The sequence below is a fragment of the Chiloscyllium punctatum genome, chromosome 51 (assembly GCF_047496795.1).
Source record: "Chiloscyllium punctatum isolate Juve2018m chromosome 51, sChiPun1.3, whole genome shotgun sequence".
NCBI classification, from domain to species: Eukaryota; Metazoa; Chordata; class Chondrichthyes; order Orectolobiformes; family Hemiscylliidae; genus Chiloscyllium; species Chiloscyllium punctatum.
The window spans coordinates 27,609,100-27,681,188 of NC_092789.1; positions in this window are offsets into that span (position 1 = coordinate 27,609,100).

The following is a 72,089-nucleotide window of genomic DNA, read 5'->3' on the forward strand; positions in this document are numbered from 1 at the left end:
TCAGGGTAAGTGTCACCATATTCTGTCTACTCCCTAACGCTCACTGTATATCTGTGATAGCACATACCCATGATAAAGACTCATGCTCCAGCACGGAGAAAGTCAGGACTGCAGATGCTGGGATCAGTCAAGATTAGAGTGGTGCTGGAAAACCACAACAGGTCAGGCAGCATCTGAGGAGCAGGAAAGTCAACATTTCGGGCAAAAACCCTTCAACAGGATGCTGCTTGACCTTCTGTGCTTTTCCAGAACCACTCCAATCTTGACTGATCACAGCATCTGCTGCATGCCAAAATGTACCTCGTTCTCTCTACCCCCCACTGCACCCCTCCACACTAATAACGCTGCATAAATACAAAACTGTGAACTGTCTCCCTCGAGAAACCTCACCATTTCCCTCTACGTACATCAGCACGAACAGCAGGACCTCACGCTCGCACCATTACACCCTCCCCGCCTTTCTACCATTCGTGGAGAAACAACCTGAGAAAGAACAAAAAGCGCCAATCCGTGTGGTGGAGTCCCCGGTATCAGTGCCTCACGCCCCCTCCCCTCGTCATGTGTGGAGGACCATGGCACGAGCTGGAGAGGACAGTGGAGATTCTGAAACATCCACATCCACATCCCACGAACTGAGTAAGGAGCAACGTTCACTGAAGGGAAACTTTCACTTTAAACCCACTGTCACTTCCACTTGCACCGACACAACTTAGAGGCTGTGGCCCTGCTTCGCTCTCACCTCGAGCTGGTGCAAATGGAATTTCCACGGTCTTGATGGGCAGGAAGGGAGCATGGAGACTCATTCCTACCTAGTCTCCTGTAAACAGCTCAATTACTGAAAGTAATCTGTGATGTTAAGTTGTCCTGGCATCCTCAGTTGTCTGTGCTCATGTACACTCAGGATGCCTGCTCCTGCTGCACTTGCATAACGGTACAGCCTGTTTTAAATTGTTGTTGTGGTTCTGTTGGCCGAGCTGGAAATTTGTGTTGCAGACGTTTCGTCCCCTGTTTAGGTGACATCCTCAGTGCTTGGGAGCCTCCTGTGAAGCACTTCTGTGATGTTGCCTCCGGCATTTATAGTGGTTTGTCTCGGCCGCTTCCGGTTGTCAGTTGCAGCTGTCTGCTGCAGTGGCCGGTCTATTGGGTCCAGGTCGATGTGTTTGTTGATAAAATCTATGGATGAGTGCAATACCTCGAGGAATTCCCTGGCTATTCTCTGTTTGGCTTGTCCGATAATAGTGGTATTGCCCCAGTCGAACTCATGTTGCTTGTCATCTGCGTGTGTGGCTACTAAGGATAGCTGGTCGTGTCGTTTCGTGGCTAGTTGGTGTTCATGGATGCGGATCGTCAGCTGTCTTCCTGTTTGTCCTATGTAGTGTTTTGTGCGGTCCTTGCATGGGATTTTGTGCACTATGTTGAGACAACCGGAAGCGGCAGCTACAAACCGCTATAAATGCCGGAGGAAACATCACAGAAGCGATTCACATGAGGCTCCCAAACACTGAGGATGTCACCTAGACGGGATGAAACGTCTGCAACACAAATTCCAAGCCTGGCGAACAGAACCACAATAACGAGCACCCGAGCTAGAGGTTTTCTCACAAACTTTGTTGTAAATTGTCTTTCAATGTCCTTTTTGCCTCACACTGCTCTACATTGTCATCCGCTGCCATATACTTGAACACTTCAACAACGTGTCATGGTCCTGGTAAAGTTCCAGACTGTCCTGCACACACGTTACGTTATTCCAAGTTTACTGCCGTCTACAACCACTGAGATTGTCGCACCATCACACTCCTCACGAAACAACTGAAGTCCTGTCACATTCACGAGTGTGAACCAGTGAAATACTGATCTATGCCCCACGGATGGAATCATGCTGCAAACCGGGCAATAAAAATCCTGAGACACACCAGACAGAGTGAATGAAATATTGACAAACCACGGAGCAAGAGAAATCCAGGCAGGCTCCAATTATCTGGATTGACATCAGGGTATTAATGTTATGAAGTTGAAGGCGTGTACAGTGTCTTTGACACTGAATGCTGCTCTAAACTGCGAGCTTACAAGCACCTGTGTATATGAATAGATGGCATCTCCAGCATGTAAATGAAAATTGAAAATATGTAATAATAGGCTGTGAAATAAATACCTGAGCTGGTTACAGATTTGACAAAACATCGAGTTCAACCAATCAGTTTAAATTATGCCCCAGGATATTAAAAACAAATCGATTTTAAACTTATTGTTTTTCCAACATCGAACCAATGAGACGATCCAATATTGTGGACATAAGAAATATAGGAATTTTGAAAATTGCAGACAGAGCAAATGCACATCAACACCGTTCCACGAAATTGGAAAGCACTCTCTATCAAAGGTACATTTTCATAAGAAACATCTCCATATTAAAAAAGTTCGAAGATGACCCAGGGAGATAGTCAGCCGGAAGAAGACACCGAAAACCGCAGCTTCTGTGTGATTTTGAAATTACGTTTGTGCAATTTGAATAAGAGTCTTATTGAAACAGTATATTGTTATAAAGTTGGATCCAGGTAATAAGCAGCATAGAGAATGGGGCTTAGAGTTGTGAATAGTTGTTGTTTATTGTTCATGTTCAAAGCTAAAAAGAACTTGATGTTTTTTAAACAGTGGAATTTGGGAGTTCTTTGCCACACATACTTTAACAGATTACGAGGCGAGGTGAGCTTTTCTACGTGTTTAGTTGACATTACCAGAAGGGTTCAACACCGTGTCCTAATTATTCCTGTGTCTGTGTATCTATGTGTCTCTGTGTGAGGCAAGTCAAACAATGTTTCTGGAATTTAAATTGAGGCAATGCGACCCTCTGTTGGCATTTCCACGCCCCTGCACAAGCATTGGTTCAGGGTGCAAAAGAACTGGGATTCATTCAGATGTGGTGCGGTAGAGGGCAGTTGCTAACAGCACCACCCAAACTGATTTCTTATCAATGTACTAGTCTAAATGTCTTTTAAACGATATTACTGTACCCACGTGCTCCACTGCCTATGGACGTTCATTGCAAGTACAACCCTGCCTCTCTATAAAATAATTGGCCTCATGACTTTTGTGAATCTTTCTCCTCTCACCTTAAAATATCCCCAATCTTGTATCACCCAGTCTAGGGAAAAGACAGCGGCCTTCACCTTATCTGGACTCCTCATGGTTCCAAATCTCAGTGACGTCACCCGTCATTCTCATACTCTCCAGTAAAACAAAGTCCCAGCATATCCATCCTCTCGTTATGACTCAATTCCCCCATTCCCAGCAAAATCCAGGTTAATCTCTTCTGAACCCACTCCAACTGAATATTATCAAGGTCAATAATATCAAGGTGAATAATCAAGGGTTTTTCTAAGCGCAGCAGATTTCAACCTAGATGGTGTAGCTATTGTGTGAGAGGGGGAAGATTTAAATCAATTGGGTACATGTTCTGCGAAGCAAATGGTTCTGTATATGAGAGTAGCAAAGATGTTCTTATATGTAGCAGGGAATGTGATGGAGTCAAAGGTCTGACAATGTTCAAGGAGATCTCACATGGTCCATTTTTGTGTAGGATAACATTATGGTGTGTTTCAATAAAGAGGAAGAAAATGTAATCTGCTTGAGAATGGAAGGCCCATTGCACTTTCTATCCATCCTTGTTCCGACTAACAGAAATGTGGGCGAGCGAAAAACAACCGAATCATCTTTAAGACTCGTCTGGTATTCCTGACCAGAATGCATTCGAATCTCCTCACTGACGAAAGCAGAGAGAATTTATCCAAATCCAACGTTCCAGGATAAAATCCCATTGTGCGCAGCTTGTATGAGCAAAATATTTCAGAATCAGAATAACATTTGGCACAATCTCTCAATGTTTTCAGTTTGCCATGAGTTACACTAATATTTGTACTAAGTCCTTTCAGGATAAAACTGTAGAAATTTTGATTTTAGGTTTGCGGTTGTTTATGCATGTGTGTGTGCGTGCGTGTTTCTGTGAGTGTGTGTGTGTCCGTATATTCGTTCATGTGGGCGTTTGTGTGTATGAGTGTGTGTGTGTCAGTGTTTTTAGAAACGGAAATATCGATTATATGTTTGCACTATCTAAACCGTTTACCACCCATCTTTCCATCATAGTTTCAGTAACTTCGCCTTGGATCATAAACGTGCTATTTTGGCAGATGAAAGAAACCAGCCTGACTTCTTCCAAAAACTGACACTGACCCAGTCTGAGACATATATCATTGGCTATATCACCAACCTGGTTACATTTAAAATTTGTTGTGAGCAGTGGTGGAGTGAGACTCGAAAAATGAAACAGTGACCTTTAAAACGGCGGAAGTATAGACCAGTAAGCCCACAGTCACTGATGGGTAGGTTATTGGAGGCAATTCTGTGCGATAGGATTCACATATATTTGGGAAGGCAAGGACTGATTAGAGATCGTCAACATGGATGAGTGCAGTGGAACTCATGTTTTATTAATTTGATTGCGTTTTCTAAAGAGGTGTCAAAGAAAATTGATGAAAACATTTTTCCAGTCATTGTATATATTTCAGCAAGGTGTTCATAACGTTCCGTTAGGTAGACAGATTAGGAACGTTATGTCACATGGGACACGGAGGAGCTCGTCAATTGGATTCACAATTGGCTTGAAGGAAGATAGCTGTTTCTCTGATTGGAGGCTTGTGTCCAGCAGTGTGCTGGAAGAATCAGCACTGAGTACACTACATTTAATCATTTATGTAAATGATTTGGATGTGAATACAGGGGAATAGTTATTAAGTTGATAGATGACATTAGAAAGGTGATGTAGTGAATTATCTCAGGGTTCAACGAGTCGACAATTAAATGGGCCAATGGGGCACGGATTGTCGCATGAAGATTCATTTAGATAAGTATGTTTTGCATTTTGAAAAGGCAAATCAGGACATGAAATATATACTTAATGGTAAGGTCCTGGGGTGTGTTGTAGAAGAGCGAGACTTTGGTCACCAACTGCATAGCTTCTTGAAAGTCGAGTCGCAGGTAGAGAGAGTGTTTCAGAATAAATTTGGCACATTTGCCTTAATCACTCAGGGCAATGAGCGTAAGAGCTGAGGTGATGTGTTGCATCTGTGCAGTATGTTGTTGAAGCTACATTAAGAATACTGTGAACACATCGTTCGCTGCAGAAAAGATTCAAAACAATGTTCAGACTGTTGGGTCTGACCTCAATGGAGAGGCTGGAAAGGTTGAGGTGTTTCCTCCGGAGTGTCAGACACTGATGGGTGACAGTCCAAATATTTATAAAATCATCAGGCGCATGCTTTGTCAGAATAGCCATAGAGTGTTTCCCATGACATGTGATTCCAAACCAAGAGGGCTCAAGTTGAAGGCGAGCATAGAATGATTTGTAAGGGACCATCGGGGCAAATGTTTCACACAGCGAGTGGTGTGTTTATGGGAAGTGCTGTCAGATGAAGTGGTGTAGGTGGGTATGACAGTACATGTAAAAAAGTGTCTGAAAGAGGACGGATGTTGGCCAAATGCTGGCAAATAGGACAAGATCAGATTTGGTTCTCTGTTCGGAGTGAACAGATGGAACTACCGTGTATGATTCTATGCTGTATGACTCCAATCCGATAAGAGGGATGATGAGAAAGTCTGAAAGAATCTTTCGAATTGGAATTCTGTTCACCCCGTTTGTGGGGTCTCTATGTCCACATTGATTCAAAGCTAAGTTAGTTAAATATTTGACAGTGAATTGAGTCACGGATAATGGGAAAAAGGCAGGAAGGTTTGGCTGAGATCACAGCCTGATCAGCCACACTCCTACTGCCGGGACGAGGCGGCTTAAAGTGTTTAAAGACCCACTCCTGCTCCTCAGTCCCATGTTCCTAGGTTCCAATCAGCCCATTAGATCTGCTGTAAGGAACCGTTGGTGGCCACTTACTCCTATAACCGGGTGCACAGAAACAGAGGAGACGATTCAGACCCAAAGACCCTCAGACACGGTTTGGAGTAGTTCCGGAAATGTAATTTGAAAACCCAGGTTGGATTTCAATGAGGCCACACCGTCTCTCTTCACATAGACCCCATTATCTGCAACTTGTGCTTCATTTATTGATTATATTATAGACCCAGACTCACTGTGAATACAGCCCCAAAAGCTCATCCAGAGAAGGAGAACAAAATCGTCTCCGTGACTGCAACATTCAATAACAGAGCTTCCAGAAAAATAACACCAACTAAATTTCCAACAATGCAATGTGAGAACATCAGAAACAGGGGCATGTCGTTCACCCCGCAAGCCTGCCTTGCCCTTCAAATAAGATTGTTGCTGATCCCCACTCGGTCTCAAATCCTCCTTCATGCCCAATTCTTCTTCGACCTCAACTATGTGACAGATCAGTATCCATCGAACTCTTCTTCAAATACTATCTCTCATCGAGCTCCACTTACACTCTGGTGAGAATACCTGACATTCATTCATCTGTTAGAAATAAACAATTGCTATTCCTATACCATGTCTGTTTGATATTAACAAGGAGGTGAAAACAAGAGTTGTGTTAATATTGACTGGTAGTGTTATCAAGGCACTGGTTGACTGAGGTTGATATCAACGAGCTACGAAAACTGGGGTTAATGGGAATCAGAGTAAACTCTCCAGTGGCTGGAGTCAATCCAAGCACAAAGGAAGATGTTTATGGTTCGTTAATGTCAATCATCTCACTCCCGGGACATCTCTGGGAGATCCTCAACTTATCTTCTTCGGCACAAACATCTTCTACTGCCCTCTCAACGTCCGCCTGTTCCCACACTCTACCTTCCCCACAATAAGATCAGAAATGGGGATTGTCACTAAAAATTCCAAAATGTTCAGAATAATTTGTCCCCACTCCGCCCACAAACTTGTCTGTATTCATGCAAAGCAAGACCCGGACAGCACTAAGGCTTGTGCTGTTAACATTCATGTAACAGTATGGCCTAACATTGCACATTGCCACAATAAACTAAACAGTTCATTCAGCATGTCGTGCTGCTTTCACAGGAATATGAAGACGTCATTCAGAATACAGATATTACTGGAGAAGAAAAGGGATTGCCCATTCAGTGCCTCGAACTGATAAGCCAGGAAGAGAAGAGTCTAGTGTTGTGGACCACACCAATCCCCGTTGAAATTATTTGAAGGCAGTAGCCTAGACGCTAAAGTTTTCTTACTTAATAGGAAATGTAAGGCGTCTGCTCCAGATGTAATGTGACTGTTCAAACAACTTGGTTTTCAGGAAAACACAATTTATTTAAACATTGTAGATAAAAGCAATTTAGAAGAAATGACCTCGATTGGACAACTGAACAGAATAATGTGTACAGGAACTTTTCCGAATTGACTGTTTCAGTACAGGATCATCCCATAAACACACCCCTTAGATAAAAGGAAGATGCAAGCGCAGATTGTCACAAGTAGTTCTCCAAACCATGAAGCGAAACGCATCATCAAGAGTAAAGTAACAGAGAGTAGCAGCCAGAAGACACTCTGTGATTCTTCCAAATCTGTTGAGACCCCAATAGGTTCTTATATTACTGAGAAAACAAAACCCAGAAGAAACCAAGGACAAAATAACCTCTTTAAGCTAAAGCATTGTTACACTAGTCGACACATCGAGCTGTTATACAAGAACCAGGTAAAGCCGATCAGGACACTGGCCCTGTCCAATCTGACGAGAGGTAATCCATTCCTTCCCTTGATGCACTTACACAGAAAGAGAAGGAGGACGTTCAGCCCTCAAATCAATCACACAGGACAGAATGAAGTGATTGATGCAGATTCCTGAAAAGTTTTATGCTGGAAACATCGATTTTCCAGCTTCTCGGATGCTGCCTGATCTGCTGTCCATTTCCAGGACTACACCCTCTGTTCTGTTCTCCAGCATCTGCAGTCCTCACTTTCTCCAAATTGACGCTCTAACATGGTAAATAAGTTGTGCAGGGGCTGCACAGCCAGACTGATCCACATTTTTCCTTGTGGCTTCATTGTTCATAATACACAAGTGGGACTTTAACATGGTTTTCTAGCACTAAGGAGGAAATCAAATGTTTTTTATGAAGTCTCAAGAAGGCATCTACCATCTCTGAGAAGACAGATTGGTGTTCTCTGTGGAAATCAGACGCTGGTGGGAATGCCTAACTGGAGACTGTGAACAACATGACGTTCAGTACATCGTCACACACCGACTGCACATCAATGTGAGGAGTGTTAATTAAGGCATTAAACGTATCAGGACATCAGAATTAGTCAAATGAATGGACTCTCTGAGATCAAATAATGATGTTCTTGTTCATGTCGATCTTGTGCAGTGCAAGTTTACTATGATCTGCCTCCACTGGTCATGAATGGTGTTTTATATTTCCCCTGTAGGCAAGACAATAAATCAAATCATTCAATCCTGGTTAAAGTGGGGTATTTCTCACCCTATCCATGTCTGTTTTGGAAAGAAGTCATCGCTGCGGAACCTCACGTTTCAGCGTAACCATCTCTTCTGCTATCGCAGCTCTGCAGGAAAAACACTCAGTTTCTTCATTATATCAACATCTGAGTCTGTGGTAAGGAGCTCATTCCTTACAAAGGAGATCAAATCTATAGAGAGTGCCCCAAATACTCTCTCAACAAGGCTGTATAGCTGCCGGAAGATGGTTTTACTTATGTACTTGAATCATTTTACCACGAAGGACAACATATCACGTCCTGCTCTCATCACTTAAACAGGGTTTGATTAGCAGCAGTCAGCATGGGCCTGAGTGGGAAAGCTTTATTCACAAATTTGTTTGAGTTCTTTGATGCAGTGACCAGGATTTTTGACGAGGGCAGAGCAGTAGATGTAGTCTCTGCAGATTTCAGTAAGATATTTCATAAGGTTTCACATGGAAGGATGGTCTTGAATTTCATCTCATGGAATTCAGGGAGAGATGGAAAATTGGATGCACAATTTGCTTAATCTTAAGCAGTAGAAGGTAATACTGGCAGGATATTTGTCGGACTGAAGGACTGTGACGAGTAGAGTGCTTCAGGGTTCGGTGCTGGGACTATTGCTGTTTGTTATCTGTATCACTGAGCAGCTTAAAACGGACAAGACCTGATTAATAGCTTTGCAGATGACACGAAAATAGCTGGTATCGTTGACGGTGAGGAAGTTTATCAGAAATTGAAGCAGACCCTTGATCACCTGTGGAAGTGGGCCGATAAATGGCAAATGGAGTTTAATATAGATAGGTGAGAGGCTTTGCATTTTGGAAAGTCGCATTAAAGTAGGAGTTTCGCGATGAATGGTCGGGCCTGAAGCAAAGAAACAGAGAGACATTGAAGTACATGTTCACAGTTCTCTGAAAGTGGAGGCAGAGTTAGGCAGGGCAGGAAAAGGCTTTTGGCACACTGGCCATCGTCAGTCAGGGCACTGAGTATAGAATTTGGGAAATTATGTTGCAGTTACTCAGGACTTCAGTGAGGCCGTACTTGGAGCATTGTGTTAAGTTTTTGTCAACTTGTTCCAGAAAGGATGTCATTAAACAGGAAAGAGTGCAGAAGAAATTTGCAAAGATATTGCCAGTTCACAATGGCCTGACTTGGAGGGAGAGGTTGAACAATCTCGGACTTTTTTTAGAGCAGAGTATGATGAGGGATACAGAGAGGGTGATTGCTCACAGTCTTTTTCCAAGGATCGGAGAATCGAAGACAAGAGGGCATCTGTGCGAGGTTAGAGGGGAAAGAATAAAGCTTATAATGATTGAGCTGCAAGTGGATTTGGTTGAAGTGGGTAATAAACTACATGGAAAAGACATTTGGACAAATACATGGATAGGAACGGACTAGAAGGATATCAACCAACTGCAAGGAAATGGCGTTAGCGTGGATAGACATTTACGACGCGGAGGTCGAATCTCTATGTTAATTAAATCAAACATCCACAAAAGCTCGCTTCGTCTCTTAATCTGATGAAACATGAGCGGCAGGGAACTCCTACATTCCAGTATTTCAAGACAAGTAACAATTTAGTTTCTTAACTTTAACAGTGCAGACTAAACAACAACTATTCACAAATCCAAGCCCCCCTTTTCCTCACTATGTATTGTCTGACTCCAACTCCATAAATTTATGCTGTTCCAATTACCCACTTATAAACATTAAATTTACTTATTCTCAAGATGACGTAGTCTCTGTCTTCTCCACTGTTTTCACTGTTCCAGCTGCTGATCTCCCTGTGTCACCTTCTTTCTTTTTTTAATTACAAGTAGGTTTTACATGTGAAGCTTTGTTTGACCAAGATAGTGTTTGATAGCCAGTTAGCTCTCCGACTCTGCAGCAGTTGCTCTGCTGTTCATTCGCAATTGTTCACCCTCTAATTGCAAAATACCTGTCTAATATACTTCTGCATAAATTCTCATAATCTGATTTGATTCCAGGTGTCAAAACCATAAAATTCAAATTCCATTGTCTTCTGATATCCTTGCCATAATGTAAAGCTTTATTCTTATATTCGAATTGTTTTCAAATCACAACCAAACCTCAGGTGTCCATTTAACAGCCACTTGTTACATTTGGAACAGTCTGTCCTTTAGATTAGATTCCCTAAAGTGTGGACACAGGCCCTTTGGCCCAACAAATCAACGCCGACCTCCGAACAGTAACCCACCCCAACTAATGCACCTCACAGCTATGATCAATTTAGCATGGCCAATTCACTTAACTTGCACATGTTTGAAATGTGAGAGGACACCGGAGTACCCGGAGCAAACCCACGCTGATACTGGGAGAATGTGAAAACTCTTCACAGATCGTCGCCCAAGACTAGAATTGAAGCTGGGGCCCTGGTGCGGTAAGGCAGCAGTGCTAACCACTGAGCCACCGTGCCACCCGCTAGCATTGGACGTGTACTTTAAATTCAGCAATGCACTTTCCATCTTAAAATGACCAGACATTTCATCGACTTCATAACACCTCACCCCTTAAGTAAAAAAGACATTAGAATGATAAGATGCGTTCATATCTTTCCTTTAAATCTTCATCCTATTATTATGAAATAATCAAAGTTATACCTTTCATATTAATTCTGTACACATACATAACCTTGGAAAAAGTCAAAATTTATCTACACATTTTCCTTTAAATCCGTAATAACACATTTGCTGTCACATATTTACGAGCCGCAACATGCACGTTTTTGAAATTAAAATACTGTAGCATAAGACGACAATGAAATAGTCTTTCATTTTAGTTCTTACATCGTTCGAAAAACTTGAGAGAATTGATGATATTGAACACAACTGCCTCTGACAATTTGTATGTCACCGAAACACAAAAGTGTGGTCAAGCCAGTACAAAACTCAATAATGCTTATTCAATAATGAAGTTTTTTTTTCTGTTGTACAATGAGTTTCGTTTTTGACAACTAACCAATTAGCCATTCAATTCCATCATCATCTCCCTGCAAAAAAAAATCTTCAATCCCTGTATCGCTCGCATCAGTCGCAAATTCGAAGGGTTTCGAAATATTTTGTATCGCTAAATATGGCACAATTGTTAATACTGCTTCAAATGCATCCTGGCAATGTTTTGTCCTTCAAAAGTTTGTGTTCTTCTTCAGTGAATGCACCAGTGGTGTCACTACACTGCTGAGGTTGGAAACACACTTGAGATAGAATCCACTCACACCCAAATATTGCAGTACCAATTTCTTTGAAGATGGTCGTGGAAAATGTTCAATGGTCTTCGTTTTTTGTTTTCTTTGGTATCAACCTTCAATGCCCAATGTAATGTCCCAAGACGTCACCACTGTCTTCGTGAATCCTGTTTTCTTTAGGTTTATTTCCAGTTTTGCTTTTTTTTATTCGGTCAACGAGCTTTGCCATACCTTCCATGTGATCTTGCCAGGACCTTTTTGTTTCATAGAGGTCCCTACCTGTAACCACACAGTAACTCCAACTTCTTGATGTGTGTGGCTTGTCATAACTTATGTTTGCTGTTCTTCAATCTTGGTATTGGATCCCAGTCCGATTTTGTTACACAATAGTCCACACAATACCGTTGAGTCACACAACGTTTATCAACTAACACAAAGACCGAACTCCACTTTCTCTGACTCGGTTCCATGATGGCTTGGCTGGAAGTCACATGCAATTCCTTCTGGACCTTTGTAGCTTTGAGATTATTTAGCATGTAGATGTGTTCATTTTATCGCAACAGCATTCCATACTTCCACTTCATGCACAATAGTGTTAGTCCTCCCATCTTGTTTCTGCATATGTCCTCATACGGCAGCAACAAATAAGCAACTGGGTTCTTTGTTCCTGCGACAGACAGCTCACTTTCCGTTGCCAGTCCTCAAATACTTCCTTGGTATTTTAATATTTTGAGACACATCAAACTGCATGACATCATGGATTTGATTCCTCACTCTGAGGGGCGGCACGTAACACCTGTTTCTCGGTGTACTTTTCTCAGTTATAGAAAGGTTTGAACTTATTCACATGAAATCCCGAATACCGTTGATTTTAATATCCGGCAGTTTTACCAGATAGTTTACCAAACTCAATTTTTCTCAGTTTGGAAGATGCCACTATACCTGGTTTTGAAAGGATTTACTTCTAATGGTAGGAATACTAATCTGTCATCCACACGTAAAAACTTTCAAATTTCAGAATTTTTATTTGCTGCCTGTGTAACTCTATGCTGTGCCCTCTTCAGGTGCTGTTTAGATAACTCACTTACCCTATTTAATCTCTCCCTCACCTCATACACATAACCCAATTGTGAGATCTCCGATTTCGGTTGTGTCAGTTTCTTTTCAGTAATTTCAAAAGACCTCTCACTTCATGTCCGAATATTAACTTAAAGAGATTAAACTGCGTCGACTCATTTGGGGCATCTCTAATAGCAAACAATATAAATGGGACACCTTTATCGCAATCATTCGGGCAATCATGACAGTCCGTTTTTCACATGCTCTTCACCGTCTGATGCCAACTTTCCAAGGATCCCTGAGATTCAGGATGGTAAACACTTGATTTAACGTGCTGTATGCCGAAGCCATCCATGATTTCCCTAAACAACCGAGGGATAAAATGAGACTCTTGGTCTGATTCAATCTCTCTTGGTAGCCAATACTGAGTAAAGAAAGCGAACAAATCCTCCACCACCTATTCTGCCTTTTCACTCTGCAATAGAATTGCGTCTGGAAATCTTGCATAAACTATATTATGGTTAGCAAATATCACACTCGCATTTAAGAAGGGGACCAACACAATTACTCATAACCTGCGTGGGATGTTCTTTAAATTCAGGAGTCGGTAATAAAGTTGCTCTTTTTATTACTGCCGATGGCGTACCGACTATTGGGAATGTGTGGCATATACGGCCAAACCAAACGGCCCTTATGCATTCTAGGTCCCGAGATATGCTTTTGTACCCGAGCCTGAGTCTTCCGTGCACCTAAGTGACCTCCTACAGGTAGTTTATGTGCTCCTCGGAACAGATCCTGTCTATGTGCTACTGCCTCATTGTCTGGCGCATTTCCAATTTCCCATCTGCACTAACCTGCTGTGGTCTCTATTTTCATCTAAGGATAATATCTTTAAGTTAATGACGCTTGAAAATATATTTTGATTCCTTTCCTGGACCGTTACATCAAACAGGGTGGCAGCTATATGAACATCAAGTCTTTCGTCTTTTTCTTTAGTTTTTGATTCTTGCTGTGACATATGAGAGTGGGAGCTTGTTACTACACAGTGTCGAAACTTTCCAGGAGATTTTTCTTTCAACTTCTCTGATCGATGGTCTTCCTTTGGCTTCTCAACCACAAGTGGTGTCACATCCACCTTGGATCACACCAAATCGTTCCTACGAACAAACTGGATTTCTGGGACTGACACTCGTCAATCGCTCTCACAGTCTTGATTTGGCTGTCCAAACTGCTTTACACAGGATAATCCTACATTTCGGTTCGTTATTCCACAAATTATCACCGGCTTGGGTAACATGTCAGAAATAGTGCAAATATTAACATCTCTTCCGATTAGAAGCTGAGAGAAACTGAGGACTGCAGATTCTGGAGAATGGAATGTGGCACTCGAAAAGCACAGCAGTTCAAGCAGCATCCGTGGAGCAGGAGAATCGAAGTTTCAGGCGTAAGCGCTTATTTACGAAAGGGCGTTGGAGGAAAGGGTGGAGAGATAAGTCGGAGGGTGGCGTGGGAGCAGAGCGGTAGATAGCTCGGAAGACGAAGGTAGATTCAGGTGGGGAGTTATGCTGATAGTTTGGAGGGTAGGTGGTAGAACATTTTGGACTCTCCAACCACCCTCCAATTATACAGGATCAACATCGAGTTCACCAGTTTTCAGATCTCCCCTGCCCCACCATTTGGATACAAAACTGGCTGAAAGGAAGAAGACAGAGGATGGTGTTGGAGGGTTGTTTTTCACTCTGGACGCCTGTGACCAGTGGAATACCGTAAGCAATGGTGCTGGGCCCACTACTTTTCAACATTTATGTAAATGATTTGGATGTGAGCATAAGAGGTAAAGCTCGTAAGTTTGCCAATGACAACTAAATTGGAGGTATGGTGGACAGCGAAGAAGGTAACCTCAGATTACAACGGGATCTTGATCAGATGAGCCAATGGCTAAGAAGTGGCAGATGGAGCTTAATGCGTGCAATTGTGGTCTCCTTCCAATTGGAAACACGTTGTGACACCTGAAAGAGCTCAGAAACAATTTGCAATGATGTGGCCAGGGTTGCAGGATTTGTGCAACAGGGGAAGGTTGAATACGATCGGGTTGTTTTCCCAGGAGCGTCAGAGGCTGAGATGTGACCTTACAGAGGTTTAGAAAATCATGAGGGGCATGGATAGTGTAATTAGACGAAGTCTTTTCCCTGCCAGTAGGCAAGTCCTGAACTAGAGGGTAAAGGTTTAGGGTGAGAGGGGAAAGATACAAAATTGACCGAGGAGGCAACCTTTCCACTCAGAGGGTGGTACGTGTATGGAATAACCTGCCAGCGGAAGTGGTGGAGTCTAGTAAAATGGCAAAATTTAAAAGGCATCTGGATGCGGGTCAGGTGCTGGTAGGTCGGACTAGATTGAGTTGGGATACCTGGTTGGCATCGACGAGATGAACCAATGGATCTGTTTCCGTGCTGTACATCTCTGTGACTCGATGGCTGTATGTGTGTCACAGAGAGTGACAGATAATCACAGAGTCACAGAAAATCAGAGAGTCAGGCAAATTCACTTCATTCCACCTCCAATTCTACAAATTAGCACCATCCGCTTGATATGTCCAAACTGTCCACCTTCCTTCCCACCTATCCACTCCAGCCTCACCTCAGACCTATCACTATCATTCCCACTTTCATCTTCCTGTCGCCTTCCTAGTGCCTTTTGCGCCAGCACAACTTCTTTCCCTTCTATTTATCTTTCCGACACTTGTCCCCTCCACCACATTGCTGATGAAGGGCTGATGCCTGACATATGGATTGGATTCTGTCTGATCCGTTGTGCTTTTCGAGCGCCACACTTTTCGATTACTCGAGACTTAGCAAATCCCATATCTCGCAAACTTTAACTTGTTGACTTTCTCCCTCTCCTCTTTCTGAGTATAGTTTACATAAAGAGGCGAATTCTTTATTAAGATCATGCACTAACGCCATGCACAACCCCTGCCCAGACTTGCACTCCACTGCAGCTCTTCAACTTTTCTTGTGGTTTCCTTTACTACTTGCCCTAATATCACTGACTGAGCCGCTTTTCCAACAATGCCTTTCCTCAATCACTTTGTCTGTCACAAATTACGACAGTAAAATCACCTTCTCCCAGTGTTCATCTTAAAGCACTGACTCTGTAATTTTATGTGCTCAACTCACTTGTAGTGAAAATACCTGAGGGCGTTCACTTCCTTTCAACACTCTTGGGTTCAATTTTAACTTTTGGTAAAACATTACTAGTGTGCTGTTCACTTTGTTTTGTTGAGTAAGATCCTCCTACTCTCACTTTCTGTCCCTCACGGGAGGAACATGACTGCCAGAAGCTAAATTTCATAAATGCATTTTTACATGTCATCTCTGCAACTCTCCTCACTTCATGAACTTTCTGTTCATTCACATGAAATCTTATCATACCTAGAAGAGAACTTATAAACTCTGTCAGCAGAATAATCTCTTTTATAGCCTCATACGACTTGTCTATTTTAAAAGCGCACGATCATATATCAAACTTAATGTGTTTAAGTAATTGAAAATCAACTTAAGTCTAACCTGGTTCCATCTTTATGTTTCGGAGCCGCTATCTGTCTGCTTCTGGTACAGATTGTTAAGCACTCAAAATGGTCTGTTCCATATCTGCGTAATCTCTTGATCCCTGACCTGACAACACTGTGCATACATGACGAGCTCTGCCTCCTAGCTAACTCTGCACTAACCTTATCCACAAGTAACTAGTAACTCCATCTGCCTAGCCAATACTTCAAATGAAATAAAAAGCATTCGACATTTTTTCCTCCATATGTGGCAAAATGTTAACATATCTGCACATATCACTGCTGTCTCCCCTCATCTCCATCCTGTTACCTTGACTTTCCTCAATAGTTTACAACTTCAGAAGTTCAAATTCTGTCTTTCTCTTTCTGGTCTCTCTCCCTCTCTCTCTCTTTCTGTCTCTTTCTTTAACTTCTAACTCCAGTTGTCACATTTGCAATTTATTTTTATCTGACTCCACTGAACTTGTCTGGTATCTTATTCACCTCAGTTTTTTAACAACTCAGTCACAATTTCTGATTTACTTTTGTCGCTGGTTCAACATAATTCTAACGTATTTGTTAATTCTAAAAATATGACTTTCTTCTGTCTTTCGAAACGTTCTTGGCAAATTTAGAAATCACTTTCAAACCCCAGACCGTCTTTAGCAATGTTAAGAACAATTTATCTTGTTTTTAATTGAATCAACCACAAGAAGCCACAATTGAACACATTTTCTCACCTACGTTTTACATAAAGATCCATAACCCAATTGCCAAATGTTGGAATCCGCGAGGACCATTTATGTCTCTAATCCGTTCGCATCTGCCTAAATCCCGAATGACAAGCCCCCAACTGTCATTAAGTCGATGTCGAACCCTTCTGTAAATTAAGCCAAACTCCCAAAAAGCTCACCACGTCTCGTAATCTGTTAAAATATGTGTGGCAGAGAACTCCTAAATTCCAGTATCTAAAAAGATCTGATCTCTAATAGTAAGCAATAAACAACAGCCCTTCACAAATCCGACTCCCTTTTCCTCATGCTTGCGATTTGAATCCAAGTCTATAAAAAATTCTGTTCATATAATCCACATATGAAAAGTTGCACTTACTTAATCTCCAGACCACAGAGTCTCTGTCCGATCCGCTGTCTTCAATTTCCGAGCTGCAGATCTCCCTAGGTCATCTTTTGTTTGCCGCAAGTAGGTTTTATATGAAGAAGCATCTGTCATCGGGAGTGTATTTTTTTCTTTATTTGAGATCAAGAAGTTAGTTGACCAGTTCACTCCCCGAGTCTACAACAGTACCTCAGCTGTTCGATGGCTGTTAATCTTCCTCTAATTTTCAAAATTACGTTTTAATATACTTCCATGACGCATTTAATTCTGATAACCTGATTGGTTCCATGTGTCAAGACAATAATGTTCAGCTTCCAGCGGCTTCTGGTATCCTGTGCATGACTAAAACGATTTGGTGAAATTCGAATTGTTGACGAGACAACAACCAAAACTCAGGTATCTGTTCAACAGAACGTTGCTACACTTGCAAGTCTCTGGCCATGACCTGGCAGCTGTGGCTGTACTTTATATTCAGCAAAACACGTCCTGTCTCAAAGTAACCAGACATGCTTTTGGCTTCGTAACCGGTCGGCGTGGATTACTTGGCGTGCTGTCAGACTCTATGACTTTAAGACTACTGGATGTATTATTTGATTACTCTTGATCAAGGACATGCAGGTCCTTTCGGAATATGACATTGTCCAACCTCGCACAATTTAATCAATGTAAAATAAGATCTATCCTATTAGTTACCTTCATCCAAATCATGTGCCTACCTTGCAAATTGCTATCGTCTAAATATTGATCCGTGTGATATCCCGTGAGTAACGGCCTTCAGTGCAGGAATGGGCGCTGACCTCTCTATTATCTCCACTAAAGAATTCCCAAACCACGTTATATATCCGACCTGACTCATGACCTTTCACTCCCCTGCCAATAACAACATTGAAAGCATACTGCTCATGCAAATCCACCGGTGCCACTGGTTTCTCATTTGTGGATACCTCAACTGACACAAACACAACAGGTTTCTCAAAGATGTTTTCCCTTTCGTGACCCCATGATGACTGCCAAGTCACATTATGATTCCCCACACCTCCATTTATCAGGTTTCTTATAAAAAGATTCCAATATTTTCCCCAGAACAGACATCAAATTGGCCATTATTTAGACTCATTTGTGTTCACTCACCCTCCCGTTTTCAATATTTGGGGTTACAAAAGCAACTTTCCAGACATCAGGAAGCAGATTTTTCAGCATAAACAGTTTGGAATGATATTCAATCTTATTTCTTGTCGTTACAACATTTAATAGACATGAATAGGAATAGTTAGGAGAGATGTATGCCAAGTGTCAGCAAGTAGGACTAGATTAATTTGGGATTGTGTTAGTCATGGATAGGTTACATTGAAGAATCTGTTTCTGTGCTGAACAATTCTATAACTCTTTCACTAACTCTGTTGCCACCTCCCTGTAAACTCTGGGATTGGGGCTGGTCTGATGCAGCAACTTAAGAATCTTCAGTTCAATGAGGATTTTTTGGGTAACTTCTCTTTATTAATTCTAATCTCCCAGAGAATCTCAATTTTAACAGTCACTCTGACCCGGAATATTTCTGGATGATTTTCTGTATGTTTCACTGTGGAGACAGAACTAATTTGTTCCCGTCAGTGGGGGCAGAGATGACCTCCGTCACGAAGTAAAAAAGTTAGAGCACTGCACTTGGAAGATGATTGAAATGGGACCCAATCCTGCTCGGAAAGTTCTCAACTCAAAATAGCTCATTGAATCTGTGACTTCACGGTCACTGAGAGCACTGCGCTCTCCTTAGTGTTAGGGTACAGGCTATGCTGAAAGTGGTGACATAAAGACGCGGCAACAGCAGTTTAGAAACAAACCGAATTTACAGTTTGCACTTGACATAGGTCCACGGAGAGACAGAAATCAGTTCTCGATCAAAATATCTGTAACTGGAAGACAGGCCAGAAGAGAACTGCAACGGGAAAGGTGTCGGTGATGGTTTATTCAGAAAATGCACTGAGGCAGAAGTGACGACTGCTGATATTGAGGAGTTGGTAGTGGACAGATTTGGTGATAGAGGGGTTATTGAGATATAGATCAACTCAGGACTAAATGGGGAAGTCTTGGTTATTAATATTTTGTTCCTTCTCAGATGTTTGTAAGTGAAGAGAACGAAATTCATGAAATGGGAATGGAGTATGTGATTGAAAGCGAAAACAATACTTTACAGCTTTGCTAAATATACACAACAGAAGGAGCGATGGCGTTCAAAATCATTGACAGAATTAATAAATGAGTTGAGATAGACTTACCAGGAACACCAATTATAGCGAGAATGGGATAGTAACCTGCCTGAATAATTATCAGTACACATCGTATCCGCCATGTTAACCACATCCTATCCAGAGAAAGCCAGAAAAGACAACTAGAAAAACTCCTGTCCATTTTTGTAACATTCCAATGCATTGATCTCAGATTCTGATCCAATGCGGGAACATTCCAGTCTGATGTTCTCAGATTCTGATCGAATGTTGGAACCTTCCATTCTATTCTTCTTAGATTCTGATTCATGTTGGAACATTCCAGTCTATTGCTTTCAGATTTTGATCATTCCCGCTCTCCGCAGCTGTTGATTCCAATCATGTTTAGGATGATGCTCTCGCTGATATATTTTTAAGAGTCCCTTATTAGCAGTAGAGGGAAAGCCTCCAGTGACTCAGTTGGAGACTGATGTCATTCACAGTCACTGAACAGAAGTTCCACTTAATCCCATCACGGCAACACATATATTGTAACAACAACAGCTGTTCTGGGTGGGGTACTGACGTCGCCTGCTCTTGGTCTTACCGACTATCTCCGATTATACCAAAAATGTTAGATGTAATAGAGAAAGGCAATGCTTTGTCTTCACATGCTTTGTGACTCTGCTGTAGTATACACATACAGTGTTTTACGTAACCATTTGATCGTAACCATCGAGAAGTTGTTACAAAAATTAAGATCCCTCCACGTCAACAAATATCAGTCTAAAAACTGTCTCTGCAGACAACTGCCCTAAACATAAGAAATACAGATTTCTTTGGACATTCCTTTCACTACTCTAATAAAGCAACATTTTATCTTTATCACTCTGCACTTCATGAATTCGTTTCTAAACATGCAAACTTCTTATTGCACAGTAAATTCGGCTCTTCTTTCCCAGATTTTTCGCCTTCGCCCGAAAGTAAATGTTGTGTTTACAATTGCATTTTTGTATTGGGATTAAAGGGTCAGAGACAGCATGTCTGTGTCATTAGTTAGGAAACAGAAAGGACTAGGAGACAGTCGGTGTGGACACTGGAGAGCAATAATGTGTTAGTCTCCCAGTTACCAATATTTCATTGACAAATGGAATAAAATGAAATGCAAAGAAATAAAGAGAATACATTAAGAAGAAGGAATAGCAAGTGAAAATGAAAACAAAACAGGACAATTTGAAATGGGGGAAGAATGATTTCACATACAGTAGTTTATCATTGGACGTGCAGTAAGGTAAGATTATACATATGTCTTCAATATATTCAGAATGAACAACCGAGACACAGTTAATGAAATGTGATGTATACATTGTATAAAATTTATAAAACAATAAAACAATATTTGATCCTCATCTGAGGTGTAATGTTCCCAGTCTCTTAACGTTTCTCTCTTTCTGGGATTCCAGGCTCTAATCTCTCGTTCTTGTCAGGATGTATGTTGTAATATCCTGCTTCTGGTGTCCCAACTTATTTTAGTTGACTGCCTTTCCACCGGCAAACAAACATATTGCCCTGCTGGGTTCAGTCAACAGCCAGTGTGTGTCATATTATTGGAGAGTAAAATTCTGGCTTCAGATGCAGCATTTGAACATATTGCTCTGTTGTACCTACACTGTACAAAGACCATAGCAAACAGGAATTGGGAAAACAAATACGGAACTGCATCTACTTCTGCCATTCATCTAGTTTTCGCGTTTTTGACATCTCTTCATCTGTATTCTCACTCTTTCTCTCTTTGTATCTGGATAATAAATCCTCCAGTTAAGCTTGTGTACCATTTCTCAGTTCTCCTTCTTTCAGTTTATATCTATTGCTCTTTTCTTGACGTACTCTGATTAGAATTGAGTAATTGAATTACAAATTCTTGAGGTAGAAGCTGGCCAGAGTTAATTGGGAGGGAAGCCAAGCAGGGAACACCATGGAGCAGCAATGGCAGGGTTTCTGGGGATGATCCAGATGAACATCAGAAATTCATCCCAAAGAAGAAGAAACATACTCGGAAGGACAAAGCAGCCATGAGTGATTAGGGATGTCAAGGACAGCATAAAATCAAAAGAGAAAGCATACAATGTGGGAAAGGTTATTGGGAGCCCATAGGAAAAAGACGCCTTTAAATAACAGTGGAGGATTACTCATAAAAGCAATAGGGTAGAGAAGGTAATATACGGTGATAAGTAAGCTTGTAAATAATATGACAGGCGATTGCAAGAATTTTGTTTAAGATATCGAAGATATATACAGAGAAGAGCAAAAGTCAAACTGCTGGAAAATGAGGCCTGAAGAGTTATGGGTAACAATGAAATGGCAGTGGCATTGAACAGACACTTTGCATCAGCCTTCAAGGTGGAAGACACTCGCAAGTTGCCAGAACTTCAAGAGAAACAGTGGGCGGAGGTGAGTGTAGTGACCATCACTGAGGGGGAGTTGCTGGGGATGTTGAAATTTCTGAATGCGGACAAATCACGCAACCTGAGGGACTGCACCCCATTGTTCTAAGGAGGTAGCTGAGGAGTTTGTGGAGGTGTTGCTGGTGATCATTCTGGAATAGTTCAGGAATCACTGGAGTCAGGGAGGATCCCAGAGGACTAACAAATAAAACCTTCCAGGTTCAGGAGAGGGACACAGAATGTAGGAAATTGCCAGTGGCTCGGCAAGCTGATTTTTTTTTAGTAAGAAAGCACAGTGAATCATTGGGATTCTCAATATGTAAATAAAGTTTCAAAAAGGAAGTTATAGAGACCATTGAAAATTGTATGGTTAATCTACAGCATAACAAGAGTTAAACTGACATAAAGCTATTGCAACAACAGGCTTACAAATATGTGGTTGACTCAAACGAAATCGGTTCGACGTGGACAGAAGCACAATTGACAAACAGATTGTTACCTAAACCCTGTTGTAAAGATATGGGGAATGGTGTGTGATTAAATAGTTTCAAAAAAAATCCGTCAAAAAACTTGACTGAAGCTGTTGGTGCGGAGGTCCCAATGTGCAACTATGCAGTCTACTTCGAAGAATAAATAATGCCAGGTATTTGAAAAGATCCCTGACTCATTCCTCATTTCTTAGCAACTCAGCATATACCTTCCACATGATGCAGCATTTGACCTGCACTCGTTCAATCCAGTCTCCTACTGTTGCTGCTCACGATGTAGTCTCCTTTACATTTGGAAGACCAGAAACACGACTCTGAGGAATATTTCGGTCTGTCTGTAGGAACAACACTGACCTTCTCAATCCTTCCTATTTCAATAACCTACTTTCCTCTCATGCTAATATTTCGGTCCTGGGCTGCTGCAATGTTCCAGAGAAGCACAATCAAAGCTCGAGTAACGCCTCACTTTACACGTTGATACGTTACAGCCTCTAGGACTTAATATTCATTTCAATCACTTCACAGCCTGACCCCATTATGGCTGTTCTCCATTTTTCATGCAATCTCCCTCCTGGGAACCCTATGATCATGTTTTCTTTATTTGCACTCAGTGGAGAGAATCAATTGCCCTAATCCAAACCTCATTTTTTCTATTTTAAATCTGTTTCTCTTTCACACACGACTAAAAGCCAGTTTCTCTTTTATGTTGTACCTCCACGCACCCTGTTTCCTGTCACCACTCCTCCACCGCTGTGAAGTAACTCAAAAGCTAATTTCCCAATCCTTTCCAGTTCTGAAGAGTAGTCAGACAGGAGTTGAAATGATAACTCTGTTTTTCTGTCTTCAAAGAGGAGATCAGATCTGTTGAGTTTCTCCAGAATGAGCAGGACAATTTTTCACCAAAACCAAGAACTGTGGATACTGGAGTTATTAAACAAACACAACGACGAGAGTCTTTGAAGAAGAGTTACTAAACCTGAAAGGTTAACTGTTTTTTCATTGTGCAGATCGTGCCATTCCTGCTTAGTTTAATCAGCACTGGTGTTTTTGAACAAGTTTCAAATACGTGTGTCAAAGCTGCTCAAACACCGTGTCCAATATGGAGCACCACATACTGGGAAATGAACGACAACACAAAATGGATAAATTTATTGATTCTGAAACCACATAAAGCTGGTATCACTGACAGAGCTCGCAATCATCGTCAGAGAGGGAACCACAGGGAAACACATTCAAATCTAAAACAAAAGAATGAACGACCGGAGAGGAAAACAGATGAATTAATATCAGTTAAAAGATTTTGAGGGATGTGTCAGATTAAGGCACGACACCAGGGAGATTGAACATATTCAAATGGAAGTGTTACCATATTCAGAACCCAGAGTAGATCTCCGTTTGCAGGGCTCATGAGCGACTGGGTCTTGATGTGATTTGGGAGAGAGACAGCAGAATTGCATTGCAGACATTGCAGCTTGAAACTACGCATTCATGTAGTGCTGTAGACCACAGCAGCAGTACAAGCAGAACTGCATTAAACCAAATATGTAACTCTTTTTTTCCTGGATATTCGCTCTGTCGAAAATTACCATTTAGACTATCTATGGATCAGTGACGAGTGTGGGTAAACATGCCAGGGTCAGAACAATGTGAACCTAAACTTGACGACGTTAAACAGTCGCACTTGAAAGAACAGATCAGATCAAAGCTCTGTGGTCCAACCAAATTCAGTCGTAAATTGCGACGTGCAGTTAAACAAATCACTGGAGGAGAGTGCTCCACAAATATCCCCATCATTTAGAACGTAATAGCTCTGTCCATCACCGTCAAAGACAAGGATGTAGTACTTGCACCATCCTCAATCAGAAGTGTTGAGTGGATGCTCTACGTCATTCTCGTCATGATGTCCACAGAAGCACAGCTGACAGTCTTCAAAGAATTTGGTTTGCTGCACGTGACATGAAGAAAATGTTGACACAATAGACACGTCAAAGGAAATGTGCTCTGATATCATTCTTGCAATAACACTGAAGACATGTGCTGCAGAGCAAGCCGTGCCTCTGGGGAAGATTTTTCATTCGAGCTCCCTCTCTGACAGATACCTGATAATGTGCAAAATTGTTCAACAATGTCCAGTCCCCTAAGAGGAGAATAATTAGAAAATAAACAATTACCACCCCCTCAATCCCATCATGATCGCCCAATTGTTGGATGTTCTTTTATAACAGAGCTGTCAAACAGCACAACAATAACTTACTCAGTCTGGTTTCCGTTGGCTATTGATGTGGAGATGGGTGGTGGAAATGTCATTGGATTACCAATGCAGAGCATACTAATTCTCTGGCAGCTGGTGGAAGTTGAAAACATTAACAAAATATCAAGATCCAAAACTTGGTGTCAGTAGCATTGACCTTGAAGCCACTGTGGATTGTGAACACCAATTTGTTTCCCCAATATAATTTCAGAAATCAAATCTCTCTTGATTTTCTAGTCTGGTGTAAAAGTGACTCCAGACACATTTCATGTGATAAACTCTTTAATGGTCGCTGAACGGCCATGCAAGGCACTCAATTCTATGACACTGCTTCGCGATCTTAAAGGATAAAACCAGACAGAAGAACCAGCCCCAGCCTCAGAATTAGTAAAGGGAATTGGAAGCATAATCCTGTCGAACCTGCAGAGACCTCCTGCATTTTAGAGATTGTGACAACATTTACTCAGATTTCCCACAGAATGCACAGAAACGTTGGAAAAGGAGGTGATCATTCAACACATTGAAACTCTCCCATTTTAGTTCATGGCCGAACATCTCCTCAACGAACTTTTCCCACACTGTGTACATCTCCCTAAATCAGATTACCATTAGGAAATATGCATTAAAACCTTCGGTCCTTCGAATTTGCTCCTCCATTAATATTCTCCAATAAAAAAAAGTGGTAGGCCACTTAGACCAGAGTTGAGGAGAGAAATCTTCACCCAGAGGGTGGTGGGTGTATGGAATGTTCTGCCCCAGAAGGATGTGGAGGCCAGGTCTCTGGATACTTTCAAGATAGAGTTGGATAGAGCTCTTAAGGATAGTGAAATCAAGGGTTATGGGGATAAGGCAGGTTCAGGATACCGATTGAGGATGATCAGACATGGTCATAATGAATGGTGGTGTTGGTTCGAAGGGCAGAATGGCCTACTCCTGCACATATTGTATATTGTCTATAGCACGTGTTTATTAAACACAATTTGGCTGTAACAAAATTAGTGAACCGTGGATCTTATTTTTACAATGCAAGCTCTCTTTCACTGTTGCACGATGCAATTCGTGAGACCAACTGAACGGCAAAACCTAGCTCCATTATCCTCTGCATTAAAAAACAACTAAAAGTCAGTGTGTTCAGCGAAAACAGGAATGCAATCAGCTTTGCAAGCCTTGAAACTGAGCTTGAAACTGTGAATTGCAATCAACTTTACAAAGGAACTTTATTTCAAACCAGGGGAGAATCATGGGGAGCACTGGAATTTGGTGTCATCATCCACGTGGTCATTCAGGTCGTGCACGTTCTGATGAGGAGCTTCGTGAAAGTTACAGTGCTGTAGTTAGTGACTGTAATGTTGAAGTGTTGCATTTACGGTGCTACTTCATTGAAATATATATGATTTAAAGATTTATTTCGATTGAACTATCATTTTTGTTCCATTAAATATTATTTATATTTCAATATTTCGTATATTTTTGGTGATTTCCCACTTATCGAGAGGCCCCGTTATTGAGATTGTGCTATTTTCAATAGCAGTGTTCCATAGGATCACCACCTACTACAATAATTGATAACTACCTGTCACGAGAGCTAATCCTCGATCGCCACTGCATTCTCCTGCTCTGTCTCCATTACTTTCGTGTCTAGAAATCCTTTTTTACATTCAATGCCTTGATCTCCACAGCCTTATGTGGGAGAGAATTCCCTACTCTCTGAGTGCAGCAATTTATTCTCATCTCAATGTATTTAGGCCTGTCTGTACAGAATACAGTGGCCCCTTGATTTAGACAGCCCAGTCAGGGGAACTGTCATCCCTACTTCCAGTCTGTCTCGACATGTCAGAGTTTTTTTTTTGTATATTTCACTGAGATCAGCACTCAATTTCCTAAACCCCATGGAATGCAGGATCAGTCAACCTAAACTGTGCTCCCACAACAAGTTTGTTATCTCAGACATCAGTCTCGACATCTTTCTGTATACTCCCTCGATGTCAGTTGTGTACTTTATCTGGTACAGAACACAAAACTGTACACCGTAATGCGCAAAGTTTGAGATGAGGTCCCACCAAGTCCCTGTAAAGCTGCAGTAAGACACCTTTACTCCTGTACTCAATTCTACTTCAAACTGAGCTTAACACCTTATTTATCTCCCGAACTGCTTTCTGTTCCTGCAATGTTACTTTCAGTGACTGCCGTACAAAGAGACTCAGATACTCTTTAATTTTATAACCACCCATTTGGTGGGTCTATGTACACTGGTCTGCGTGCCAATGCCTCTCCCAGTATTGACTTCTGTCTTCAGAACTCACTGCCGTACAAGGACCTCGGAGGTCTGTGCAGAAGGAAACAAAAAAGTATAATACTCTTTATCGTATAACATTTTCCCACAAATCCCTTTTCAACTGGTAGGCCGTCGTTCTATTATCTCAACCAAACTGCATAACGTTGCTCTTTATCTGCCACGTATTTGCCCATTCACTCCATTTGCCTCACTCACCATGGCGCTTTTTACATCCTCCTCAGCCACTCACAATCTGATGTCGATTCGTGCTGTCAGCAGACTGGGAAATGTTTAATTTTGTTTCCTCAAACAAATGTTAGATGTGTACTGGGAATTGCTGTCGCCCAAAGCCAGATCTGTGCTATATACTCCAAGCCTTCCACTCAAAAAATATTGTTTTATTCCTACTTACTGTTTCATGCCAGCTCTGCCATTCGAAAACCATGTCCATATGTTCGTCCGAGTCGTATAAGATTCGAAATTGCATAAGAGACTTGGGACTTTATCAATAATCTTTCCAAAAATCCAACCATATTGCGTTCATTGCTTCTCCAAAATTTTGCTAAAAGTCACTTTCTCAAAAAGGATTCCCATTTCATAAATCTCTGTTGCATTTATCTATGTACGTTAATTTTAGTCCGAATACTTTGTTTAAAACAATTATTAATTCACTCAACGCTCATTTCATGTTATTCGCTTTTTCTCACCAGACTGCAGTTTCATAGCATTGCTGGGAACATTTATTTCTTTGTTTACTTTTCTTCTGTGAAGACAGAACTGTAATCTTTGATTCATAGTACTGCTATTTTCTTATTCTCCATTTTCCACTTTCTGGATTCAAACTGGAAGGGAGCTGCACTTTTTCTCACCAAAGGTTTGCCGTGGGCATACTTTGAGAAGCTGTTACAAGTTCACTCTTATAACACTTGTTATTATACTCTTCATTGGCACATCAATTCCTGTCTTAAGCTGCTCAATCATTTTCTTTCCACACCATCCAATCACACAAGCATAATCTCTGTACCGTCAGAGATACAGTACGATCTACGTTCGTCCCAATTTCCAACACAATGCCCATCGCCGGGAATGTTATGGCATTTCATGTACACGACGATACAGTTTCAAAGTTGTGAGATTCCGTGACAACTCCACTATCAGGCAGTGAATTTCAGACCACAACACCCTCTGTGTAAAAAGCAATCCTAAAATCCTCACCAATCCTCAAACACTCCTTTGTCCCTCTCCCTTTCACTAAAATGAAAAGCTGATGTCTACCCACCCTGTCTGTACTCCTAGTAATCTATCCTTCTGAATCACATCATCGTCAGCCTTCTCTGCTCCAAAGTAAACAAGCCGAGCTGATGCAGCCTCTCTCCACAGCTGATATACTCCATCCCGGGGAACATCCTGGTGAATCTCCTCTGTACCCTTTCCAGTGTAATCACATCCTTCCAGTAATGTGGGTAACAGAACTGCACATGGTACTCCATCTTGGCTTAATCGTAATTCTGCATAGCTCTTATAACATATAATTTGATGAATAAAGGCTATAATAACGGTCCTCTTAAGCTTTCTCAACTTGTGTATTCACCTGATTATCGGATTCAGGGATCTGTGGAGAAGCACCCCCTGAGCTTCCAAGTGTACGGACATTCATTGACTACTCCATTGTTTGGTTCCTTCTTCCAAAGTACATCGCCTCTTATTTATCACTGTAACATTTCATCTGTCATTCATCTCCCCATCTGACTTTTTCATCTGTATCTTCCCGTAGAGAAGACCTTCCCCCTCACTGGCAACCACCTATCCAATCATTGTTCCAACCGCAAACTTACTTCTCACACTCTCCCCACCTCCCTCTACCTTCATCTCTGTACCATTTGGAAATCCAACAAATGACAAGTTTTAAAACCAGACAACACCAGGTTACAGTTTTATTCAGTCATTAGCTTTTGAAGCACTGTGTATTTATCAGGTGGTTGTGTGTTTTGAATGCTCGTGACTCTGAATAAACCTGTTGGACTATAACCTGATGTTCAGTGATATTTAACTTTGTCAACTCTAGTGCAACACTGGCACTTTCAAATCACAAATAAAAAGGGACACCACACTGATCGCGATGTACACCATATGGCCTCCAGTAGCACAACGAGACTTCTACCAACACCCTCGGTCTTTTACCAGTAAGTTGATTAGGATGACACTTTGCAAGTCACGAATATGTCTTCCCTGTTCCCTTTTAATTCTGTTGGCGTGATACACTTGAAGATTAGCTGGGGATTCCCCCTCATCTTGCCTGACATCAGGTTTCCATGCCCCTGTGTTAGTCAGTCCAATCTGAGTGAATAACCTCCTTATTCAGGTTTAAATGAACTTCCACTTATCCTGCCATAATTTGTCTTGAATTTGGATTTGACCGCCAGAGAAACCTTCTGCTCATTTCCACCTTAACACGTGTTCTGTGTATTTTCCACGTTTCACTGGGCTCCACCTCCCATTCTTTGGAACTCGAGAGAACACAGTCCGAGTTTCCTCATCAGGTAATCTCGCCATCTGAGGTACGAATCTGGAGAATGTCTTTGCACTTTGTCAGTGGTCAGTATAATCGTTTTCACTAAAACTATACGCAATACATCAGGTACAGTCTTACTAAAACGCCGTGAAACTGCTTCAACTGGTCTTTCATCTGGAGTGTGACTCCCTGAATTGAAGGCGAACGTAATTATAACTTTCCACTTAAATATATTGCTCCAAATACCTTTCACATTCATTTTATTTACAAACTCATTTACAAACTTATTTTAAAAAACCTCAGAAAATCTATATTTCCCACTTTCACTTGTTCCCCAATGATTTTGCTGCAAGAAACAACTTCAAACAATTCCGAAGTACATCAAGTATGACTTCTCTATGAGAAATGCATATCAGTTCTCTCCAATATTACTATTAATTTTTAAATATTCAGTCATACATCCTCTGTAATAGATTCCAACAACTTCCCTCCGAATATCAAGTGAATTGGTCTGCAGTCCTCCCCACTGTCTCATCTTCCCTTTGTAGATGGTTGGATCCCTTCCAGTCATCTAAAACGCTTTGATTACGTTTCCAAACTTTCGGTTGTCTGCAGTGGCGTCATGCCTCTGTGGATATACAGGAAAATGAAGCATGCAATTAGTACTTTTACTTTTGACTTATTTCTGTCATTCTAATAGTTTGTCAGACTTAACAATGCACAATCAGCTATATTTTCAAGTATTACCTTGTCACTGAGACGAACTGACTCCATGTCTTTCGTTCCACAAGCCCGATATGATCACTTAGTATTTCTGGGTGTTTTTTCCTGGATCTTCCTCCGTGAAGACCGATGCAAAGTAACTGTTTTCTTTTCACAGCCATTTCCCCGTTCTTCACTATACATTTTCCTATCCCGATGACGAATTTCCACACTTGACCTTGCTTTTATTTTGTTTTCTTTGAAATATAGAATGTAAATTTGTGCAGTTTTTCTCTTCCTCTTTGATAAAATCATAGAATCCCTGCAGTATGACAACAGTCCTTCAGCCCAGCAAGTCCACACGGACTGTCCAAAGTGCATCACACCCAGATCCATTACCCTATTACTCCACATTTTCCCCAGGCTACTTCACTAAACCTCCACATACCTTAAAACTGTGAGCAATTTTGAATGGCCAATTCACCTAATCTTCACATTTTTGGATTATAGGAGGAAACCAGAGCACCCAGAGGAGACCCACGCAGCCACGGGTTAATGTGCAAACTGCACACAGACAGTCGCCTGTGGCTATAATCGGACCCGTTTCCCTGACGCTGTGAGGGAACAGTGCTAAACACTGAAACTTCGTGCAGTCCCGCATATTTCTGCGCATACATGATCTCTTTTTGTTTTACTTATCAGTTTCAAAACACTCATTTTCTGAGTCGTAAATGCCTGAGAGTTCTTATGTTTGCACAATAATTGAAATTCTTCTCAAGTCAATTCCAATGATTAAGTTAATCTTTAATTTGTTATGTTAAACATTATTATAACGCTGTCCTTTTCTTGCTTGCACCTGAAAGAAATAGATGCGTTTCTCAGACTGCAGTATTTCTATAAATTTCCTGGTCCTGACCAGATATCTCCAAGAACACTGCAGAGGATAGAGAGAAATTGCGGGGACATTGGCTGATATTTTTGCAACCTCGTTAGCATTGGAAGAGGTTCATGAAGTGTGGAACACGGTGACGTTTGGGTGCTTATTCAAGAAAGGCTGCAAAGAAGATCAGACAACTAAAGACCAGCTAGTCACACATCTGAGGTAGTAACATACGTGAGAAGACTTTGGGAGATAAGACACACATGCATTTAGAAAGACAGAGTTTGATAAGTAGTAGTCAGCACGGCTCCGATGGAATGATCAGGAATCTTGGTGAGTGTATGGAGGTATACGTATTTTCTATAGACATCAAAAAGACCTTTGATAACGGTTCTACGTGATAGGTTGCTCTGAAAGTGTTCGATCGTATGGGATCCAGCGGGAGCTAGTAAATTGCACGCACAATTGGCTTGATGGTTGGGAGCAGAGGGTAACTTTGAGGAGATGTTTGTGGGACGAGAGGCCTGTGAATAGTGGAGTGCCTCGGGGGACCGTGCTGGGCCCATTACTATTTGTTATCTGCAACACAGATTTTGTTTTGAGAATGTGCAAGGCACGACTTGCAATTTTGCTGATCACACTAAAATAAGTAATATCGTGGAAAATGTGGAACGTTATCAGGAATTTCATCAGGCCCTTGACCAGCTGGTGAAGTGAGCTGATAAATGGCAAATGGAGTTTCATGCAGATAAGTGTGAGATCTTGCATTTTGTAAAGTCATATCAAGGTCGCAATTTCAAGGTGAATGGTAGGGCCTGAGCAGGTGAAGTGGAATAGAGAAAACCTTGCAGTTCAGGTTAATGGTTCAATGAAAGTGGTGTCAAGGGCAGACAGGGCAGTGAAGAAAGTTTTCGGCACACTTGTCTTCATCGTTCAGGGCATTGCATATCAAAGTTGCAGAGTTATATCATTGTTGCACATTACGTTGCTGAGGCCACACTTGGAGTATTGTTTTCAGCTTCCTTCATTGTGCAGGAGCAGTTAGGGTCGATCAGGGATGGTATAGGGAACTTGTGCATGGAGGCTGATCAGAAAGGAAGAACCCTGAATGACTTGTTTCCTTCGGTTTTCACTCAGGAAAGGGAGGTTTCTGTGTATAAGAACTTTAAGGAGTGGGGAAACAGGCTTCAACAGATCGAGATTGAGGAGGTTTATGTGCATAAAATTTTGGCAAACATTAAAATTGGTAAGTCCCCAGATTAGTCCAAAGTCGTATGAGAAGCGAGAAAGGAAGTTGCTAAGCCGCTCGCGAATTTCTTTGTTTCTTGTCCTTCGGACTCATACCAGGGGATTGGAGGGAGGTGAATGCAGCTCCTCTTTTCAAGCAGGAGAGTAGTGAAATCCCGAGGCATTACAGACTTCTCAGTCTTAAGTTTGTGGTCAGCAAGATTTATTGCAATGAATTCTGGGGGATGGTATTGATGGTATGGGGGATGGTATTGATGGTATAGCATGCCTTTGTGAAGGGCAGGTCTTGCCTCGCAAATATTGCTGAGTTCATTGAGGAGGTGACGAGATAGGGTTCGCGAAGGTCGAGCAGCAGATATGCTGTGCATAGATTTCAGCATGGCATTTGATCAGGGTCATCACGGTAGACTTACGAATAATATCAGGAGGTATGGGATGCAGGGAGATTTGGCTGTCTGGATTCAGACTTCATTGGCTGACAGAAGGCAGAGAGTGATGAGAGATGGAAAGTATTCAGCCTGGAGGTCAGTGGTGAGTGGCGTCCCGCAGTGCTCTGTTCTTGACCATCTGCTTTCTGTAGTTTTTATAAATTACTGAGATGAGGAGGTTGAGGGGTGTGTTTTTAAGTATGCAGATGACAGAAAGGCTGGAGTTGCCATTAATAGTATTGTGAAATATTGTCGGCTTCAGCGCGACAGTGGCAGAATGCAGATCTGAGCTCAGAAATGGTAAATGGAGTTCAACATGAATAATTGTGAAGTGACGTATTTTGAAAGTTCGAACTTGAATGTTGAAATAGGAATTAAGACAGCATTCTTGGCAGTATGGAGGAATAGCGGGACCTTGGTGTTCAAGTGCATAGATTCCACAAAGTTGCCACATAACTGGATAAGATTGTTAATAAAAGGTATGGTGTTTTGGCTTTCATTAATAGACATTTCGAGATAAAGATCCGCGAGGTTTTGCAGCACCACTACAACACCCTGGTGAGACCACACTTGGAATATTGTGTCCAGTTTAGGTCTGAAAATGTGTTGCTGCAAAAGTGCAGCAGGTCAGGCAGCATCCAAGGAGCGGGAGAATCGATGTTTCAGGCATGAGTCCTTCTTCAGGATTGAAACGTCGATTCTCCTGCTCCTTGGGTGCTTCCTGACCTGCTGCGCTTTTCCAGCAACACATTTTCAGCTCTGATCTCGAGCATCTGCAGTCCTCACTTTCTTCCAGTTTAGGTCTCCCCAATATAAGAATGATGTGGAGGCTTTGGAGAGGCTACAAAGAAGGTTTACCACGATGCCGCCTGGACTGGAGGGATTGCCTTATGAGGGGAGGTTAACTGAGCACCGAACTTTCTCTGGACAGAAGGAGTAAGAGTGATGACTTGATATTGGTGCACAAGGTAATGAGGGACATGAATAGAAGTGATAGGCAGAGACTGTTCCCCAGGGCAGGATTGACTGCAACGAAGGGTCATAATTTTGAGGTGTGAGGAAGAGCCTTTTGAGGAGAAATTAGAGGTAGGTTCTTTACACAGGAATTTGTGAGCACAAGGAATGCGTTGCCAGCAGTACTGGTGGAAGAAGAGTCACTCCGGACATTTCTTCGACAACTGGGCATGCACATGGACAGCAGTGAAATGAAGGGAGCGCACGTTAGGTTATTTTTCTTCAGATTAGGATTAATCGTTGGCATAACATCGTGGGGCAAAGAGCATATACTGTGCTGTATCTTCTGTGTTCTTTGTTCTATTTATCAACCATGACCTTCCCGTGATGAATTCATTCTGATTTTGCCCTATTATACCATGCTGAAGAAGGAGACCTTGGAGTGCACGTTCATCGTTCCTTGAAAGTGGAGCCGCAGGTGGATAGGATACAGCAGAAGGCATTTGGTATTCCTTCCTTTATTGGTCACAGTATTGAGTACACGAGTTGGGAGGTCATGTTGCGGCTTAATAGGACATTGGTTAGGCCACTGTTGGAATTTTGCGAGCAATTCTGGTCTCCTTCTATCGTAAAGATGTTGGGAAACTTGAAAGGGTTCAAAAAAGATTTACAAGGATGTTGTCAGGGTAGGAGTATTGGAGCTACAGGTAGAGGCTGAACGGGCTGGGGCTGTTTTCACTGCAGCGTTGGAAGCTGAGGGGTGACCTTATAGAGATTTACAAAAATATGAAGTGTATGGATACCGCAAATAGACAAAGTCTTTTCCCTGGATTATGGGAGTCCAGAAATAGAGAGCAAGGTTTTAGGTTGAAGAGGGGAAAAATATAAGAGAGACCTAAGTGGCAACTTTTTCAGACAGGTACGTGTATGGAATGAGCTGCCAGTGGATGTGGTGGAGGCTGGTACAATTACAAAATTTAAGAGGCATTTGGATGGGTATATGAATAGGAAGGGTTTGGAGGGATCTGAGCCGGATGCTGGCAGATGCGAGTAGATTGGGTTGGGATATCTGATCACCACGGACATGTTGGACTGAAGGGTCTGTTTCCATGCTGTGCATCTCTATGACTCTTTGACTGTATTCGGAAATCTTCACAATGGACTCCAAAATCTTCCAAAAGGCTGAGATCAGACTAATCATCATCATTATTTTAGGTTTTCTCCCTTCTTCAACATGGGCTTTACAATATCGATACCCCAGCCCTCTCTAACAGAAATGACACCTGCAGGATCACTACTGAAAGCTCCATTATCTCTTCAACAATATATATCAGAACTTGAGGATGTAGTCCACCTGGTGCAGTGATTTATTCAATTTCATACTTTTCAGTTTTGCTAGCATCTTCTCTTTGGTGATGGCAACCACACTCATCTGTGCCGCAAAATCTCTTGAATGCGTGGGATATTATTCAACACTTCCACGAGCAAGGTCGACACAAAGTACGTATTCAATTTCTCACCTATTTTCTTGTCCCCATTACCATTTGTCCAGCAACATTTTCAGCATTTCCTGAAGACACTCGTTACCTCATGTTTGTTTCAGCAAGTTTCTGACTTCAACTTCGATAACCTCCAACAGTGCAAGCACATCATTCCCCTAGTATTTCGATCTGAATTGCACATTATAATCCACCTGTGTTTTTCCCAAGTATTTTAAAGCTCCAACGTCACACTTTTGAAACTATAATATTTGACAAATCAGTTAAGACAAGAGTCACAGGTACTTAATTGACTACAATATCAGCTTGGCAACTGACGTTCAGAGATTTTGATAAAGCAGCCAACACTCCCTCTATTCCTTTGAATGACTGCATAACCTGGCATTCATTCAGTACTCGCAGAACTTACTATTTATTTCAAAGTTGATCAACTCGCACATGCAAGTGTCCGATTCAATCTGACACTGATATGCCCATTTGACCATTTTGTTGCAAGTCCCCTATAGCCTAACGCCAGTTGTGTCTTACCGCTGCTGTCAATTATTATTTTTATATTGCCCTCCGATATCCAGTCACTTTCTTGGGTGGAGATGGAGCGTTTTACAGGAGACTGCCTTGAGTCCATAGCCTTGATACATTGCAAGAGAAAAAAAAAACGTATTTTTCAGGTTTCAGTGCAACAATTGAATTCGCATCGACATCCATTTGAGGAACAGAGATCTAATTTTCTATTTCTCTTTGCGTGTAAGTTGTTTTCTATATTCTCTCCTGAATGAACTGAGAGAAGTACTTAGAATACTACATGGACGTCGCTGACTGCACTTAGTTTAATTGGCTGGCTCAAATTGTTCTTGAGGAGACGGCTATGCGCTGCCTTCTGGAATCGCTATCGTGAACAGGGTGGATGTAGGCCCAAATTATGTTCATGAAGAAATTTCAGTATTTAGTGCCAGCATATTTCTGAATTCAGCTTCAATCTGTGGAAATACTATATATTTATTGAAACTGTCTTTCATTGCTGGTATCGTAAAGATATCGATTAGATCACTCCATAACCTTCTAAATTATAAAGAATAAACATATAATTTTTCTACTCTCGCTTCAGAGCCTAAACACTGACATCCTGGTATCACGTTCGTAAAACTGCACGAAAGTATCTCCAGGGCCAAAACGTCGTCTGTAAGGAATCATGTCCATTTCTAGTTTCAATACTCTAAGGGAGTCATGGTCTTGCATGTCAATAGCCCTTGGTATGTTTGATTGAAATACTGCCTCAATTAGTTAATGAATTCTGCCAAACGGACAGTGAGATCCAGAGTCCCGCCACTTCTGTGAAAGAAATTTCACGGCCTTTTCAAACAACCCCAATGTATTTTTCGACCCCGCCCCCCAACACCCGGCAGTTTATCTCGACATCAAGAATAATTATTCGCACTTATCGATTGTCAAAATCTCTCAGGACTGATAAATTCTGGTCAGGTTCCTTCTCAATCGCCCGTGTTCGAAAGAAAGCAACTTCACACAGTCCAGTCTCTCTTGATAACTCTTGTTCTTTAACTCAGCAAAATGTGGTCTGGTACTCATTAGAATAGAGAAGAATGGGAAGTAAATTTATTGCAACATCCAAGACTCTTGGAAGACCTGACTGTATAAAAAAGCAGAGGTTTTTTTTCCCCCTTGTGACAGAGTCCAGGACGAGATGGTCTTATCTCAGACTAAAGGGTTGCACATTTTAAGGTTGAGTTGAAAAGGAAATTCTTATCTTAGAGAGTAGTGAATCTTTTTCACTGGCGGTTCTGGATATTGGTCCTTAAGTGCATTGAAAACTGTGAAAGAGAGACTTTTTAACCTGGAGACGAATCGAAGATGATGGGGGTAAAAAAGTAAAGTCGTATACAGGATTCTTAGGTTAACTACAATATCAATGCAGAGGACTCTTGAATGGCACTCCGGATTTGCCAAGAATGTCAGTTTGACGTCGGAGGTTAAAGACCGCACAGAGTGGTCCAGTGGTTCTCACCAAAACCGTGTATAAATTCAGTGAGGCAGCCCTACTTCTAAACTCTAATCCCTTTGTAATGAAATCCAAAGTAGCATTTTCCTGCCCAATGTATTGCTGAAAAGTCACGTAGCGTGTAAACTCTCAGCTTTCTATGAGGCATTCTCAGCAGTTTGAGAAGAAAACAACGTCAAGCAGGATGGAGGCTGCTTACAATTCAGAGGTAAGTATCAAAGAAAACAGCAGCAGCTCATCAGAAAAAAAACAACCATTGGGAGCTAAAAGTGGTTCGGGTTTAAACTGAGGATCACCGCACTTCAGCCGAGTGGACAGCTTCAGATGCAGGGATACTCATCAGGTCACTGATGACTTTGAGGAGGGATGCGGAAATTCTGTCGCCAAAAATGCAAACGACAAAATGATCAGTGCAAAGGCTCTTTCAGAAAGGTATCCAAGCATTTTGTAAAGTGATGTTGATCGTTTACGTCACTGGGAAAAGTAAATCGACAAACAATGTATAATATAACAGGTGAATGTGTTCACTTAGGAATGGTGAACAAAAGAACAGAATATAATTTAAATGGAGAAAGCTGCAGCGCAAAGGGACATGGGTTACTTGTATATGTAACAAGTAAAGCCAGCAGATGGGGCAGCAATAAATCAGGAAGATTAAAAGAACGTTGGCTCTTACTTCCAGACAGTTTTTCAACGAAGGGAGGAAAGTCTTACGGCAACTGTGCAAGGTGTTCTAAGAACACATCTGGAATACTGTGAGCAGTTTTTGTTCTCCTTGTTTGGCAAGTTCCACTTGGATAATTCCACGTATGGTGTGATTGACTTGTGATAACACTGCAGTGGCCCCTTCTGCTTATTAAACCAAACACTCAGAAAAGCTCACCTCAACTCACCTCGTAATATGTTAAAGTATGCGTGACAGAGAACTCCCAAATTGCAGTACTCAAAGAGAAAGAAGTAACCATTCTTGATTGAACTCGTATCGTGAACATGAAACACGAGCAATTTACAGGTCTAAGCGTGTTTACTTTTAAATATTCGTTATGTGTCTGAAACTCTGTAACAATATTTTGCTCCAGTGAAAGACGCATCAAAATTAAATCAACTGACTTTGAAAACCACACAGCGTCTGTTATCGCCGGTGTCCTCCTTCTTTCTGCTAATGACCTCCTTGGGTCGTTTTCTGTCGTTGACTGCAACGATGTTTCCAAAGGAAAAGTTCTTTTGAATGGCGGTCTCCCTCCATGGCTGTTTATATTCTGACTGACTTCCAAATTGCCTGCTGCTTTAGGGCCCAAGCATGGGATCTTGTCATTGATTCCTGATTGGAAATACAACAACTTCAAAATCAATTGGATTTTAACAACCTGGGACAGAATGTAAGCAGATTGTTTAAATTTGAATTGTTTTCGAAGGCGAAAGCAACTGAGACGTCTATTTCAAATCCAAATGTTATTTTTCTCAATTTCACAGTTCACTCCGCGAATGCTGGCGCCTCATATGACAGATGTTTGTCAGTTCTCAGTGAAAAATAGAATTGACCCTCTCTTAAAGCTACAGTATGCACCTACAACTTCACAGCTCCTCTCCGAAGAAAACAAAATGAAAAGTCATAATGGAAAGATGGCTTATTTTTCTTTCCTAATTCTCTATCTCCTTATAATTGTTTGCACATGATAGTCACCTAAGTTCACATTTTTATGATGCAAAACATGTACAGTTTGTAAATTCAAAGCTGGTATCATAACACTCCAACAAAATATTCTCATATTCATGCCTTTAAAACATTCCAGGAATGGAAGGCGATTATCATACTTTTGCACAACTGACCCTGACACATTGTCACAGAGATATTAAAATGGTGTCAGGCCAGTCACACACACAATAAATCCTTTTCAATGTGAATGGTCGAATCTGCTTATTCCAAAAAAAGTGAAGCACCTCTTTCTCCTCGGCTGATCGTGGAAATCTCTCAATGGTCTTCGTTTTTCCATTCCGTGGTGTCGACCTTTCAACACCAATGCTGTGTCCCAAGAACGTCAGCACTGGCTTTGGAAATTCGTTTTGTTTAGGTTTAATGACACTTTTGGTTATCTTACTGGTTCAAAGAGATCTGCCAACTGTTAAATGTGATGTATTAATGATTCACGAAAGATCACTGTATCATCCAAATTGACTGCACAGTTTTTCGATCCAGCTTCAACACTATTCATTAACCTTTTGAATGTGGCCAGTGCGTTCTTAGTTCTCAAGGGCATCAATTTGAATTTATATCGCCTGTTTGAGGTTTCAAACAGTGAAAGGCCTTTCGCTTTCTTTAATAGTTACCTGTCATGAATCACGCAGTAAATCTAATTTGGTGATGTAAGTGGCTTGTCCAACTTTGTCTACCCTGTCCTCCCAAATTTAAATTGGATATGAGTCCGATTTTGATATGGCATAGACCTTCTCCGAGTCCACGAAGGTTAACTGAGTCCCATCAGGTTTGTGAAGTAACACAACTGGTGTACAACTCTCGCACTGTCTTGGTTTGCTGACAAAGGAGGAAGGTCATGCGCAGAGTCAGAGAAAAAATGGATGGGATCATCAATTAGTGCATTGCATTGGTATTCACCAATAACAGGGACATCACGGATGCTGTGTTTAGAGAAAGACGTTCAATTACTCTAGTGAAGCCGGCATGAGGATGGCAAAACAATGAAGGTGAACGAGTCCCCAGGTCCAGATGGGATGCAACCCAGATTACTAATGGAAGCGGGAGAGGAAATAGCTGGTGATTTGTCAGACATATTTGCAACATGATTGAACACTGGTGATGTTCCAGAGGACTGGCGAATTCGTCATGTTGTTCCCCTTGTTACAGAAAATAGCACAAATAATCCAGGAACTATGTATCACAGACATTGACGTCAATGGGAGGACATCTTCTGGAGAATATGTTCATGGACAGCACCTGTTCCCATTTGGAAGTCAAGGGGCTTACAAGTGATGAATAACATGGTACTGTGCAGGGAAGTTTATCATCTTAATACAATTCTTTGAGGAAGTGAGAAAGTTGATTGATAAGGGAAAGGCTGTAGATGTCATATACCTGGACTTCAACAAAGCGTTTGATATGGTTCAGCTCAGTAGCTGATGGAGAAAGTCATGTCGCATTGGGTCCAAGATGTAATAGCTATGTGGATACATAAATTTTTTGATCATGGGAAACAGCGACTAGTAATGGAAAGGCATTTCTCAAATTGGAGAAGTATAAGAAGTGGTATTACACTGGCATCCATGCTGGAAAAAATATTGTTTCTGATGTACACAAATATTCGACAGGGACGTATTTGTGATCTGATTAGCAAATCTTTAGACGACATGACGGTTGGTGGAGTAGCGGACAGTGAAGGGGAATGCAAGAGAATGCAACAAAATAGAGATAAAATAAAAAGTTGGGGGTAGAAATGTCAGATGGAGTTCAATCCGGTAAATGCGAGGTGTTGAAGTTTGGAAGATTCAATTCTCTAGGGAAATTTACCGAAAATTGAAATGCCCGAGGGAAATTGAAGGAAAGAGGCTTGCAATGGAAGGGAGTTTCTCAAAATGGAGAAGAGTAAGATGTGTTAATAGACCAGTATCGATGCTGGGAACAAAGTTGTTTGTGATAGAAATAAATATTCTAGAGGAATAATATTCCAGAGGACCACATCAATATTCCTTACTTTCACATTCCTGAGTGCGCTGACTTTTAACATTATTTAAATATTTGATATCAGACTTTTGCAATAAGGTTTAAACGCGAGTTTACACAGCATGAACTTGGTGGTCTTAGATTTTCGAATGTAGTGACTATTCCACGAGTCGAACATTCAGTCACTGTGCATTTGATGAGATATTGTCGTCATTTCCCATGAGTGAGCGATCCACTAAACTCTTGAGATGTTTTCCGTCGACTTCCTTTCCACTGCAGAATAAAACAGCCAATTGTCTCATTTAAAAGCATTCCCTGCCAATCCATGTCCACCATTGAAATACTCATGATATCATGATAATTGTAGGGTGACAGACTGGCTCCCGTCACCTACACCTGCTCCCAAACCTCCCCCCACACCCCAACTCCACCACTGATGTGGTGCAGTTGAATTATTTAACATTTACTCAGCGATGGAAGGGGCAACACTGACTTTAGATTTGCCATAACGCGGGGTTTCACCTCTCTCTGAACTACAAACCAATCATCCAAAGGGAAGCACCTTGCCCTATAACCGTTAGAAAGATGTGTAAGGATAGTTCTCATTGCAGAAACTTCTCTCATTTAAGTGGTACACATCCCTGACTCTGTCTTCAAAGTCTGAAAGTGACAAATTATTTATATAACTCCGACAATGAATAACTTAACTGAATTAATGACAGACCGAACAATTGTCCTCTAACCTTTAGTTACTGCCGAATATCGCAAAACTCAAATATTACTCTGTTCCCACTTACGCAAAATCCAGTTACATATTAAAACAACAGAATGTAGTCTCACGAAACTCCAGCTGTGTTTCGTGTGTTCTGGAACTTCCTGTGTCTTTTCGCTCATTATTCTGTCAGGAATGTTTCCTGTAAATTGTATTGTCAGAACTTATGATGCTGTGCCCTGTTACCAGGGTAAAACAGTGATGCTTCCTGAAAGAACTGAGAGCTGTTCTCGTTTGCCACCTGCCTGTTCATTCTCTCTCGATTTTTCAAATATGCTTTTATTTTATAACCTTGATGACCTATGGATATTTTCACATTCGGATTTGTAATGGATTGTCAGTCCATCAGATTTAAATTTAATACTTTTTTGTAACATAAGGGCCTATTTAAAATTTATTGTCTTTTTAAATCAAAAGGAAGGTATTTCTCTTGATAACTGATGCTGCTTGAAATTTTGATACAGAATATTTCAATTAGATATCTCTGTGTACCTGCAAATTTTAAAGCAACACATAAACATCCATTTTAACTCTAAGCACCGCACCAAAAAAAAACATCTTTCAAAGGGATCACGCAATGCTTTCAGCATTTCACACTTTTCCAATTGTACGCACAATAACTTCGAAACACTGATCATGACTGAATAACAGGAGGTTCGATTAAAGTTCAGACCCGTTTCATCGGTGTTTTGCAAGTGTAACCGTAAGTTGCAACTTAACTGGAGGTTTTGTAGAATTGGAGATTATAAAAATGGTGAAACCGTGTTGCTCGGTAGATGCCTACTGTTTCTCTATTGATGCCGCCATGACATTCAGAGAATCACAGAAAGGCAAAGATAGGATATGGCATCTTTCAGCTTAGCCTGTGCCTAAATCTAACTGCAGTCGCTTTAATTTGAGCTGTTCTTGTTTATGCTCATCCATTTGAGCCCTAACGCACAGCTTTCCAATCGTGAATGAAGCTTTGAACTCCAGTATTCAAAACCTGTGTCTTCTTCCAAATTTTAGAGTTGCCTTGTAAGCATCGTATTGTCACGGTGGTTGGGGGTGAGGCGGGATGTCAGTGGATGTTAATGATCAGAAATGGCAGAGAGACCGACACACCTCTCAGCTTCAAACTAGATTGGTTCACAGAATCACTGTTTTGTGTCAATACTATATGCACAACTAATACGTCGCTAAAGCATGACCAGAGGAATGATTGATAACATATTCAAACCTATGTTCACTTAAACCAGAAGGAGAAGTGGGACGGATCGATGGAAACTCTACTTCAGTGAAAATTCCATTCGACGCTACTCACTCCTGAAGTACATTGTTCATTCCTTCAGAGTCATATAGTCAAAATCGAATTCCCTCCCTGAGGGTTTATTCTGAGTCGGTTTGCAGAAGACGGGCTAGAGCGGTTCAGGAAGGAATTCAGCCACAAATATTCTCAACCTCCACCTTCTCAAAGGGGGCGACGGGAGATCAATTCGGACAGCAACTCTCATGCCTTTTGAATGAATGGATATAAAAGTTTAATGAAGACATTAGTGCTAAGCTTTCACTCGGAAATAATTTGCGGGATGTACTTCTCCTATGTCACACACTCTGATCCCCTTGCGACGTCTTGAAACTTCCACTGTAAAGCATTCCATCCCTCTACTCTGAGCCACTCTCGAAAGCCAACTGAGCAACTGTTCAGTTGTTGTCATCTTTTGGTCACAAATGAGAGGATCAAGGATACTTACAATGGAACAGGACAGAACAATCTGCAAGTTAATGTTCATATGAACCTCGTCCGAATATGTCAGCAACAAAACAGAACACACTAAGTCTCTCTGCAGTTCTCTTCACGAACTATAATCCTCTGTTCCTCTTAGCACATTTCAGTTCCTCTCGCTCTCTCTCTCTCACCCTATCTCTCTCCCTCTCTCTATCTCTTTGGTCTCTGATAAATGACTGATGTCCATATCCCACGGGTGAAATTTTAAAAGCAAAAATTAACTGTTCGGTGATAGTGAAAAGGAGGGTTTTGGCATCATCCAAGATCATTCATTCTTAATCTTGAATTATTGATAGTACCTTTAGACACTTACTGATACAGAAAATAAGCACGTGTTGGCGGCCAGATGGTCGAATTTGAATTAAATAATAAAACAATCTCGAATTCAGAATCGGCTGTCTATTAATTCCTGCTTTTGTTGTCGTAATGTTTTTCAATTCGTCCACTACCGATTAGGAATAATAAATAAATAGAAATTTCCCTCCTGCGTTCTGTCTTCAAATCGCCTCTCAAATATTATTGAATATGAAAGTCTTGATATCAGCCCTAGATTCAGAACATGTCACTTGATTGTGGAACAATTGTGCAGAAAGAACTAAGCCACGCCAGAATTTCCGCCCGCTGCACTACTCCACCAAAAAAGTAAAATTGATAAATTTATCCCCTCTTTCCATCATCGACGTTTATCAAGCTTCCAAGCTACTCATCGATTAATTAGAAATCGACTTGTCCCCCTGGAAGTCTGCCGAGTCGTTCTGAATGGGAGTACAACCATATGACTGATTCCGGATCCATCCTCACTGCAGAACTGGCTAATCACATTGCAATACCAAGTGCGGCGCGGACAAACCATCAAACTGAGCGGGTGGTGAGACAACAACCTCATGGAGATCATCACACGGGTGAATCTTACGTCTAAAACACTCAAATCTCAATCTGTCCCACAACTCAAACTCAGCCACGGAAGGCGACAGTTTACTCTGACTGGTAGTCCAAGGAGTAAAATAACCACAACACTTTTGAAGGTGTTGCCAACCCAGACACAGTGTAACGACAAACCGTGGAAGACTGGAGGAAGAAGCACCAGAAAACACAATAGGGCCGCAGATATAGTAGCAATTGATTCAGGTCAATCGGCTGAGAAAACCGACGTTAGCCGCGCCATGGAGAACATGAGAATGAATAATAATGTTCAGGAATGACACATTCCAATGGCTGCGACGTCGTACACAAGAAATGTCCTGCCCAGCAAGGATGGCCAACATAACATTTGCCCACTGATACCGATTATTACTCCGGGGAGACAAACACGACGAATGCGGGCTTCAACCCCTGTGCCTATTGGGCACTCCGTTCAAAGGATTAGAACTACCAAGCAAGATCCGCCCGGCCCGTCCAATTAACGGTCCCAAGTCAGCACAGGAATAGAATGGTTCTGGTATGGGGAGGGGGACACCAACAACCACCCCCAATCCATTCACAGCCACACAAAGCAGGAAGAAAAATATACTTTCATAACCGCGTCACCGACGGCTTCGGAGGCACAAGCCTCACTCTCCAACTGTCCCAGGTCACGCAAAGGAATAACGGTCCCAGCCCGCCCCGTCCAATCATCACAGCCCCTTCTCTACCCTGATGTACCTCAACCACAGAGTCAACCTGTGCCTCCGCAAGCACTTGACTGCAGAGATTAAGATGATAGCACATAGACCGACCCTCCACTTCAACGGCAGGAGGCGACGCCCTGTAAAGGGAACCTGTGTTCGTGGCTCATTCCATTCTCTCCGGAAAAGCACCACACACAGCCGATCTCCAGGTTTAATGGTCACCTCTTTGTCACCAGACACTAGGTCCCTCAGTTTTTCCGGTGTTTGTGTGGACTCAGGAAGCATAGTTAACTGTTACATGTACTGCTGAAGGAGAAATTCCAATTGCTTCAAACTAGGCCTGTCATATGGACCACTCCACTTGGGAACTCGCATGGATCTAACGGGATGCATTTCATGCGGTGTCAGGCAATTAGTCTGTATTTGGTAGCTCAATTCAGCCAGCAGCAGTGAATCGACCCAGTTAAGATTGGTGCACGCACAAATTTGGATCAACTGACCCTTCGAAGTACCGTTAATCCGTTCAACCATAATCTGCGACTGGGGATGCTAAACACTGCCAAACCTCTGCTTATACTGCAAATTCTGCAGCACCAACGTAGCCATCTGCTTCATATAAGAAGACCTATGATTGGAACTCATCTCAGATGGATGCTAAATCACGGAATAACTTCAGTTGTGAATATCTTTACTACAGTGCCTGCCCCTGAATCCATCGACCCGTCACTTCTACCCATTCACTAAACCTGTCAATGATCGCCAACATATATCACTTCACATCTCGTGTTGTTGCCATAATCTGATCAGTTGTTATCCAGTTACTTCCCATCGATATCAGCCTACCCAAATACTCAACCTGCTGGTTAAAGCAATGCAGCTTCTGCCTGGACAGCTTATGACCAACTGTGTCGAGCTTGCCAGAAGAGATATGGTGTCACGCTCGCATTGCCCTTGACTCTGAGAGCAAACTAACAAATCATCAACATTCTAGATTATTGTTCTGTCCAATCGCCCACCCTCCAGAGCCATCTTCAACACCTGAATAAATATATGTCACGAATGCATAAACCCCTGCAGCATTCGATTATAAGTAAACTGTCTTCCCTCATATTTAAAAGCGAACAAATATTGATAGTTCTCTGCCAGTAGAAATCTAAAGACGGCTGAGCACAAGTCAATAACTGAAAATCAATCTGCTTCCGGTGGTATATTAGTCAAGGAAGTATGTGGATTTGTAATCACTGCTGGCCAATCTTACGCCATTTCATTAAACAGTTTCTAATCATGTACCAGTCTCCATTTGGATGGATCCGTTTTTGAAACAGGCAGCAAAAGAGTATTACAGGGGCGGCATGTTTCCCTCAGTATTTCTGATTCCAGCAGTCCCAATATTGTTGCTGCTATTCCCTCTTCTGCCTCTTGTTTCAAAAGAGAATGTGATCGTCTGGTAAATGTGGGCTCAGTTTTAATTTTATTTCCACTGGATTCGGTGATTTCATTGTCCTTATATCCCTACCATGTTTTGACAAGAAGCTAACTGGCAATGCATCCAATGACTATGCAAATTGATGGCGACTTCCTCCAGCTATGTTTCGGAGATGCCAATGTTGGACTGGGGTACACAAAGTTAAAAATCACACAACACCAGGTTATAGTCCTACAGGTTTAATTGGATGCACACCAGCTTTCGGAGCGACGGTCCTTCATCAGGCGACAATAAGGAGCCCTACTCCGAAAGCTCGTGTGCTTCCAATTAAACCTGTTGGACTGTAACCTAGTGTTGTGTGATTTTTAACTTTGTCCTCCAGCTATCATTGCCATACTCCGTTGGGAAACCATCTCAAGCTCCTCGCAGTTCCCCAGAAAAAAAATAGAAACCGCAACTCGAACATAGTTACTATCGCTCGACATCCAGATTCTTGGTGTTATCATCTGCCAATCACTAATCATTTCTACGTGCTTCGTTATGGGTTCCAAATCCTTGTACTGCAGTCCCCCATTTAATAACAGTGTCACACGGAGCAAAGTGACAGAATCTTTGCCACTTCTTGAGAAGAATATTTTGTCTTATCTGCAAAGCTGATCCCTGCTTTCCTTTCACTATTGATTAACTCTGGAAATGCTGCCGGGTGACACACCTCATGGTGCCGCTGCTCCTTGATTATTTTACTCTGAATCCTGCCAAATATCACTCTGCACATCAGCTCAGATACGGGTTTCTCAGCCAAAATCAGTGAAGCTAAAACATCTTTCCTCCATTTTTCCCAAGTTTCCCAAATATAATCATCGAAGTCACCTATCCAATATGGCCACCCTGTTCTAACTAAAACCATTTTGAGTATAATCCAATTTTCATTTTAACTGAAATAAAGCATCCCAAGCCAGCAAATTAATCGGTGTCCCCTTAGAGACTAATAAATGCAAGACGACCCTTTTACTACCCATTTGTACATTTACTGGAGCTAAACCTGGGCAACCGCAGTATACTCGAATATACTACTGTTGTAATGAATTTACTTGACATGGGAAGGTGGGCGGAACACTGTGGTTGGACGCAAATGTGCGTAGCTCCAGTATTTATCATCAGAGGTGTCAACAATCCTTCGACACTAACATGGGCAAAGGGTTCCTTTTCACCTTTCCGCGTTATTATAGGATATTTCCCTTTCCCACTTGGTTCTCTATGCAACCCTAATATATCCTACACGGATTTTCAGTTCCCATCGGGCCAGTATGGATTTGTAGCTGGACAGGCTGGACTTTCCTGACTCGAAGGTTCACCCTGGGGTTGGGATGGCTAAGTTCAATAGGCGCAATCTCTCCATGAACGGCCTGGTTGATAACACCACCAACACGCTATTTCTGATCCTCTCTGAATCTGACTTGTCACCATACGCTTTTTGCCCTCCCGCACACCTTCTCGTTGAAGACCCCAGACCCATCGAGGATGTGGTTAGTTTATTTTATCCTCGGTATGATACTTTTGAAAAAGGTCCCTCCAAAAACGTTTGTTATCGTCATGGGGTTTTCGAGCACTTGCCATGTACCGTTAGAGAATTTCCCTGTACCGGCATATTACTCACCACATGAGAGACGAGAAACCCCGTTGTCACTGGGCACATTTTCTTGCTTTTCCTGCCTTTCTTTCTTTGTAAGTCCCTCGAGCTGCAGTCGTGTCGACTTTATTTGCATCTCCGCCTGCTGATCAGTTCGCTTCTTTTTTCTTTCCGGTATCTTTCAACTGCATGGTCGACAGGATCTCTGAATTCCTGCCGGGCTATGGACGTTAGACTCATTCCTTCCGCTAACTTAGATTGACTTGACGGGCATTGCCTCAACAGTAGCAGTCCAGAACATTGTCGTCAAAAGTTGACTACATTCAACATTTTGTCCTGTTTCAAAACTCCATTTTTCAACTGGGTTTCCAAACAGTCTGCTGCGCATTCAGTTTCTCCCAGTCGATCCCGTGTCAAAACTTTGGGATCAACCTTCGGCTGATAACAATCTCTCAGGGCCCGCCATATATTCTGTCTGATTCGCTCAAATCCAGCATCATCAGACATCGGATTGTCCACCACATTTTTCAAACGAGCTCGAACCATTATGTCTCTTAGTTGCTAGAGTCCCACCACCTTTATTAGCAGTGCCCTCAAATCACCCATAGCTAAGAACACTTCTGAGGTTTCATCTTCAAAGTAGTATGGTCCAAAGTAGGATCTGATGAGGAATTACAATGCAGCAGCTCTAATAAGGGAAAGAAGCCTCCACCTCCATTCCTTGTGAAAAGTTGGAGACAGCTTTTAGGAAGTAAGTAATCTAATCTAATCTTCAAGGCTCTAATCAATTTTCCTACTTCATCATGTAAACTGGGAACCCATTTATCAATCCTTCCAGATCCTGGTTTCCCCAAGCTGTCTCCACCTTTTCACAAGGAATGGCGGTGGAGGCTTCTTTCCCTTATTAGAGCTGCTGCATTGTAATTCCTCATCAGATTCCACTTCAGATCATACTTCTATCTCTTGTCATTCTTTTGCCACTTGTTCTGTTCGGGCCCATTTTCCTGACCACATTATTGAATTCTCTGCTTTACTTCCCCTGTCATTCACACGATCACTTTCCAGCTGTTTCTGCCGAAGATCCCTGCAATGATTTATATATGCTTCTAATCCCTTTCTTCTCTTAACGTGCAAAGCGTCTAAATTTCACCTTCGAATCTTTCTTTACAGGTTCTTAGCGTTTGATTCGGCTTGCCTCCTCGCCTGTTCTGTCTCTCGTTTTATTTTCAACATATTCTGTTCTGGGTCAGCCTCTTGCCAATTCAATTCCCCCTCGATCTCTCCTGTCCCCCTCATTACAAGGCAATGGTTACATTCTCTCCACTTAAAAGGTGTGTGTTTGGGGGGGGGGGGGGTGTCGGGTGGGGGTGCGGTTGGTTTCCAAGTCTTCCAACTTGGTATATGTAAATGTTGTCCCGTATTCTAAGATGAGCACGTGGAGATGTTCTGATCCCCAAATTTTGTTCACAGAAGCTGCTTAGTATGCTCTCTGGCACTCCCATCAGTTGGAACTAGTGCCTGAAAAACTTCATGTCCTTCAAATCGAAACAGTCTGAAACTGTCACCCTCGTATTCCCACTTCAATATTCTGTTGTTTGATTTACCCTTCTGTCTGTAATTCTTCATTAGCCTTGCGATTTCCTCGCACATATTTATGTCACAGATACCGTCTTTCAGACATTAAGTTAATGAAAGAAGTTAGTTCTTCTTTCCCATTTTTCAGAAAGTTTAATGATATCGTTTCTTGCTCCTGGAATTGTTTTGCTTTGTTTTATTTTCTCAAAGATAGGGTTGTATCCACACACTCTTCAAAACGGCATCTTGAATTTTGTCTCAATCTCTTTATTCTGTACTTGCGCATTTCCCCGCACAGTTTTCCTGAACAGCCTCTGTGTCTCCTCAAGCTTGAATTCACCATCCAACTTATAATTCTTTGCATCAGAGTGATCCATCAGCAGCTAACTTTGGACAGCTGCGTTTCCGAGAATGTCCCTTACTTGACTGAATATAGACCAAATTAGGAGTAAACACAATAACTTTTATTTTGTGGTTGACCAAAACTTTTATTCTGTCTGTCTCAGGAGAGCTCTCGGTTTAACTGGGAAGTGCTCTGCAACTGAACCCTCTTCTCAGAGGGAAGGTTCTCTTCCCTGTCCCATCCGGGGTGATACACGACCCACGACATCTTTGTGTACGACCCATTTGTTCCTCAACAGCTAATACAGTTGTTCCCACGCTTATCGGATAACATTGGCATAACCAATCATGCTGGCCTGGTTTGCCTTTCAAAACTCCACATCGCCTGGCACATTGGTTCCCGGCGTTACACTTAACCTATCACAGCACACTGCCATTATCTGTTACAGGAACCATGCAGTATGATGCCATATTACAACACTAAGTCAATTACATAACTGCGACAGTAACTTCTATACTAACAGCAGCAGAATCCCTGTTTTGTACACTGCTGTCTGTGCCCTTGTAACAACGAAGCTGTAGCCCGACCAGGCCTGGAGAGCGCGGTGGAGCAGAAGTAAACACTAACCATCAATGAGATGCTGGGTGGGGATGCTGGGAGAGAAGGCTCCCTCTGAAACAATGGCCCAGCGCCTTCCGAATCCTTCGTTTCTATTCTCTCACGTGAGGGTGTGGCTCTGCTGGCTGGGTCAGCAATTACTGTCCATTCCCCCCCGCCGTGAACTTCTGCAGTCCATGTGCTGGAGGGTCGACCAACAATGTTCCGCACAGGAAAGTGCCCTCAATTCTGACCGAGCCACACTGAAGGAAGGTCCGAAATATTTTCTCCTCGTTTTGCTGAGGGATGCCTAAGGGGACCCGAAAGGGAGGGTGTCGTGTTCCCACACAGCGCGTGTTTCGAAATCGAAGTGGCCATAAGTTAAGGAGGTGCTGTGACTGGGCGAGTTTCTGCAGAGCGTCTTGTCGTCGTTACACACTGCTTTTACTGAGGGTGGGTTAGGGAGGGAACGATGGGGTGTTGTGGTGCCAATCCAGACAGGAGGGTGCTGATCTTTCCCTGGATGGTTTCGACTTCCCTTCATGTGTTGGAACAGCATCCACCCGGGACAAGTGGGAAGTCGTAGAGTTCTGTCGATTTCTCCCGAACCATCATTCATGTAAAGTCGAGGGGCAACGGCGCAACGCTATGCATTCGTCCTACCGACACTAGTCCGGCAAACCCTGCAACCAGTGTGGTTAACTCTGCAGCCACGGCGTCCCTCTGCCAGGGAAGTAGACAAAAACTGCACTCAGTCCTGCAGATGATTTCCGACCTATCCAATGATTTTAGATGTTCCCAGCTCCTGGAATCGAGTCCTCTCGATCTGATGGCCCAGTGTGCCGTTTGCAGGAGCATCTTGGGCAGGAGACTCTCAGAGTGATGATTGAGTCCCAAACATCTTCAGCTGCTTCAGAGATAAACTGCTTTCCATCAGAAGTTCAGGAGAGGGGAATGTTCAACGATGAATCTTTAACACGATTCGCCAATCCTCAGAATGTGCAGAAGTCCTTGTGCTGAAGTTGCAAACCTGGACAATACCAAGGCTGGGTCTTAAAACTACAAGAGAATGTGAAACTGCGGATGCTGGAGATCAGAGTTGAGGGTGTACTCCTGTAAAAGCAGAGCAGGTCAGGCAGTATCCGAGGAGCAGGAGAATCGACATTTCGGGCAAAAGCACTTCATCACGGACAAGGGGGCTGAGAGTGAAATAGCAATTGGGTGACGCTGGTGAATGTCAGCTTGGACGGACATACGAAGATGAAGGTGGCGGAAGGTGAAATATTGGAGACGTGAGTGGAGCAGATAAATAGTAGAGACAATGATTAGACAGGATAGGCCTTGGAATTGGATACAGTGAATGTGGCAGGGAGAGGTAATGAGGAATCCTGTGAAATCCACATTGATCCGGTGGGGTTGGAGTTCCCAAGGCAGAACGTGAGGCGTTCTTCCTCCAGGGGTTAGGGTTCAGCGATAGAGGAGGCCCAGGATCTATATGTCCTCAGTGGAGAGGGAAGGGGAGTTGAAGTGTCCAGCTTACAGAAAAAATTCTGTCGGATGTGGAAGCTTCCTTTGAGAGTGGACGCCAACTTGAGGAGCGCATCAGGGAACACCCCCTGATGTGACCAATCCCACTGCCCAGTGGTCTAACACTTCAACTCCACCTCCCACTCGACCAAGGACACACACGTCATTGCCAGTCCATAACCACACAACGCCTGGAGCAAGAACACCTCATCGTCTCCTCGGGTCCCTCCAACTCTACGGGAAAAATGTGGATTTCACTAGTTTTTCCAGTTCCTCTTCACCCACCCTCTCCCAGATCTAACTTTCCAACTCATCACCGCCTCTTGAGCTCTGTAGTGTCTTTCACATCCATCTGCACCACCTCCCTCTCCGACTTATCACCATTGCTCCACTTCCATCTACCTATCGCCTTCCCACCTAACTTCACCAGATACACCCTCCTATTTACTTCCAGCCTCTTTACCCCCACACCCAAATTCATCATGACAGAAATCTCCTGCTCCTCGGAAGCTGCTTGATCTTGTGTGCTTTTCCACACTGCACTCTTGGCATGAAAACGGCCAAGTAACATCTGCATCATGCAATTGCAAGATGATGAATATCTCCAGTCAAAATATGTGTCACTACTTTGTGCTGATGACACACAGTCGGTCACTGAAAGCAGACTCTACATTTCACTTGAGGCGATTAGTGATTGAAACCTGGTTGGTATCAGCTCATGAGGTATTTTGGCGGTAGCACAAAAAGACAGCGAGCTGCTGGGTTATATCCAGGAACGTCTCGTTACTGACAACCGCGCTGATGTGGTTCAGACTGGCTGGAGTCTGAGGTTAAGGCAGTTGCGCTTCAGAAGGGAATGTTAAACAACTCAACCACGGCTTGAAAATAGAAATATTTAACCATCCAGGCGGGTGACTAAGGCAGGGAGACAGAGGGAGAGAGAACGGGAGGGAGAGGGTCTGAGAAACAGTGGAGAAGAGGAGTTGACCTTCATCTACAATAAATAGCCACAGCATTCGACCTTGCAGCTCCCTCCACCCTGTTCCTCCGTGAACTCGGAATATCGCTGGTCCAATAATTCTGCGCATCCACATTCCTTCCTCGACCTATCTCTCGCTTCCCCCGACTGATCAAGAACGAACCCTCACATTTTTTTATAAACATAAGGACTCTGCACCGCATCCATCAACAGCACTGTGCGGTGTTCGAAAGGCTGACAATCTTCTGAGAGAGGTCATTCTTATTTTACTTTAGTCAGAAATTTGTATTTTCCTTTCCTGAGATAATGTCCTCTGGTCCTGCACTCGCTCACATAGGAAGACACTTTCAAAAGTTTTACCCCGTGGAACCACTTAAGAATCCCTTGTGTTTCGATGAGATCCCCTCTCGGTTGACTGAACTCCATAGAATAGAATTTAAAATTTACTCAGAGAGTAGCAGGGGCGTGAAACGTCCTGCGTTCAGCCAGTAGTAGTCTCGCTAACTTTAAGGGCATTTACATGTACTTTGGATAGGCATATGAACGAGAGTGTAATAGTGTAGTTAAGCTGGGCTTCAGACTAGGTACATAGGTCCACTAACATCGAGGGCCTAAGGGCCTGTACTGCGCTGTAACGTTCTCTGTTCTACGTTCTAACTCGTTTCACCATTGTTCTTAAGAGATTGGCAGGACAAACAGCAAGGAAGGGTGGGAGAGGCTAAAGGAATGCAAGTGCCAGAGACACTTGGAAAAGGGAAACAGGGTTGGAAAGAGAGAAAGAGTGAAGAAAAGAGAGGCAAAAGAATAAATGATAATGTGTGCATGCAGACAAGATGACGGGTCTAATACGGATGTGAAATTTTTGTTGCATCTGTCACAACCATAGGATGGCCCAGAGATTTGTCCAGAGAATTGAAAAGTTGTAAATACTGCAAATCCTTAAAATAAATCAAGATTTCCTTTTACCAGGGATAATTCTCCAACTCCACTCCAATCGGTGCCCGAATGTGTTAAAATGTCGATGAAGTCAATAGACAGAAGTTACCTCTGAGCTGCTCTTGTAGCCACGGGATTGGTGTAGCGGCTCCAGTTCCTTTCAGGTCAAGGGTAACACCCAGGTGTTTGCTAGTGCAGGAATCAGCAATGGATATTCCATTGGATGTCAAAAATTTCTGTGTCTGTGTGTGTGAGATAGAATCTGTGCCTGTTAAGGAGAGACTATGTGTGTGAGAGAGTTACAGAGACTGACAGACTGCGTGTGATAAAGTGACGCCGTGACTCAGAGTCAGTATGTGTTAGACCGAGAGCGGTTTAGATAGATAGTGATAATGTGTTCGAGAAACACACACAGAGTAACTCACACAGACCAATTCCAGTGTAATTAGTGAGCATAACTCTTTGGGCAATTTAGCATGGCCTATTTAACTAACCTGCACATCTTTAGATTATGGTAGGAAACCGGATCAACCAAAGGACATCCATGCAGACACGAGAAGAATATGCTAAGCACAGAGAGACACTGCTACCCTCGATTTGAGCAACAGAGAGATTGAGTTCGAGTTTCAAAGCGACTGCGTGTGAGATGCAGTGTGTGCGAGACAAAGAAACTGTGTTAGAGAGACAGGGAGGCTGTGTGTGTGAATGAGTGAGAGAGAGGGTGTGTGAGACAGAGATTGTGTTATGGGGACAGAGAGATTGTGTGAGAGACCCAGAGACATAGAGATAGACATTGTGTCTGTGTGGCAGATAGATTGCGTTGGAGAGATGTAGAAGGTGTGTGTTTGCGAGAGAGATTCCGCATGTGAGACAGAGAAATTGTGTGTGTGAGAGAGAGTGTGTGTGTGAGAGAGATAGAGAGATTCTGTGTGTATGTTTGTGCGTGCGTTGTGGGAGAGAGGCTGTGTGCTTGAGATAGAAAGAATGTACATGAGAGATGGTGTGTGAGAGACACAGAGAATGTTAGAGAGACAGAGAGACTCTGTGTGAGTCATTGCCTGTGGGACACAGGTACGGTATTAGACAGACAGAGAGACTGTGTGTGAGAGTCCATGTCAGTGAGACAGAAAGGCTGCGTGCGCGGGACAGAGAGACTGTGTTTGTGTGTGTGACAGAGAGAGACTGTGTTAGAGAGACAGAGAGAGAAAAATAGAGATATTGTTTTTGAGAGATAGTGTGCGTGAGAGTCAGAGAGACCATGTTAGAGATACAGAGGGACTGTGAAAGATAGAACGAGTGTGAGAGAATGAGATTGTGTACGTGAGAGACAGTGTGGATGAGACAGATTGGCTGCGTGTGAGAGACAGAGAAGTTATGTATGTGAGGCATACTGTGGATAAGAGACAGAGACTGTATGTGCAACAGAGGGACTGTTTTAGTGAGAGGCAGAATGACTTTGTGTGCAAGACAGAGAGAGACTGCGTGTGAGAGTCTGTGTGTGAAACAGAGAGATAATGTGTGCATGATAGAGAGACTGTATATGACTGACAGAGAGAATGTGTGTGAGGCACTGTGTGTCAGACAGAGAAACTTTATTCGACAGACAGAAAGACCTCATGGCAACAATGGTGCGTGCGAGATGGAGAGACTGTGTGAGTGGGAGAGAGAGAAAAACATACTGTGCGTGAGAGACAGTGTGTGAGAAACCTGTGTGTGTTTCGGAGTGTGCGTGAGAGAGAGAGAAAGAGAAAGAGATAGACTGAGTTAGAGAGAGGGACTGTGTGTGACGGACAGAGAGAATGGATGTGAGTGACAGAGAATCAGTGCGTGTGTAAGAGTCAGTGTGTGTGAGAGAGGGACTGTGCAAGAGTCAATGTGTGAGACATAAAGGCCATGCGTGTGAGACAAAGAGACAGTGATTGAAGGTCAGTGTGTGTGAGAGGGGGAAGCTGTGATGGAGTACAGAGATTGTGTGCGTGAGACAGACACTGTGTGTGAAGACAGAGAGAGAGAGACTGTGTATGAAACATAGTGTGAATGAGAGCGAGACTGTGTGACAGACAAAGAAAACATATGTCAGAGACAGTGTGTGAGAAACACAGAGAGACAGTGTCAGAGAGGTAGAGAAATTGTGTGTGAGAGTCATTGTTCGGGAGAGACAGAGCCCGTGTGTGCGAGACAGAGAGAGATTGCATTAGAGGGACAGAGAACCTGTGCGTGAGAGACAGAGTGCCAGTGTGTGAGATAGATAGACTTTCAGAGGGAATGCGTCTGTATGTGTGTTCATGCGCGTGTGTCTGTGTGTGGATGCATGTGCGCGTGAATGTGTACGTGTTTGTGTGCATGTGTGGGTTAGAGAGATAACGTGTATATGCGCGTCTATATGCATCAGTGTGTGTGAGAATGCATGTGTGATAACACGTGTGTGTTTGTTAGTGTGTGTCAGATAGAGAGAATGCATGTGTCTGTGAGTGTATGTATATGTGTATGCTTTTGTATAAGAATGTGCGTGCATGTGACAGATTGAGTGAGACTGTATCTATATGCGCGTGTATGTGTGCACGTGTGTGTGGGAGGAGTGTCTCTACAAGTGTGTGCGAGAATGTGTGCGCACGTGTATGTGGGCAACAGTCTCAATAAGCGTTTGTCCATGAGTGTGTATGTGTGTGTCTGTGCGAATGGATGCGAAGAAGGTCTGAGTAAGTGTATGTGAGCGCGTAGGAAAAGGGTCTGTGTCATTTTGGATGAGTGCGAGTGTGTGTGTGAGGTAGGACTGCGGAGTGTACGTGACTGTGTGTGAGGGACAAGGACGGTGTCAGTGAGTGTCAGCGTGTGTGTTGGATGAGGATCTGTGTCTGTGCGTTGAGCGTGTGTGTATATGTGAGTGTGAGCCTGTGGGAACAGGCTCAGTCTCAGTGTGTGAATATGTGTGTGTGTTGGGGGACTGGGTATGTGTCAATGTGTGTGAAAGTATGAGTGTATGTCAGTGTGAGGGTTTGTGTCAGTGTGTAGCATTGTGTGTTGGTTGACAGGTTGCGTGAAAGTGTGTGTGAGTGTGTGTGATTGTGTGTGCATGGGAGGAGTGTCTGCGTCAGTGTGTATGAGTGTGTTTGGATATGTTTGTGTGGACGGAGGCTCTGCTACGTGTATGTGAATATTTTGTGTATATGTGAGTGGGTGTGAATGTGATGGTGTATGAGGGTCTGTGGGAGTGTGCGCATACATGAGTATGCGTGATTGTGAGTGTGTGGGAGGAGGGTCTGTATAAGAGTTTGTCAGTGTGTGAATGAGGTACTGTGGAGGCATGTTTGACTTTGTGTGCGTGCATGCGTGTATCTGTGTGTATGGGTGTGGATGTATGTACATGTCTGTGTTGTATACGTGCGTCACAGTCTGTGTGTGGATATGAGTGCATGGATGGAGGTCGACATAAGTGTGTGTGATCGTGTGCGTGCTTGGGAGTGTGCATGAGTGTGAGTGCGTAGGAGGAAGGCCTGGTGTGTAAATGTGTGTTGGAAGAGGACTATGCAAGTGTGTGTGAATTTAAGTGCGAATGAGGAGGGTCTGTGTCAATATGTATGAGTGTGCGTATATGGGAGTGAATACGAGTGTGAGTGTGTGGGAGAAGTGTATGTGCATATGAGCATGTGTGTCAGAAGAGAGTCTGTGTGACTGCGATTGAGTGTGCGTGTGCACATGTGAGTGTCAGTGGGCGTGTGTGGGAGAGCATCTATGTACATGTGCGTCACTGTCTTTATGTAGGAGGAGGGTCTGTGTTAGTGTGTGTGAATTTGTGTGAAAATGTGAGTATGTGAGTATGAATGTGTAGGAAGAGGTACTTTGTTACTTTGCATGAGTTTTTGTGAGCTTGTTTGTGGGAGGAATGGTTCTGTATAAGTTGTTGTCGGTGTCTGGGGAAAGATTCACTGTACGCAAATGTGACTGTGTGTGTGCCTGTGTGCGTATGTGTGTGGGTGTGTGTATATGATGATATGGACGTGTGCATGAGGGCGTGTGTGTATTTGTGCATGTGTTTGAAATTGTATGTCAGACTGTGTATTCATGTGTCTCTGAGTGTATGTATGTGTGTGTTCATGTGTGTAAGAGTGTGTGTGAGAGATTATCATATGTGTGTATGTATGCATGTGTTTATAGGTGCCCGTATGTGTTCATGTGCGTGTGTAGGTATGTTGTCTGTGCGTACAACTGTGTGTTGGTGTGTCTGTGTTAGTTTGTGTGGTTGTGAATGTACGTGGGAGGAGGGTCTGTCAAATTGCATGTGACTGCATGGGGATGGGTCTGTGTAAGTGTATGTGTTGGAGTAGCATCAGTGTGATTGAACGTGCATGCATGAATATATATGTTTCTACGTGTGTGTGTGGAAAAGGATCTGTGTAAGTGGGTGTGTGTGTGCGTGGGTGAGCGTGTCCGTGTAAGTGTGCGTGAGGGTATGTGTGGGAGAATGGTCTCTTTCATAGTGCGTCAGTATGTGTGAGCAAAGAGGAGTTTCTGTCTTAATATTTGTGTCTTGGTGAGCGTCTATGTAAGTGTATATGACTGTAGGTGTGTGGAAAATAGTCTATGTAAGTGTGTCTGAATGTGTCTGCAGGAGGCCGGTCAGCACAAATACGTATGAGTATGTATGAATGTGAGTGTGTAGGCAAAGATCTGTGTAAGTGTGTGAGTGTGTGATGATTGTCTGTATTTGTGAGTTTATTCATATATCTGAGTGTGTGTGAGTGTGAGTGTGTGGGTGGTGAAACTGTGGAAATGCGTGACACAGTGTGTGCACAAATTTGAATGTGCATGAGTGTGTGATAGGTGAGAGTGTGTAAGTGTGTGGGTTCGAATTATGTGTGCGCTTGCAAGTGAGAATGTGTGGGAGAGGAGCTGTGAAAGTATGGGTGACCGTGTATGTAAGAGGAGAGTCTGTATAAGTGTGGTTGGGAGAGGGTATTTGTGAGTGTGTGTGTGAGTATGTGAGTGAGTGTTGATGCGAGGGTTTGTGAAAGAGTGTTGAGTGCAAGTGTGGGAGAATGGATAATATTGGTGTGTGTATGTGTGTGGGGGAGAGGGTTTGTGTCAGTGTGTATTATGGTGTCAATGTGTGTAGAGGGTCTGTTTAAGTCTGTGTGTGAGAGTGTATGTGAGTGTGCGCGTTTGCATGTGAGAGAGTGCCTGCATACGTGTGTGTACATATGTTAGTGAATGTGTCTGTGTGCGTGTGAGTGAGAGACAGAGGTCCTGTGTAAGTGGGTGTGACTGCGTATGCAAGGGATGAAGGCAGGTTTGCCTAGCTGTGCGTGAGTGTGTGTGGAGAGTCTGTGTATGAGTAACCAGGAGTCTGTGAATGTGAGTGTGTGCATGTGGATATGTGAGCGTGTGAAAGTGTCTGAATGTGGGAGGGGGTTCTGCGCAAGTGTGTGATTTTATTGAGTGTGTATATGTGGAAGGACTGAGTAAGAGTATGTGAGGTTGAGTGTTTGGGTCAGTGGGTGCGAGAGTTTCTACATAAGTGCGTGTGAGTATGTGTGACCGAGTGTAAGTGTGTGGGGTAAGCGTCGATGTAAGTGAGTGTGTGGTAAATGTGAGTGTGTTTGAGTATATGCGAAATAAAGTCTGCATCAATGTGCCTGAGTACATTTGAGTGTGCGTTCGTGCATGTGTGTTGGTGTGGGGGGGGGGCGAGGGTGGTCTGTGTCGGTGTTATTGTGTGTGAGTGTGTGGGAGGAATGTCTGTGTGAGTGTGTGTATATATGAGAGTGTATGTATGGGACGCCGTCTTTGTACGTGTATGTGCGTGTTTGTGAGTGTGTGGGATGAGTGTCTGTGTAAAGCTACGTGAGTGTGCATGAGTGCCAGTGTATGGGGAACGTTCTGTGTCAGTGTGCGTGAGTGTGAGTATTTGGGAGAAAGGTCTATGTAAGTACATGTGAGTGCATCACAGGAAAATCTGAGTGAGTGTGTGTGGCTGTGTGTGGGGAGGAACGTCTATCTAAGTGTGTATTGAGGGGGTGCGTGCGTGTTTGTGGAAGACCATCTGTGTAAGTGTGTGTGAAGTTGTGTGTGGGGAGGATCTACGTAATTTTGTGTGAGTGTGAGCGTGTATGAGTTGATGAGGTGGGTCTACCTATGTTTGTGTGAATCTCTGTGAGTGTGTGTGGGATCGGGCAGATATAGATGTGTGGTCTGAAAGTCAGAGTGTGGTTGAAGAGTCTGTGTAAGAGTGAGTGTGTGGCAGTGTGTGTTTGTATGCATAAGTGTGTTAGAGTGCGTGTGTGGGAAGGGATTCTGTTCAAGTGTATGTGACTGTATCAGAATGTCTATATGTAGGTGGATGATTTGTACAAGTATGCGTTCGAGTGTGAGTGTTTGTGTGGGAGACTGTGTACGTTTGTGTGTGAGTGTGTGTGTGGGAGGAGGATCTGCTCATGTGTGTGTGGGTGTGCGAGTGAGGGAAGAGGGCCTGTCTAACTGTGTGTGAGTGCATGTGCAGGACAGATCATAAAAAGGTGCGTGAGTGTACGTGTGTGAGTGTGGGTGGAGGGTATCTGCAACTGTGAATATGTGACTGTGTAGGTGGAACTGTGCAAGTGTGTGAGTGTGATTGAGTGGGAGCAGTGTCTAAGTGTGTGTGCTTATATTACTGAGGGTGTGTGTGCGTCTATGTGTATGAGAAGTTGTGTGCAGTGTGTGCGAGTGGGGCTGCGTAAGTGTATGTAGCTGTCTGTGGGAGAGGAACGGGAAATGTGTGTTAGAGTGTGGCAGGACGACCTGTGTAAGAGTGAGTGAGTGTCTGAGTGTTTAAATGTGTGTAAATGTAGCAATGAATCTGCCTAAGTGTGTGTCTGCATTGCATGGGTCTATGAAAGTGTGTCTGAGTTTATGTGTATGTGTGTGCGTGTGTGTGTGTGAGAGAGAGGGTATATGTAAGTGGGGGTGAGTGTGGGTTCAAGGGAGGAGGTCAGGTCTGTCTAATTTTGTGACATTGTGTTTGGGAGAGCACATGTATATGAGTGCGAAGGTTCGTGTGTGTAGGTTCTGTGTAAGAATTTGCATGAGTCTGTGCGTGTGTGTGAGAGTGTGGAAATGTGGGAGGGGTTCTGTGCAATGTGTGGGTTAGTGAGTGTGTGCATGTGGAAGGTTTAAGTAATTGTGCTAGTCTGAGTATTTGTGTCAATGCGTGCGAGAGTGTGTTTAAGAGTGTGTGTGTATATGAGTGAGATAGAGGATCCATGTAAATGTGTGTGACTGCATGATTGTGCCTGAGTGTGTGTTAGTGTGTGCGATTTTGTGTGACTGTGTGTAAGCGTGTGCATTAAGGATCAATGTAAGTGAATGTTTGATCGATGTGAGTGCATTTGAATAGGTTTATGGGGACAAGGTATGCATAATTGCGCCTGCGTACTTGTGGATATGTTTTGAGGGGAGGAAAGTCTGTATCGGTGTTCGTGTGTACGTGGGTGGAAGGACAATATAAGTGTGTGTGTATGAGTTAGGTTCTGTGCAAGTGTATATTATTGTGTACGATGAGGGGCTGTGAAAGTCTGTGTGTGTATGTGCGCGAGTGAGTGTCACTGTGTGGCATAGGTTCTGCATGAGTTTGTGTGAGTATGAGTATGTGGGAGAAAGTATATGTGAATGCGTGGAAGGAGAGACTCTCTAAATGTGCGGGAGTGAGTGCGAGATTGTGTGATGGGCAATGTTTGTATAAGTGTGTGTGTGTATGTGAGTGTTCACGTGAGTGGAGGAGGAGAGTTTAAGTGTGTGGGAATCTCTGCGAGTGTGTCGAGAGAGTCTGTGGAGGTGTGTCAGATTGAGCGTATGACTGTGTTTGGAGAATCTGTGTAAGATTGAGTGCATGGGATTGTGTGTTTTTGTATGCCTGAGTGTATGAGAGTGTGTGTGGAAGAGATTTTTTGCAAGATTATGTGACTGTGTGCGAGTGTCAGTCTGCAGGTAAAAGATTTGTATGAGTCTGTGTGTGTGGGAGGAAACATTTTTGTACGTGTGTGCGAGTGTGTGTGTGACAGAGAGCATGAATAGACGTGTGAGCTTGTGTTTGTGAGAGTGGGTGAAGAATATGTGTAAGTGTGAGTGTGTATGGGCGGGTGAGGGTGTGTGTGAGTATGAATGAATGGGAGGAGACACTTTGTAAGTTTTCGTGAGTTTGTTAGTGTATGTACAAACGAGTGAAGAGAGGCTGTCTAAGTTTGCGAGAGTGTGCATGTGGGAGAGAGCATGTAAATGTGTGTGTGTGGACGGAGGGCATGTGCAAGTGTGAGGGTGGGTATAAGTGTATGCGTGAAAAATGCGATTGTGAGAGTGTGTGGGATCGGGGTCTTTCTAATTGTGTGTACGTGTGTGAGAGACAGGAAGAGTGAAAGTTTGCATAAGTGCGTGTGTGAATGCTCAGACGTGAGGAAGGATTGGATATGAGCACACAGGCAGACACACCCAGTTACGCAGACACTCACACACACACATACGCATTGGCGCACATCCACAAACTCTACACACACACATGCATACACAGATACACATAGACATACATCGACACACACAACCACACACCCTCACACACCCACCCACAGATACATGCACACACTCATGTTTCAAGGCACACACTCTTACAAACACACACCCATACTCACAAACACACGCATATTCACTCACACACACACCGACACACACACCTACAGACACACACCCACACACTAACACTTATGAACACACACTCACGAACACACACACATACTCAGGCATCCACACTCACACATAGACACACGCCCATACACCAACACTCACTCTCACACACTTCCAAACACACCCACATGCACACAGACACAAATGCGCACACCCACTCACTTGCACATGCACAGATGAACACACCCCACAGAGATTCACCCACACTCTCACACACGCCCACACTGACCCACACAAACGCACTCTAACGTATACATAGACACACCCACCCACCCAGAGGTACACACACCGACAAGTGCATGCACACCCACCCACATACACAAACACCCACGCTCAGACACACAATTGCAAACTCACACTCACATCCCCCACACAAAAAAACCTACTCTCCCACACACTTCCAGAACTGATGACGCATACCCACTAACATCCACTCACTCACTCACACAACCATGCAACCACACACACATCAATATCCACTCATCCACAGCCATTCACGCACACACACCCACACCTAACACACCCCCACACACTCCAAACACATTCAACTCCAAACACCCATACACATACCCACACACATACCCACACACACACTCAAACTGACATGCATCCACCCACACACCCACATTCACAGACTATGCATACACCCCACGCATAGAACACACAGCCTTTCTCACATACCTAACAAACCTAGACCTACCCACAATCACACATGCAACACCACAAACGCACTCACACACACCCACACACCCACACACACCCACACAAACGAACACACATCCATCCACACACACCCACATACGCCCACAGCCGTTCTCTCACACATGCACCACAACTACACACACCCACACTGTTGTAATCGTGGTGTAGAATTGATGGAGATCATCCCCCAAATTCTACATGTTCGAGGGAGATACAAGGGGTCTAAGAATACATCAGTGGCGGCAATCGTTTTTGCTACTCTCTTGAAAATGATCGTGTAAATTATGTTTCCCAAACACTTGAAACTCTGAATGATAGTTTTTCGTATGAAAAGGATTCTTTTCTTACAAATCCCTATGATTTGCTGACAGTAAGGTGACGCAGTTCAACCATGATCCACTTACATGTCAGTCCAGGTTAGACAGGCTGAACAGACATCCCCGGACGAATCAAAAGTTTAGCAGACTCTTCAATCAAAGATGTACCCGGTGAAAGAAAAAGATGATACCTTTTGTTGGAAACAAAAGTTTCCAGCGGCAAAAAGGTTGCAAGATTGAAGAGCATTGTTTTCCCCACCTTACACAGTGCTCCACGGACGAGCCCATTATCGATGATTCTATAATATATTGTCCCACAGGGCCTCTGCGGATTGGGCTCCAACCGTGGTCATATGAATGGAATAGTCCACTTTGTTGCTTTCACTGACCGAAATCAGAATCATTCTGCAATGCTGCGAAACATTCAGCTCACCAGATTGCAAAGATTTACAGATACCCAAACAATCTCATTTTTCTTACGGATGTCCTACGTCTAGTGATGCAGTCACAGATCTCTCGCTGTTACATTGGCATCAGTAGTTACGCAGTCAGTAGCAAAATGAGTACAGCTCTTCCACTTATTACAATTCAGATGTTTGTGTGAGCTTTCCGTGTACAAATTGTTTGCCATGAGCAGTGGAAGTGCTTGGTAGATAGTTTTGTTTATCAGAATTTTGGGATGTCCTTGGCCTGTCATAGATAACAAGTCAAACTCGACCTTCTGTTCTCCTTACCTTTGCACGGTTGTCCCTCTTTCTCTCTCAAACTGGTTCGCTCGCATTCACGTTCTCTTCATTTTCCCCACACTCTCACTCCCGATACTGTTCCTCTGCATTTATGATCGTTCATTTTCTCCATCACATTTCTCAAATCCCTCTATCCCCTCCTCTCAGCAAATATATAATATCTCTCCTTCTCTAATCACTGCCTTCATTGATTGATCGAGTTTTGTCTCCTCTTTCCATTGCCTCCAATTCCAATTTTCTCCCATGTTTTCACTCTGTAATCTGTGTGGGCTTTTTTATGTCAGCGTTTACGTATGTCTGCATGAGAATATGCACGTGCATGTCTGCTTTTTCTTGCCATGTTGACACTTTACGTTTCACAACAAGTACTAAATTGCGAGAGCAATTTCAGATAGGTAGGATAGTGAGGGCTGTGTTTGGAATTCCTGCATCGCTGCATTAAGTATAGCAGTTGGGAGGTTATATTGTGGTTGAGCAAGCCATTGTGTCGGCCACTTTTGGAAGTTGCTGTGCAATTCCGGTCTCCTTCTTCTCGAGGGAATGTTGTGAATCTTAAAGGGTTCCGAAAAGATTTACAAGGATGTTAATAGGATTGGAGTGTTTGAGGTAGGCGGTGAGGTTAAAACGGCTTGGGTTTACCATTGAGAGCAAATCTACTTATTGCCTCATATCATTCCATGGTATTACCATCATCGAATTATAGAATTCCCTGACAATTAACATGCTGGTGATTAACATTGAAATAAAAGCTCATCATTGTCCTTTGAAGTTCAATGTTGTCACTGTCACTGAATACTGCCCACCCCACAACATCTTGGGGGTTTCCATTGAGAGGGAATCTAACTAAAGCCCCTTAATATCCAATGGTATTACCAACATTGAATTCCCTCCAGATTAGCACCGGGTGAATTACCATTGACCAGAAATTGAACTGGGGTCACCAAATCAGTAGACTCACTATAAGGGAAACTTCCAACGATTAACTCTCCTCCTGAATCACTCCCTAAAGTCGTTCTACCATCGATAAGGCATAAGTGAGGAACGTAATGAAAAAATGCTTTCTAAATGTCGGAATAATTGCAACTCCATCAATAATCCAGAGAGTCAACATTATCGCAGGTAAATCAGCCCGCCTGACTAACACCACACTCAACAAGCATTCTTCAAACCAAAAAGTGAAATTGCTGTATTACTCTGTAGGTCTGGCACCAGGTTCAAGGCGAAAACAGAACAAATATTTCGGGAACCCATCCAGAGGTCTCCCCTTCCTCCAACTTAAAGGCACAGGAGCAGTAACGTATATCGACTACAAAAATGCATAAAATCTCTAAAGATCCTCAGACAGCACTTACCAAACAAATGACGACTTCCATCTCGAAGAACAAAGCAACCACTGTATGGGAACACGACGCCCTGCACGTTCCCCTCCAAACCACACGCTGTCATGACGTGGAAATATATCGCTGCTCCTTCTGAACTGCTAAGTCAAAAGTTTGGAGTTCCATCTGGAATGGCACAGTGGACTCTACCTACAATACATGGAATATAGCATTTCACGGTGGAACTAAGGCTACCTTCTTAAGGCTAAGTTCGGTTTGGCGATAAATGGTGAATCCACAAGTGAGTAAAATAAAAAACAATCATTTACTGTCGGGTAACTATCGACAATACAGCCCCTCAAAGATCTGCAAGGCGGCATTTGTGTGGAGCTGCAGAGGATGAGGAAGACCCTAAACGAGTATTTGGCATCGATGTTTGCTGTGGAAAAGGATATGCGAGACATAGAACACAGGTAAATGGATGATGACATTTTAAAAAATGTCTTTTTCCAGACGAGGAATTGCTGGATGTTTTGAAACGCATAAAAGTCGATAAATCCTCAACACCGAGTCAGGTGTAAGCTGGAACTCTGCGGGGAGATGGGAAGTGATTGTTGGGACACTTGCTGACATATTCATAGCATTGATCGTCACAGGTGAAGTGCCAGAAGACTGAAGTTTGGTGAACACAGTGCCACTGTTTACGAGAGGTGGTAAGGACAAGCCAGGAAACTGTAGGTCAATGAGCCTGTCGTCGAAGGTTGGCAAGGTCTTTGAGGGAATCATGAGGGAGAGGAAGCACAAGTATTTGGAAAGGCAAGGACTCATGGTTAACATGACTGTAAGCATGGCAAACCATGCTTCACAAACTTAGTCGAGTCTTCTGAAAAAGTAGCAAGGAGGATTGATCAGGCCAGAACATTAGATGTGATCCTTCAGAACTCCAGTCAGGCGTTCGACAAGGTTCCACCTGGGAGATTGGTTAGCAAGATTACTCTCATGGAATAAAGGGATAATGAACTGGCTCAAAGGTAGAAGACAGAGGGTGCTCATGGATTGTGTTTTCCAAACTGGAGGCCTGCCGCTAGTGGCATGCCACAGGAATCGGTGCTGGATCCACCACTCTTCGTCATTTACGTAAATGATTTGGATGTAAGCATAAGAGGCAGAGTTAGTAAATTTGCAGATGAAACCCAAATTTGAGATGTAGTGGACAGTGAAGAAGGTTACCTCAGCTTAAAACGGGATCAAATTAAAATGGGCCAACGGGCTGAGAAGTGACAGATAAGTTTAAGTCAGATAAATGCAAGGGGCTCCATTTTTGGAAATAACATCTGAGCAGGATTTATACACTTAATGGTAATGTCCTGGAGATTGTTGCTGAGTAGAGGTTCAAAGCTCATTGACGCAGAGTCTCAGATAGATAAGGTGATGAAGTCGGTGTTTGGAATGGTTTTCTTTATTGGTCAGAGTATTGAATACAGGAATTTGGAGGTGATGTTGCGGCATTAAAAGACATTGATTAGGACTCTTCTGGACTATTGCGGTCAATTCTGGTCTCCTTCCAATGGCGAGGAATTTGTAAAACTTGAAGGATTCAGAAAAGACGTCCGAAAATGTTGCCAGAGTTGGAGGATTTTGAGCTATGAGGAGAGTTTGAATGGGCTGAGACAGTATTCCTATGAGTGTCGGAGTCGAATAGAATTTTTAAAAAGCAAGAGGGAGCATGGAGATGGTAAATAGACAAGTATTTTCCTTGGGGTGGCAGAGTCCAGAACAGGAGGACACAGGTTGAGTTTTGAAAAAGGACAGGTGTAAAAGAATCCTAAGGCACAACATTTTCACGCAGAGGGCGTACATGAATGGAATGAGTTGCCAGAGGAAGTGGTCGTGGCTCGTACATTTGCAACATTTAAAAGGCATCTGGATGGGTTTATGTGTCAGAAGGTTTCAATTGATATGGGCCAGGTGATGGCAGTTGGTCTAGATTAGGTTGGGATATCTAATCAGCTCGGAAGAGGTGGAGCGAAGTGCTGGTTTCCATGCTTTATATCACTATGACTCTATTTAAACATCTGAAGCATTTTGATACATCATGGAAACACAGAGAGAGAGATTTTGAGAGACAGCAAGAGATAAATACAGAGAGAAAACCAACTCACGAATCTTTTGATAGAGAAAGAGAGATACAATGACAAAAAAAACATAGGAAAAGGATGTGGATGTGGGAGAAAAGAGCGAGAGGGAGATAGATTCAGGGACAGTTCTGTGAGCAGATGTACAGATAGGTATGGAAAGAGATAGCGATCGTTAGAGAGAGAAAGAGATATGCAAACATATGGAGAATGAGTGAACAGAAAGATCAGTATAGCAATGAGAATACAGAGAACAAGGAAATGAAGGGTGGAGCATTCTTACTGTGACTTGGAGCAGCAATAAATTGTCGATACGGTACAAGAAATGAATACACAGCAAGATCAAACAATCAACATCCGGTAGTGATGTGTAAAATCTGTTGCAATGATGACAGTCTGTATGTAAATGTTAAATGTCGGCTGAAAGAAATACTGAAAATCAGCAAACGAGCAGGATGTACTCCGATTGATGCAAATTGAAAATCCATGGTGCAGGTTGCCTCGTTTGGTTTGTTCTGGGAACCTTTGTCATGGTCTAACAGCCAGACTCTATAAGTTGTATCTAATGGAGCAAACCCTTCCTGTAATTCCTTGCTCCATCCGATTTCACAACCCAAAGTGAGCTTATTAAGCTAATTTTGAAATGTATAAATAAAGCGGAATCTGCCTGAATGCACAAAGGTTGGTTTCCGCCAAAGTAAATCAAAGGAAGTGGAAGGGAAGTATCTTTCTGTTCTGTTTGGCTAACTCATTGGAGTGTTTGATCTCGGAGTCTAGGCGTTGGTCAGTAAGTGACTGATGGCTCTTGATAGTGTCCCAGATTTTTGACTAGGCATCGTGAAAGGGCACAGAAAAGCACAAAGTTCAATAACTGGAGCTATGTGTATCTTTGTGGTCAGAGTTTCAGAGGTTAACAACATTTACCTTTCGCTCCTGCGGCCTCAGAGAACCTTCTCCCCTCTGGCTGGGAGGGTAGGTGAAAGGGAAATGCAGAGTCGTTAAGCTCAGCCTTTGGACTTGAGACTGCTTCCCTTCCTGCTGCTGGGAGACGTTCGCAATAACCCTGTGGACTGCAAACACAGCGCCCAGAGATAGACGCCTTTCACAATGGCGTGGGATTGTGGGAGAAAAGACTGCCATTGCTCTATCTGTTGCACAGCGTTCCTCTATCAGCTCGATTCTCTGGGTCATACCTCAAACTGAGTAGAATTTGAAAACGGGATCTTGGCTCAGAAATTAACAAAATGGAAATTGCTGGAGAACCTCAGCAGTTCTGACAGCACCTGTATACGTAAAAATCCCACATATGAGTGGTTTCATTCCGGTGCTCTGGTTTCCTTCCACAGTCAAAGATGAGCAAGTTCGGTGAACTGGCCATGCTGAATTGTCTATCCATTCTAAGGTCATGCAGATTACGGGATCAGTCATGGAAAATGTACTTCGTCGGCTAATGGATTGTTTAGAGAAGGGATACCGATCAGTGTGTTGGTGTGGGCTCGGTGGGTCTCATTGATTTTTTCCACTCTGTAAGCTTTCCATGAAAATAGACTAAATGCTTCAGAGACACGTTCAAAAAAGATCTGCTCCCACACCACGGACATTCCGACCAACAATGCGTACCACGTGCATGATGAATTGCTCATATGCACCGAATTTCCTTGGAGATCTCTTCACAAGGCCAAGGTGAGATGAATTGCGCAGGTTTGTCAGGTGATGATCGCAGGGGATTACGCATCGTGCATATATTAGGCATTGTTTTAAGAGATTGTGATTAAATTGAATTCCACGAGCGCCACATGGCTGCCCAGATCGGAGATTTCAGATCTGTACTCTGCATTTGGGACAATGACTGTACCCAATAAAAGAACTGTATCCTCAGTGTGGTGGTAATGTTTTATCTTTGTCAGGACTCTGTGGTCTTCATTTCTAACAATGAAAATGTCGACAGATGTGTGTGAGGCAGAAAGATTTGTTGGACCGAAGGCAAGGACATTATTTTCCTTCCTTCATGTTCTTTCACCACGACCTACAGTCAAAATTTGGCTTTCAAACCTCGATTAATTCGACTAGTCACTGGAGAACCCGAGACTTCCGCGGTGAAAGCGGTTCAAATCCGAAAGACAGAATGGAATCGAGTGCTGAATCTTCTCCAACAGTTTATTCCTGTTATTTTATGTTGTGGAGGACAAGACCAACAGATGAGTATGACACAGTTTGAACTGCAAAATATGAAAGATTCTGTCTGTATTTATGTGACCTCCCCTCTCTCCGATTAAATGAATTAAAGACTCCACCTTTGACAACACACATTGCAACGGATTTTATTGATACGATTTACAAAGCAGTAAGTCAGGGCCATTGGATCCACACAATGGAACAGAGTCAGTCAATAGAAGGAACAGTTTGCAACAGTTGGCGCCTCAGACGGGTCTCACTTCAGATTTATATACTGTATGTTCACTTTGTCTGGCAGCAGAACCCCCCATGTTCACAAATCCCACTTGAACGAATTTCCTGTGGAAGACAAAGGGAACGCCTGCAAATTCCTCCCTGGACTAAACAATATTTCATGGAAGCTGTAAAACAGAAAGATATACTTAATTGATGTCTCCAGCTGGGACAATTTGCCCTCCGTGTGTCATTAAACCAGGAAACATGACGAGCATAAATGTATCTAGCACTGCCAGTGTGATCCAGTCAAGGAGATGGACGCCAGAACTGTGCACAGTACACCCAAAGTGGGCTTACCAAAGGATGTAAAGATGAGAACGGTGCCCAGTGTTCTCAGTGATGTCTTATCAGGGGAGATAGAGACGAGAACTGTCTGCACCTTCCCAATGGGTCTCGGTGAGTAAGCATTCTTCTGATTGGTGTGGACGTCTTGGGTCGAACGGCCTATTTCCACACAGTCGTGGTTCTATTAAAGCAATATTGTCACTGAGACATATTGAGACAGGGACTGTGCACTGTGCTCCTACTGTCTTCGAACTGAGGGATGTCACTTCGCGAACTATGTACAGTGTGGTCTTACCAAGGCAGATTGAGACCATAACTATGTTCAGTGAACAAAGTATAGTAAAACTAAGGGATATGTCGTCAAGGACATAGAACAGTGCTTGCAGTTTGGACAAAGTAAAGGATGTAGAGACCAGACAAGTACGCACTGCTGCTACTGTGACTAACCGAAGGGACATCTCGTCTATCTTTGTGCACAGTGCTTTCAGTGTCGTGTAACTGAGGGATAACGAGCCTATGACGGTTTAAAGTGTTATAAAGTTGTGGAACCAAGGGAAATCGCAGGTATCACTACGCACAGTGCTCGAAGTAGTGTCACACTGAATGATATAAGAATTAGAACAGTCCACGGTTATCCCAATATGAGTTAACCAATGGAAATTTCGACTAGTTTTGTGCACAGTCTTTTCTTTCATACGGAAAGTAAAAAAAAACAGAAGGAGATATACGAGTACGTTATCAGTAATGGAAATATTCTAACATGATTGATTTCAAGGAATCTTTGAGTGAACTGATTGCATTTATACGGAACACTTTCCACAGCTCTGTGCTCAGGCAACTGAATAAAATCGGAAAAGAAATATTGACATACTGTGTGATCTCTTGGATTCATCAGAATTTGATGAGTTTGGGTTTCACAATTAGAGCGGCATGAGTATCAAGAAATGTTGTCGATACTGAAGGATATTGCAGAGATCAGGGGGTGGGTCAAACAGACATTTGAAAACGTTTCTATATTCAACGTGTAAACAACACAGTAAAGGACATCTCCTTGTTGGATAGTTTTTGTGGGGAAATAAGTCGCACATTAAATCGAACAGTTCTTCGAATATTTCGAATAAAATGAGATGGTAACATCATTTCAGAGCAGGAAAGAATGAAAGTCTGGGCTGATTGAAAGAAGGCAGAAAAAACACTCAAATTACAATACAAATCAGCAAAGACCTGAGGAACTGATGATACGACAATTATTTTTCGGAGAAACATACTAACCGAGAAGGAAGAACCTTGGTCTCGATTCTCCATCCGCAGTGA